The 72,089-nt window shown below is 40.9% G+C and overlaps 2 protein-coding genes across 2 annotated transcripts; both read left to right on the top strand.

The window, feature by feature from the left end:
* Positions 17,447 to 17,866, top strand: LOC109233960 (RNA-directed DNA polymerase homolog; the record flags this gene model as incomplete). Its single annotated transcript, XM_019399801.1, has 1 exon — positions 17,447 to 17,866. A coding segment is annotated over exon 1 (420 nt), but the record flags the coding sequence as incomplete, so codon positions are not given.
* On the top strand, positions 32,188 to 33,563 carry LOC109233828. Its single transcript, XM_019399686.1, has one exon. The coding sequence runs from the start codon at positions 32,329 to 32,331 to the stop codon at positions 33,487 to 33,489; it is 1,161 nt and encodes a 386-aa protein (XP_019255231.1). The 5' UTR covers positions 32,188 to 32,328; the 3' UTR covers positions 33,490 to 33,563.

Here is a 72,089-nt window from a genome sequence, read left to right as displayed (position 1 = left end):
AATTTCTCTACATCTCTTCCGTTGTGGCGGTATTGCAGGAGTTGGAATAGGACTTATATGTGTCATGAGGTGTGTTTTGGGCATCGAATCCGTGGAATTTTGGCTATTGGCATAAGAGTATGATATTATGGTCACGTGAATTATGTGGTGCATCGTCAAGGGTGTGCAATCATGGTTTGTTACAGTGTGCAGTGACTGATACGGTTGTTGATACCCAATTTTTCCCTATAATACTTTTTAAGTGCATATATACCTTCAAACCCATGCATTAGCATCGATTGATATTTTCTCATAATTTCGACATTTATACGTTAATTTGTCCAGTATTTTACTTATATAAATAATTACAAAATTGCATCACAAATGACTTTATAGCATTTCATGTTTTAATATTGCCATTTATAGTCGTATTAAGTTGAAATCATTTCACAAATGGCCAGATTTACACTTTTTGGTTACAATTGCAATAGCTTTGCAATTATAGCCCATGCACACATTATTGCATTATTTTACCAGAAAATGGTCCATTGTATTTTTTAAAATAGCGAATAATTATTTTAAAACACTTCTATGCATAAAAAATAATTTTTTTTATTGTTAATTACTTTATAAAATAATTTTTATTCAATTACTTGGGTATTTAATAAACAACCCCTTTATTTTCAGATTTAACCCTTTTTAAACCAGCCCAGAAAACCTTTTTAAACCAGCCCAAAAACCCCTTCTAATTTGGCCCAATCCCTTTAGGCCCAAGTCTAATATGCCCGACCCAAGACCCCGTTCAATCTTGACCGTTGATCATTCATATCAATGGTCCACAACCCTCTTACCTTAATTAAACCTAAACGACCCCCCAAACCTCTCATTCTATCCTTTCACCCATCGTCACGCCTCCCCCTTCCTCTCTCAACTCTCTCAACTAGACCCTAGTTCTCAAGCGCTGTCATCGGCGTATATCTCAGTCATGTGATGTTTCCTTATCCTCTCCAGCCGATCCTGGCCTCCTACTCACTATGGTTCTTAGGCTTTTTAGATCCTTGAGAGGATCTCAAAGAACCCAAGCAGTTCTGGGTTGAAACCGTGCTTGTTAGCCTGTCTCGGACTATTTTCTCGACCATGAGTAAGAGATTTCTCTTTATTTTGTTATGAATCTATGGTTTCTAAACCTATGCTCTCATCTCTGTTATGTTTTCTAAAAAACCCTAGTCTATTACCTTCGATCAGTTGATATTTCATTCCATAAATCAGTATTACATTGAAATTCTGGCTGATTTATGTGCTCCGTCAAAGATTCATGTGCATAGTTCTTGATTGTTTCCTTCTTTATGGCCTTAATTTAGTCATCCATGCCTTATTTAATTGCCTGTATAATTATGGATCTTTGCTGATTCTTTACATGCTACGATTAGGGTTCTTTCCTTAATTAGGCCCCTGTATTACCGTTTGATTGGGGAGTCTATTCTGAACTCCCTTATTTTATTTGAGCTCCTTGCCTTAATTAATCCCTATTATTATCGTTTGGCTAATTGCCCTTAATTGAGGGAGGTCTATGCTGAACTCCTTTGTACGGTTGGATTCTGTGACCCCTTAATTATTGGTTTTTGATTCCTTTACCTTATTTTGCTCTACTTTTGAACTGCTATATAAGCACTCTTATTTTACCTCTCAAAGACACGAACACTAAGTTCAGAACACACACTCACACTCACACTCAAACTCTCTCTTCTTTCTCTGCTACTTGTGATAACTATTGGTCTAGCCGGCTGAAAGCCAGGGCTAGACATTGGAACTACACCTGCTTTACACTCTGCACTTTCTTCTTTAACTCATATATCTCTAGCAAAATTTTTAAACTCAACTCCATATGTTCTATTCCTGCACTAGTTTAATTGACTATGTATCCAGTTTGTTTCCCTGTGTACTGCTATATTCAACATGTCTAAATTCTGCCTTCTCTTGTTCAATGTGTAATCAGCATGTCTAAACTTCATACTCGTCCAGCATATTTACTTAGTCCTTCTTACCCCCCTCCCCCATTAACTGGTGTGATCATGTTAGTCACTCAGTCTCCTAATGCATTCGATTGGCCCTAATTGTATGACCAACCCTGTCTTCAACATGACTTTTACTCTACTCTTTCTCTATGTTTTAACTGCCTGTTACCATGACTGGCTTGTTCAGTGGACTCCTAGCTGTTATGTGCATTTGTCATCTCAAATGTTTTCCCTGTTTATGTGGTTTCAACTCTATATGTTCCCAATCCCCTTCACCCCCTGTTGGTAGATCTGTTTGTTAAGTGTTTGTGAATGTGGGAATTCTATGATTAATTGGTTGTTTGCTGAATTTGCTCTCCTCATAAATGATTTCAAAATTGTTCTTCTACTCTTAGTATTCTTCTTAAAACTGGTGTCACTCCTAGCATCTTCTTAAAACTATTTTCCAGTTCGGAAAACTTTTTACTTCTAAAATTGTCTCTACATTTTTTTACTAAGTCTTTCAAAACTATGTCAAGCACTCTCACTTTACTCTTAGACTATTACGTTATGCCCCTCAGGTGTGTGTACTGCTTAGGGATCCTTAAGATTCCTCTGAACTCTAGCACCCCAGGGCTGGCCCTTCCACACTGCACATAACCAATCCTCTATTTGAGAAAGGACATGGTGTGAGCATTGCTCGAGATCCTTGAGGTCCTTAGGGATCTTTGACACACCAGGACACACTATTGGCTGTGAGACTCTTGGCATCTGAGACTATTTTTGAAGGCCTGGCATCCCCAGGTTTACTTTGGGCCTAATTCATGCTCCCTATTGTATAGTTTAGATTTATTTATGTAATTCATTTGATCCTAGTCTGTAATAATATTCTTTGTAAACAGATATTGGGCTAATTAGTAAAAAGGGAGGGTTCCTATACGATTTTTGTGGGGAAATCGGGTAGAAATCATGCTTTAGGTTTAATATGTTGATTTGCAATAGAAATCATGCTTTAGGTTTATCATGTTGATCTGAAATAGAAATCATGCTTTAGGTTTATATTATGCAATAGATATCATGCCTCTAGGTTTGCTATGCCTATTTGTATTTAAACTATGCCATAAATCTGTGCATTAGATATCCCCCCTTAGGATAATCATGTTTACTGATTTTCCCTACTAGAAAACATGTTATAGGATCATCATTCTATTATCACGAAAACACTGTTTCTGCACAAGTCATAATCACCTGGAAATCCTGTCATTAAGTCATTGTTGTAATCATGTTTAACAAGATGACCATCTCTCTTTGTGCATTAGAAATCCTGTCTTAGGACTCTGTTTGCATTTTCTCTAAATCTTATCTATGTCGTATAAATGAATAATTATCCATAAAGAGGTTTAAAATAGCCCAACACATAGATATCATGTCATAGTATAAATATGCATGAGTTCAGCTTTTATAACATTCAGCACCTAGATCAGCATGCCTATAGGATTTAATAAACTCAAGCTATTTGACTAATTCCCAGAATTCTTTTTTAGACAGCATGTTTATAGGGGCATAATAGATTCACACCTAGGCAGGCCTTAGGTAATTAAGGGTTTCATAAAAACTGCGAAATGGTGTTGTGGTTTTAAAATTGTCCATGTTTAACAGGTTTTAAAATCAGTAGGCAAACTGATCAGGTTATATCACTTCGCTTTGAAACAATGCTGCATATTATATGTTTGTGATGCTCACCTAGGTATCCTGTTCTAGGACCTTCTGGAATTCTTTAAAAACGGTTGTTTGAGACGTGCTACTTATTCTCTATGTGTGGAGGTAAACCTGAGCCCTCAATTGCTTCCCTATTTGACAGTCCTATGTGTTCTTTGTTGTCTCTTAGATTTTCCCTTTTAAACACCTTAGGAGGGTCTAGAACTGCCTAAGATTAGAGGTCCTAAACACCTCCAGGGCCATAAGGAAGGGACGGGTAAAGCACGCTTAGAGTTCGTTAATTAAACTCGCTTATATAACCTCTAGAGGGTAATGGGTAGTAAAAGGATATGATGACATGTGCGCTAATTCCACGTGTAACCCCTCTATTTGAGGAAGGCTTACCGGGTATTGTACAGATGTGATCCTATAGGCTAACCAACTTAGGACTTCCCTTCCTTTATTTACATATCTGTGCTTAGACTACCTATCCGTCAAACTTTCTTTATTTACATATATGTGCTCAGACTTCCTGAACTTTCTTTATTTATATATATGTGGTCAAACTTCCTGAACATCCTTTATTTGCAAAAAGTGTGTTTATACTGCTGACATGTTAAATGGCTAATTCACATAATTGAGTTCGGCCGGGATCCACCGTTATGGACCGCGAGGGGTGCCTAACACCTTCCCCTCAAGGTTAATTGAGCCCTTACCCTAATCTCTGGTCATGCAAACTAGTTATATGAGTTAATTGCTCTAGGTGACCGAACGCACCTTAATCCTTTAGGTGGCAACTCTTCAAATACCCAATTCCCAAAAGGAAACGACTTGCTCCCAATGAATGTCGAAACCCGAACTTCCGCGAGGAAAAAGGGGGCGCGACAGTATGGCGACTCTACTGGGGATATTTTAGGCTCTTACCATAATGAGTTTGTTTTGTGAATTAGTCCCAAGCATACTTTTTTTGTTGATACAACCTTTCCCTTCCCCCTTATTTGGATTTAATTGCTTATTTTTATGATTTCTTTTATTTCCTGAAACTAGCTTGTCTCTTTGTTTTCTTTTTTGCAATTTTCTTTCAATTATTTAAATACCGCATTTATCATTTTTAAACATGCAAATACTTGACAACATGCTATTTATTGTTGCATAAATCATGCTCAACATCATATTCCACTCGTGCGTAATCAATCCTATAGCAACGCTTAATGAGTGTTTGCGCTCTTCCTATATATCACCCTTTTAAATTTGGAAAGGCGTATTTGCGGTAAAACTAGTCGATCAGCGGTGCGTTCGACGGTTCCGTGCCTTTCCCCCTAAGGTTGTCCGCTTGAGGGTCCCAGTCTAGACCTCTATATAGTAACCTTACTCTGATTAACTGCGCATGCATCATGGTCAAACCTAGCCGGGTTAATATGTTGTCCGCATAATAAACCTTTAAGACAAGCCTCACCCAAAAGTCCTTTAGGGTCATTTGGCGAAAGTTAGAAATTTGAAGGTTTTTTAGAAGTTTGACCGGGAGTGGATTATTTTATATCGGGTTCGGATTCCGATTCCGAAAGTGGGAATAGGTCTGTAATGTCAATTATGACTTTTGTGAAAAATTTGAAGTCATTTTGGATTGATTTGATATGTTTCGGCACGAGATATAGAATTTGAAAGTTTTTAAAATTATAGGTTTGATTCGACGTGTGATTTGTAGTTTCAACGTTGTTTGGCATGATTTGAGGCTTCGACTAAGTTCTTTTTGCATTTTTGGACGTGTTGGTATAATTGGTTGAGGTCTCGAGTTCCCCTAGTGGATTTCGGATGGTTAACGGATAGATTTTTTACTTGAAGGAGAAGCTGAAGGATTCTAGTTGTTGGTGTAACCGCTTTTGCAGATGTTTCATTGCAGAAGCGGACCCGCAGAAGCGAGGCAGTGAACCACAGAAACGGCTGGGAGTGAATGGGGCAGAGGCCGCAGGTACGAAGGAATTTCCGCACCTGCGTGATTGAAGATGCGGTCTTGGCAACACCGAAGCAGACTGGGGCAGCTGGGGGCATCCCCGCAGAAGCGAAATTCGGGCCGCACCCGCGGAACCGCAGAAGCAGTCCACAGACCGCAGGTGCGAGGATCACTAAGCATTAGACTTTTTAAGTACGGGATTTTGTCATTTTTCCTTCATTCTTCCTTGGTTTTGACGAGTTTTGGAGAGCTTTAAGTGAAGGTTTTCATCAAGAAACACAAAGTAAGTGATTCGCACTTATTATAAGTTAAATACATGGTTTGTATAAGGATTTAAACATGGAAATTTGTAGAAATTGTGGGGGTTTGGTAGAAATCTAGAAGTTGGTATTTTTGGATTTTGACCACGAATTTTGGCATGGAATTTGAAATAAACTATATATTTGAGTTCGTGAGGTTATGGTAAAGTTTATCTTCCAAAATTTTCGGAATCCGGGCATGTGGGCCCGAGGGTGATTTTATCGACTTTTCGAACGGAGTTGAAAAGTGTTGTGAATAGGATTATAAAAGTATTAGAGTATATATTTATGGAATTGCTTAGAAGACTTAGGAATCGGTTATGGAGCTTCAGAGTGAGGTAAGTCTCTTTTTCTAACCTTGTAAGAGGGAATTAACCCCATAGGTGAACTAAATTAATATGTGCGTCTAATTATGGGGGCTATGTACGCACAAGGTGACGAGAGTTCGTACGTAGCTACAAGCTATGCCTATGTCCGGGTAGTGTTAGGTTTACATCATGCCTTGTTGATATTGCTAATTGATTTATGGTTATTGTTTGCCTTGAGAAGAAGCAAGATTGAGGTTGCGTAATAATTTTCTTGAAAAGAATTGAAATTGAGGAATTTAAGATTTAAAAGATTTTCATTTGAACTTCGTATTTTCGAATTGAAATTGAGGAATGGTACAATAACTTAAGAAATCTATGTGTAACCATGTTGCAATTATATTCTACGAGCGGGATAAATTTCCACTACTCTCATGGGAGTGAGTCGTTCGCCTCGGCAGGTTAATAGATGCATATATGGTTCGTGTTGTTCAACCCTCGGCAGTGCACAGTTTATATTTATATGTTGGTTCGAGCCGTTCGACCCTCGGCAGTGCATAATTTATATTGATATGTTGAATCAAGCCGCACGACCTTGGCATGATTTGCGCATGATTGAATTGATTGCTTTGCAGTTTACAATTAATGATATTGTCTCTCTGGCCTGAGATAAATTGTTAAAAAAATTGGAAATAAATTTGGAGATTTCTTAATTATAAAAGAACTGCTTACTTACTTTAAAATATTGAGCTTGTAGCCGTTTTATATAACTCATGTTTATATAACCCATACTAAGTGTCGGAGTCGACCCCTCGTCACTACTTCTTCGAGGTTAGACTGGATACTTACTGGGTACACGTTATTTTCGTACTCATACTACACTTGATGTACATTTTGTTGTACATGCACATGTATATCTAGTGACCTTATGGGCGCAGCAGCGTGGTTGATACGGGAACTTAGGTGAGTTGCATCTTATGTTGCGATCCGCAGCCAGCAGAGTCTCATTCAGAGTAATTATATCTTTTCTCTCGTGTCCAATACTATATCCTGGACAGATGATGTATTTTATTTTATTTTTCCTAGTTGATGCTTATGCACATGTGACACCGAGTTTTGGGATGATTATGGGTTATTCAGTATTGAGATTGTTGAGAACATTATTGTTTACTCTGAAATTCTCATCTCCTACTATGTAATTGAAGGAAAACTATGATATTAAAAATACTAAAAAGAGAACCAAATTAATTAAATTATTGTTGACTTTCCTGACAGCGGTGTCCGTCGCCATCACGACCTTTAATGGATTTTGGGTCGTAACAATCCAGCCACCCCCCCCCCTCCCCCAAAATTTTTTGTTCCCAAGTTTTTGAACTCGTTTTTGGTGCAGGAATCCGGCGGTTCATTTCCCCTCCGTTGGTGGTTCGGCAGCAAATCCGTTGGTCGTTTTCCAGGTTTTTTTTGGCTTTAATTTTGCAAAATAGTATATATAAATTAGCTATATAATTTGCACAAGTATAGATTGATTCGCAATAATTTTTTGCAATATAATATGTATGTAGTGAGTTGTTAAAACTTTACTTTTTTAGATTAATGAGCTAGCTTTTTTCTTTTTAGTTATATTTTCTTTTGAAAATGGCTAGTATACTTGTATGTATCCAATAGTAAATAAAGAAAAAATTTAGAATAATTTGGGTGTGTTCTATAAGTATGGAATTGTTGTTTGTATAAAAAACAACTAATGAAACAAATTAAGCGAATACTTCTTATAATTTAGGCTATAATAGTTAAAGTTGAATATTATTTTAAAGAGTTAGAATTTTTATACATTCAAGTTGGGTTAGTTAAGAAACAACTTAAGTGCTAATACTTCTGTGTTTCAGTTTTTCGTTTGAAAATTCTCCATGCCCTATCTATGCGTTAATTATGTCATGTAATATTGGAAAGAAATGAAGAAAATGCAATCAATTAAGTATAAGAGCGCATTATATGCTAATTTGAAATAAATTAGATTAATTTAAGGACATCTTCGTTTTTCTATGTTTATATTGTTATATTTATTATGTATACTTTATGTTCATATTTGTTATGTTAAATATTTTTACACGTAAATATTTTATATTCATCACACAGATGGACAAAAACGGTTGGTGGCGCAAATAAAGGTATAAATATTACGTAATTATCTATGTTGGTATTAATTTGAATTTAGCTTGTTTATTTTCTTACTTCTTTTACTTTCTTTTCTTTATTTCTCGTGAAGATAATAAATAAAGGTCGCGTCAACGGGATTGTAGTACAACCATCCTTCAGTCGTCCACCAGCAACATTATTCATTGGGACGTCAGTTTCCCAATAAGACTTGGAAGCTATGCGTCAAAAAATGGATCAAATGTCGTAAGAAATTCAAGCAACTCAGGCTTTGGTCCAAAAATTATTAAAAAAAGAAAAGCAAGAATGGAGCTGCAATGGAGTCTCGGTCTGAGGAGCAGACTGATTCTGAATAGGCTATTTGAATGTTTTAGAGTTGGGGTTAGAGACATGTTTAATTTATGTTGTTTGATATTTGGTTGATTGTTATAAATATTACTGTTCATTTTGTAGTAAATATTGGATTTTGGATTGTTATATGATGTTTTTGGATAGGTGTATCAGGTTTTTGGTTAACTGTTAGGTATTTGGTTGGCTATTTCATTTGGCAGTTTGTGTAATTAGAAATACAACAGGATTCTGCTAAAAAATAGCCAGATTTGCGATTGAATAAGTCTCAAATTTCACCGGGAATTACCCATATTTGTGATTGATTCAGTCGTAAATTGAAAAAATTAATTAAGATTTGCGACTGAATCAGACACAAATGGAGAATTTTCGATATTTTTAATTAATTAATAATCAATATCTATGACTGCTTCAGTCGAAATAATTAATTAAAATTAATTTTTTTAGTTTTCCGACGGAATCAATCAAAACATTTTATTTATATTTATTCTTTAAACCTGGTCAGCGACTGAATCAGTCACTAAATTTTTTACTGATTCGGTCGCAAATGGCTTAATTTCAAATGTCCCTGTATTTTTCAGTTTGCGACTGAATCCGTCGCAAATTTTTGACTGATTCTGTCGCAAATCTATTGCGACCATGTGTTTTCCAACAAATAATTTTCATTCGCAAATCGATGAAAGAAATACGATTTTCGACCGATTTGCGACTGATTTGATGATCAAAAATTTGCTGTTTTTTAGTAGTGTTATGACATAAACCTCAATCGGAATAGTCAAGTTCATAGGGGACAAACCGAGATATACAAATTAGGAATCTTGAGCCAACAATAGTTGAACTTATAGAAATGTTTATGAAATTCCAATCTAAGAGAGAAAGTTTAACCAACACACCTTAATTTGAGCTTCCTTAAACTCTAAAATATTCCGGAATTCTTAGCAACTTCAATCTATTTTAGAAATATATCAAATTGAACCAAAATTAGGAGGATGTCCATCGTTCTAGCTCATTTGAGCATTTTATCAAACACCTTATGGCGTAAAGCCTCATAGCCCTTAGTAATTAGTCTTTTCATTCACCAAGTTCTCATTCTACTACATCTAAGTGATTGTACAGTCCCAAATAGATGTAACTAACACCATTTCTCATCACCCAAATATTTACAATAATCATAAGTCAACATCCCAAAACCCGAGCTTAATTCATATGGTTCCCTTTATAAAATCCATTTACTATTCTCCTATAACTCATCAATTCATAGTTACAATGATTAGGGAGTAGAAACAATACCTTTTGACATTCAATCCTCTTGAATCCGAGTTCTAGGATTTTGTTTCTCCATAAAGGTTTCTTAATCGAATATCTAATGATTTAAAGGATTTACCCGCGTTAATAAGGTGTCGGACAATTGAAATCAACAAAGAATCATAATTGGAACTTCCATTGGATTATTGAGGGACCTTGGGGAAGTTGGGTTCTTGAGAGCTCCCCTTTCTAGTGAATTTTCGTGATTGGGGTGTGGGGGCGAGTAAGGGCTTTTAAAAACAGGTGAACACATCACAAAATTGAGGAGGGAATAGAAATAGTGAGGATGAAAAGTGCAAGCGCAATGCTCCATCAGGGGCGCCAAACTAACTTTGCAAGGCACCATAGTAGGCAGCAAAACTATAGTGTGTTGCACTGTTTGGGGCGCTGAAGTTGATGCCCTGGACAGTTCCTTGCATTGTCTGTGGCGCTGAGGTTACAATGCCTTGCATTGTCTAGGGCGCTGAAGTTGATGCCAAGGACAGTGCCTTGCACTGTTTGTTGCACTAAGGTTACAATGCCTTGCAATGTCTGGGCGCTAAAGACGATGTCCTGAACAGTGCGCTACAAGCTGGGCGATGCGAGATTAGAAAATTTCAACTCCATAACACACTGATCAACCTAAAAACTCCGAAAATACCTTACATTAGCCTACCTGGCATCATAAAAGCAAAATTTTCCGGGGCCTTACATTCTCCCCCACATAGGATCTTTCGACCTCAAATGAGAAGTAGATTCTGTCCCCAAACACTTGACATAACTTATCTCTTTTCTCACACACCTCAAACTCCCAAATTTTACTAACTCCCAAAATTTTCAGAAATTTTGGCAGTGTCTCCTCTATAATGGGGCCTATCCACTTGCCAGAGAATCACCAAAACCACTCCTAACAACATATTCACAACTCAACAAAGCATTACAACATACCAATAATATAAATTCAACATTACCGACATTGCATTATCAAAAGTGGCATCTTGGCATGAACTGTACATATTTGAATCATATCACATAGAAAGTAACTTTCAATCCACGATCATTTTCTATATCAACAATTGAGAGCATTTTCTTTCATTAACACTTTCGGCCTTCAAGGTGACCTTCTCGACTCACGAACTCCACCATAACATTTGACGAAGGAAATCACTTTATTCCTGAACTTTCAGACTTGTTTAATCAAGGATCACAATTAGGTACCTCTCATAAGCTAACTACCCATTAATTTCACCTTCAATATTTTCCACCGGAATGATACACAAAGGATTTCCAGCTACCTTCTTAGACATAGACACATGAAAACACCGTACATGGAGAACAATGATGGGGAGATATTATACTCATAGTCCGGCCTATTTCCTTCGATATTTCCATAAGGCCTAAAGTGAGCTAGATGTATTTCACCTTCATTAGCAATTCACATAACATCTTTAGGGAGAAAATATGTTGAATAATCGGTTCACCCTCTTCAACTCTAAATCTCTACGCGAACACCCAAACTAAACCTTAGACGACATTCAACAATGACTTTAAGATGTGCTAGCATGCATATGATGATAAAATTTCCTATCCCATATATTTGATCATGGGATGATGCTTCTTCTTTGACATGTTTGAACCTTCAACCCCCATATATTCAAAATAAGAAGGAACAACGAGGTTCGAGATATTTAACTAGTATATCGGCAATAGAAATCCTTAAGGAGGAACAGTAAGGCACGTGACACCAGTTGTCTCTTAGGTGTAGAGAAAATCAGTTTAGCTCGAAATGAGAATATTCTGGCACCCTGAATGTGATATAGGTTTCAAAACACATGAAATTGGATTACGCTCTTAATAGTATCTGGCACAAGGAATCTTTGCCACAATCCTACGAGGATGAAAAAGAAGTTGAACACTTGTGAGATTATTATCATTCTGACAGCTTAACCCTTTCCGATAGTTGATCCTATATGAGAGAACTAGAGATGCAACAAACTTGTATTTCAAATCAATATGCTCATGATATGTGCCAAAATCTGAAAATATCTAATTTCAACCTTTCCCAAGTGAAACCACATAGATAGGATATCTTAACATTGGGGGTGAAATCGTGGATTTGTTGGATAGAATGAACACTTATGTAATGACCCAGCCGGTCGTTTCATGAGTTACCGCTCCGTTTCCCCCCATTTCTGCTTCTTTATGTGTTGTTCAGCTGTATTTCATCTCATCGTGTTGGTTAGTTTGGGTTCGGAGTAGTTTTGTAGGGGAATGAGACACTTAGTCTCTTATTTGGAAGCTTTGTTTGGAAAAGTCAACCGGAAGTTGACTTGTGAGTAAATGATCTCAGAATTTAGTTTTTATGGTTCCGATAGCTTCGTTAGGTGATTTGGGACTTAGGAGCGTGATTGGATGTATTTTGGAGGTCCATGGTATATTTAGGCTTGAATTGGCGAAAGTGGAATTTTGGTGTTTTTTGGTTGGTAGTGGAAATTTTGATATCGGGGTCGTAATGGAATTTCGAAAATTGGAGTAGATCCGTTGTGTCATTTTTTATGTGTGTGCAAAATTTTTGGTCATTCGGATGAGGTTTGATAGGCTTTTTGATCGTTTGCAGAATTCGGATGTTTTGGAATCCTTAGGCTTGAATCCGAGGGTGATTTGGTGTTTCGACGTTCTTTTGAGTGTTCAGAGGGTTAGTACAAGTTTGAATAGTGGTTTATGACTTGTTCGTATTTTTGGTTGAGGTCCCGGGGGCCTCGTGATGAATACGGAAGGTTGTCGGAATGTTTGGAATTGGAGATGAGTAGCTTCAGCCGCTATTCCTGTCATAACCGCACCTGCGGATTGGGGATCGCAGGTGCGAGCCGCAGAAGTGGGAGGTAGATTGCAGAAGCGGCAAGGAATGCAGGAGCGAGGTTTGGACCGCATCTGCGAGCCACGGGTGCGAGACTTGGGTCGCATGTGTAGCGTCTGGGGATCTTAATGAAAAATTGCAGATGTGGTTAAGTTGACCGCAGGTGCGTTAATTTTTCTGCAGGTGCGGAAATGCCTGGGCAGAAAGTATAAAAGGCCATCTTCACATTTTCAGCTTATTTCCTCCATTTTTTAGACGGGTTTAGAGCTTTTTGAGAGGAATTGAAGAGGGATTCAAGGGGTAACGCTTGAAGGTAAGATTTCTGAACTCAATACTCGATTCTATGGTGAATTCTAACTGATCAGGCATGATATTATTGGAATTTAAGGGTTAAACATGGAGAATTAGGGCTTGAAATTGGAGAGTTTTCATTGGGGATTTGAGGGGCCATTTGAGGTCCGATCTTGATGTTCTTGATATGTATAAACTCATGGGAGGATAAGGATTCTAGTGATGTAATTTTTATCGAATTCTGAGAAGTGGGCCCGGGGGTCGGGTTTGGCTAATTTCGGAATTTTAGATGTAATTTGATTATTTTCGCGTGGGCCTTGTCCCTTTAGCCTATTTTGATGTTATGATTCTTATTTTGGATAGATTCGGGGTTAGTTGAGGCCGATTAGAGGGGCAAAGGCATCGCGGGCTAGAGTTTGGACCGGTTTGAGGTAAGTAATGATTGTAAATGTTGTCATGAGGGTATGAAACCCCGGATTTCATATCGTTTCACTACTTTGAGGTGACGCACATGGTAGATGATGAGTGTGGGTCCTGCATGATTGGGGATTGTGACTTGGTACGTCCCGTACGACTATTAAGTCGTGTATTTCATTGAAAATTGTTTGATATTATTGTGTTTTGGAAAGTATTGCTATATTTGGGGCTGAATGCTGGGCCTTGTGCCGACTGTTTGGACCCTTAGGGGCTTTTTATTACTGTTTCCTCACTGTTTTTGGTTTAATATTTACACTCAGTCATGCTATGTTTTACTGATTTCATAACTCCGTTCTATTTATTCCGTTTTGATTCTATAAATTATATTTTGGACCGAGCACCTGTTTTACCCTATGCCCGAGTGGCTTGAGAGGTTTCTGACTGAGTGAGTCCAAGGGCCTGTGTTGGGAGGATATCATAGGATCGGGCTGCGCGCCGTAGTGTGTTGTACTAATTCGAGATACATGATAGGCCGAGGGCCTGATTTATTATGCTACGAGATGGCTTGTGATAGCGCTTGGGCTGTAGGAGCCCCTCCGGAGTCTGAACATCCCTAGTGAGAGCGGGTACCCAGTGTGTGTGATGTGATGTTGCCAGAGGGGCTGATCTTGATTATGTTGTTGCCCTAGGGGCTGATTATGAGTGATTGTGAGGTAGCCTGAGGGGATGGTCCTGTTGATATTTTGCCCGAGGGGTGGTTTATGGTTCATGTCTTACCTGAGGGGCTGTTCCCGTTTTCTATCATTTTTTCTCACTGATTTTACACTTGTTTGAAACTATTGAAATATGTTTAAAAGAAAAGGTTTTTTACTAAAACCGAGACTGTTTTTACGAGTTAACTGATTTCTGTACTATTTGGAAATATACTGTTTTGCTGTAGTGTAGCGACATGGAATTTCCTATTTTCTTACTGCTTAGTTGCTTTTACTTTTATTACTTACTAAGTTGGCGTACTCACATTACTCCCTGCACCTTGTGTGCAGATCCAGGAGTTGTGGGTCGCGATAGTGAGCTTTGATTGTCCATTCAGCAGGAATTGGAGTCGACAAGGTAGCTGCATGGCGTTCGCAGCCCTGTTCTTTCCCTCGTATCTTTCCTAGATTTATTTAGTTTTGTCTTACAAACTTTGTTAGACTTTAAACTTACCAGATTGTGTTTTATTTTCCGCAATGGTTATTTAAACTTATATTATGAGATTTTAGTTGATTAATGGCTTAAAATGACATTTTATGAGTTTCTGGTTGGTTATGGGTTTGTGTCGGCTGACCTAGTTTCATGATAGGCGCCATCATGACCGGGTTGATTTTAGGGTCATGACAAGTTGGTATCAGAGCCTAGGTTACAAAGGTCTCACGAGTAATGAGTAGGTTTAGTAGAGTCTCGCGGATCGGTACGGAGACGTCTGTACTTATCCTCGGGAGGCTGCAGAACCTTTTAGGAAAAACTTCATAATCTGGAATTCGTGTCGTGCAAATCTGTTGATTCTAGTACTAATCTTCTATTATTCTATTCTCTCTCAGATGGTGAGGACACGTGCTACTGGATAGGACGGGCGACCACCAATACCACCAGTTGGGGCCACTAGAGGCCGAGGACGCGGTCGAGGCCATGGTAGGGGCAGGGGTGTAGCCCGCACAACAGCTAGGGCAGCACGTGGAGATGCTCCAGCTGCCCCAGCTCAGGATCAGGTCGCAGTTGCGGACGCTCCAGCAGTACCAGCTCAAGCACCGGCTGTGCCTATTGTTATCCCAGGCCTTCAGAAGGCCCTGGCCTAGATTCTATCAGCGTGCACTGGCTTGGCTCAGGTGGTCTCAGTTACTACGACCGCAGCTATTTCTAAGGTCGGGGCAGGCACTCAGACTCCCACCGCTCGCAGACTTGAGCAGGTCGTGCAGGGACTTCAGACACCCGGGGCACCCCCCGCCCAGCTGGTTGCAGCTGCTTAGGACTATGTAGCTCTTGTTATGCCAGAGCACGAGCAGTGCAGATTGGAGAGGTTTGGTAGACTTCAACATCCATCATTCAGTGGTGCTGAGGGTAAGTATGCATAGGGCTTTTTGGATAAGTGTCAGAGGATGCTTCGGATCGCGGGTATTCTGGAGACCAGTGGAGTCTTGTTCACTACTTTCCGGTTCTTCGGGGCTGCACTTAGATGGTGGGAGGCTTACGAGAGGCATAGGCCGATTGACGCATCGCCCCTTTCTTGGCAGCAGTTCTCCATTCTCTTCGTGGAGAATTTTGTACTTGAGTCTCGCCGAGAGGAGCTACACAGGCAGTTCGAGCAGCTTTGTTAGGAAGATAGATCTGTCTCACAGTATGATATGCGGTTCTCCGAGTTGTCTCGTCATGCGGTCTGGTTGGTTCCCATAGATCGAGAGAGGATCAGGAGGTTTATAGATGGCCTCGGTTTCCAGCTTCGGTTGCTTATGACCAGAGAGAGAGTGTCTGGTGCTACCTTTGATGAGGCTGTTGACATAGCTCAACAGACTGAGATGGTTTGTGTTCAGGAGAGGTTTGAGCGTGAGGCTAAGAGGCCTCGTGGTGAGGGTGGATTCAGTGGTACTCCTTATGGGAGTCAGTTTCAGCACGGCAGAGGCCGTCCATTCAGGCATACTCAGTCAGCTCGCCCGGTTTATCGTGGGGCATCATCCGGCCATGGTTCTCACAGTTCTTATCAGGTCCACTCCTCATTTAGTGCCCTTCCAACCTAGAGTTTGTCCTGTGCTCCATCACTTCAGGGCTCTTCTATGCCAGGTTCTTCTGCTAGTCATCCCGGTGCTAGGGGTTCCCTTTAGTCCCCGTCTCCAGCACCTAGGGGTTGTTATGAGTGTGGAGAGTTGGGGCATATGAGGAGGTAGTGTCCTCGTCGTCTTGGGGGTTCGTCTCAGCAGAGGAGTCAGCCATCGACTTCAGCACCAGTTACCTCGCCACCGCCCCAGCCAGCTAGGGGTGGAGGGCAGTCAACTAGAGGTCACCCTAGAGGGGGAGGTCGATCAGGTGGTGGTCAGGCCTGTTTCAATGCACTCCGAGCCAGACCCAATGCTATTGCTTCAGATGTTGTGATTACAGGTATCGCCTCGATTTGTCACAGAGATGCCTCTGTGTTATTTGATCCTGGTTCAACTTTTTCCTATGTGTCATCATATTTTGCTCGTTAATTGGATTTGCCCCGTGAGTCTCTTGTTTCATCTGTCCGTGTATCTACTCCGGTGGGCGATACTGTTATGGTAGACCCTGTATATCGGTCGTGTGTGGTGACTATCGGGGGTTTGGAGACCCAAGTGGACCTTTTATTGCTTTGTATGGTCGATTTTGATGTGATATTAGGCATGGATTGGTTATCTCTGCGTCGTTCTATTTTGCACTGTCATGCTAAGATAGTGACGTTAGCTATGCCGGGTGTTCCACGGATTGAGAGGTGAGGTTCAACTAATTTTGTTCCCAGCAGGGTGATTTCGGTTTTGAAGGCCCAGCGGATGGTTGGGAAGGGTTGTCTTTCTAACTTGGCCTTCGTGAGGGATGTCAGTGCAGAGAATCCTAGTATTGATTCGGTCCCGGTAGTGAGGGACATTCCGGATGTGTTTCCTGCAGACCTGCCGGGCATGCCACCGGACAGGGATATTGACTTTGGCATTGATTTGGTGTTGGGCACTCATCCCATTTCTATTCCACCGTATCGCATGGCACAAGCGGAGTTGAAGGAGTTAAAGGAACATCTTTAGGAACTCCTTGATAAGGGGCTTATTCAGCCTAGTGTGTCGCCTTGGGGTGCGCCAGTCCTATTTGTGAAGAAGAAGGATGGCACGATGAGGATGTGTATTGATTATAGGCAGTTGAACAAGGTCACAATCAAGAACAAGTATCCTTTGCCTTGTATTGATGATTTATTTGACCAGCTTCAGGGAGCGAGGGTATTCTCCAAGATTGACCTCAGGTCAGGGTATCACCAGTTGAAGATCAGGGACTCGGACATTCTTAAAACAGCTTTCAAGACCCGATATGGTCATTATGAGTTCCTTGTGATGTCTTTTGGGCTGACCAATGCCCCAGCAGCATTCATGCATTTGATGAACAGCGTGTTTCGGCCTTATCTCGATTCGTTTGTCATTATATTCATTGATGATATTCTGGTATACTCGCATAGTCAGGAGGAGCACGCGGAGCATTTGAGAGTTGTATTACAGCGGTTGAGGGAGGAGCAGCTTTATGCAAAGTTCTCCAAGTGTGAGTTTTGGATCAGTTTAGTAGCTTTCTTGGGGCACGTGGTGTCCAATGAGGGTATTCAGGTTGATCCGAAGAAGATAGAGGCAGTTCAGAGTTGGCCCAGGCCGTCCTCAGCCACAGAGATTCGCAGCTTCCTTTGTTTGGCGGGTTATTACCGTCGGTTCATTCAGGGATTTTCATCTATAGCATAACCCTTGACCAAGTTGACTCAAAAGGGTGCCCCTTTCATGTGGTTGTATGAGTGTGAGGCGAGCTTCAAGAAGCTCAAGACTGCCTTGACCACAGCTCCAATGTTAGTTTTGCCTTCAGCTTTAGGTTCATATACGGTGTATTATGATACTTCGAGAGTTGGTATTGGGTGTATGTTGATGTAGGAGGGTAGAGTGATTGCTTATGCTTCTCGCTAGTTGAAGCCCCATGAGAAGAACTACCATGTTCATGATCTAGAATTGGCTGACATTGTTCACGCGTTGAAGATTTGGAGGCGTTATCTGTATAGTTTGTCTTGTGAGGTGTTTACTGATCATCGTAGCCTCCAGCACTTGTTCAAGCAGAAGGATCTCAATTTGAGGCAGCGGAGATTGTTGGAGCTGCTAAAGGACTATGATATCACTATCTTGTACCATCCGGGGAAGGCCAATGTAGTGGCCGATGCTTTAAGTAGGAAGGCGGTGAGTATGGGTAGTTTGGCATATATCCCTGTTGAGGAGAGACCTATTGCAGCTGATATTGAGGCCTTGGCCAATCGGTTTGTGAGGTTGGATAATTCGGAGCCCTGTCAGGTCTTAGCTTGTGTGGTTTCTCGGTCTTCCTTGTTCGATCGCATTAGAGAGTGCCAGTATGATGATCCTCACTTGCTTGTCCTTAAGGACAGAATTCAGCACGACGATGGTAGAGATGTGACTATTGGTGATGATAGGGTGTTCAGGATGCAGGGCCGGATATGTGTGCCCAATGTAGATGGGCTTCGGAGTTGATTCTAAAGGAGGCCCATAGCTCGTGGTATTCCATTCATCCGGGTGCCGCAAAGATGTATCAGGATTTGAGACAGCATTACTGGTGGAGGAGGATGAAGAAGGATATTGGGGGATTTGTAGCTCGGTGTCTCAATTGTCAGTAGGTGAAATATGAGCATCTGAGACTAGGTGGCTTGCTTCAGCAGATGGATATTCCAGAGTGGAAGTGGGAGCGGATAACTATGGATTTTGTGGTTGGACTTCCACGGACTTTGAAGAAGTTTGATGCTATTCGGGCGATTGTGGATCGACTGACCAAGTCTGCGCACTTCATTCCTGTGTGTACTACCTATTCTTCCGAGCGGTTAGCAGAGATTTATATCCAGGAGATTGTTCGCCTGCATAGGGTTCCAGTTTCCATAATTTCAGATAGAAGTACTCAGTTCACTTCGCAGTTTTGGAGGGCCGTGCAGTGAGAGTTGGGTACTGAGGTTGAGTTGAGCACAGCTTTTCACCCTCAGACAGACGCGCAGTCCGAGCGCACTATTCAGATATTGGAGGACATGTTGCGCGCTTGTGTCATTGATTTTGGGGGTTCATGGGATCAGTTCCTACCGCTCGCAGAGTTTGCATACAACAACAGTTATCAGTCGAGAATTCAGATGGCTCCATATGAGGCTTTATATGGGAGACGGCGTAGATCTCCAGTTAGTTGGTTCGAGCCGTGTGAGGCTAGGCTTTTGGGTACAGACTAGGTGCAGGATGCTTTGGACAAGGTGAAGGTGATTCAGGAGAGGCTTCGTATAGCGCAGTCAAGACAAAAGAATTATGCTAACAGGAAGGTTCGTGATGTGTCCTACATGGTTGGGGAGAAGGTTTTATTGAAGGTTTCATCCATGAAGGGTGTTATAAGATTTGGGAAGAAGGGTAAATTGAGTCCTCGGTTCATTGGGCCTTTTGAGGTGCTTCGGAGGATTGGGGAGGTGGCTTATGAGCTGCCTTTGCCACCTAGCTTGTCGAGTGTGCATCTGGTATTTCATGTTTCTATGCACTAAAAGTATATTGGCGATCCGTCTTATGTTTTGGACTTCAGCACGGTTCGGTTAGACGATGATTTGACTTATGATGTGGAGCCAACAGCTATCTTGGAGTAGCAGGTCCGAAAGTTGAGATTAAAGGATATAGCTTCAGCGAAAGTGCAGTGGAGAGGTCGGCCCATGGAGGAGGCTACCTGGGAGACCGAGCGGGAGATGCGGAGCAGATATCCTCACCTGTTTGAGGCTTCAGGTATGTTTCTTGACTCGTTCGAGGACGAATGTTTATTTAAGCGGGGGAGGATATAACTGGCCGGTCGTTTCATGAGTTACTGCTCTGTTTCCCCCATTTCTGCTTCTTTATGTTTTGTTCAGCTGTATCTCATCGCATCATGTTGGTTAGTTTGGGTTTGGAGTGGTTTTATAGAGGAATGAGACACTTAATCTCTTATTTGGAAGCTTTTGTTTGAAAAGTCAACCGGAAGTTGACTTGTGAGTAAATGATCTCGGAATTTGGTTTTTGTGGTTCGAATAGCTTCGTTTGGTGATTTGGGACTCAGGAGCGTGATTGGAACGTATTTTGGAGGTCCGTGGTAGATTTAGGCTTGAATTGGCGAAAGTGGAATTTTGACGTTTTTCGGTTGGTAGTGAAAATTTTGATATCGGGGTCGTAATGGAATTCCGGAAATTGGAGTAGGTCCATTGTGTCATTTTTTATATGTGTGCAAATTTCAGGTCATTCGGATGAAGTTTGATAGGCTTTTTGATCGTTTGCGGAATTCGGAAGTTTTGGAATCCTTTGGCTTGAATCCGAGGGTTATTTGGTGTTTCAGCAATGTTTTGCGTGTTTCGAGGGTTGGTATAAGTTTGAATAGTGGCTTATGACTTGTTCGTATTTTCGATTGAGGTCCCGGGGGCCTCGGGATGAATTTGGAAGGTTGTTAGAAAGTTTGGAATAGGAGTTGAGCAACTTCAGCCATTGTTCCTATCATAACCGCACCTGCGGTTGGGGACCGCATGTGCGAGCCGCAGAAGCAGGAGGTAGACCGCAAGAAGCGGCAAGGAACGCAGGAGCGAGGTTCGGATCGCATTTGCGAGCTGCAGGTGCGAGACCTGGGTCGTAGGTGCGGCATTTGGGGATCTTAATGAAAAATCGCAGATGCGGTTAAGTTGACCGCAGGTGCGGTCTGCAGGTGCGAAAATGCCCGGGCAGAAAGTATAAAAGGCCATCTTCGCGATTTTCAGCTTATTTCCTCAATTTTTGAGACGGGTTTAGAGCTTTTTGAGAGGATTTGAAGAGGGATTCAAGGGGTAACGCTTTGAGGTAAGATTTTTGAACTCAATACTCGATTCTATGGTGATTTCTAACTGATTAGGCATGAAATTATTGGAATTTAAGGGTTAAACATAGAGAATTAGGACTTGAAATTGGAGAGTTTTCATTGGGGATTGTAGGGGTCCAATCTTGAGTTCTTGAGATGTATAAACTCATGGGAGGATAAGGATTCTAGTGATGTGATTTTTATCGAATTCCGAGACGTGGGCCCGGGGGTCTGGTTTGGCTAATTTTTGGATTTTAGATGTAATTTGATTATTTTTGCGTGGGCTTTGTCCCTTTGGCCTATTCTGATGTTATGATTCTAATTTTGGACAGATTTGGGGGCGAGTTGAGGCCGATTCGAGAGGCAATGGTATCGCGGTCTAGAGTTTGGACCAGTTTGAGGTAAGTAATGATTGTTAATGTTGTCCTGAGGGTATGAAACCCCGGATTTCATATCGTTTCACTACTTTGAGGTGACGCACACGCTAGATGACGAGTGTGGGGTCGTGCACCGTTGGGGATTGTGACTTGGTCCGTCCCGTACGACTATTAAGTCATGTATAGGATTGAAAACTGTTTGATATTATTGTGTTTTGGAAAGTAATACTATGTTTGGGGCTGAATGCCGTGTTTGGGCCTTGTGCCGTGTGTTTGGACCCTTAGGGGCTTTTTACTACTGTTTCCTCACTACTTTTGGTTTATTATTTACACTCAGTCATGGTATGTACTACTGATTTCATAACTCAGTTCTATTTATTTCGTTTTGATTCTATAAATGATATTTTGGACCGAGAACCTATTTACCATTAGCCTGAGTCCCTTGAGAGGTTTCTGACTGAGTGAGGCCGAGGGCCTATGTTGTGAGGATATCATGGGATCGGGCTGCACGCCGCATCATGTTGTACTGATTCGAGATATATGATAGGCCGAGGGCCTGATTTATTATGCCACGAGATGGCTTGTGATAGCGCTTGGGCTGTAGGAGCCCCTCCACAGTCTAAACACCCCCAGTGAGCGCGGGTACCGAGTGTGTGTGATGTGATGTTGCCCGAGGGGCTGATCTTGATTATGTTGTTGCCTGAGGGCTGCTTATGAGTGATTGTGAGGTAGCCCAAAGGGCTGGTCCTGTTGATATTTTTCCCGAGGGGGCGGTTTATGGTACATGTCTTGCCCGAGGGGCTATTTCCGTTTTCTATCATTTTTACTCACTGATTTCATCACTTGTTTGAAAATATTGAAAGATGTTTAAAAGAAAAGGCTTTTTACTGAATTTGAGACTGTTTTTACAAGTTAATTGATTTCTATATTGTTTTGCTGTAGTGTAGCGACGTGGAATTTCCTATTTTCTTACTGCTGAGCTGTTATTACTTTTATTACTTACTGAGTTGGCATACTCACATTACTCCATGCACCTTGTGTGCAGATCCAGGAGTTGCGGGTCGCGATAGGGATCTTTGATTATCCATTCAGCAGGATTTGGAGTCGACAAGGTTGCTGCATGGCGTTTGCAACCCTGTTCTTCTCCTAATATCTTCCCTAGATTTATTCACTTTTGTCTTCCAGACTTTGTTAGATTTTATTGTATTGAGATAGAGTTGTACTTGCTCGTGACTTATGACACCCCGATGTCGGGCTTGTGTTATGTTTTCCGCACTGGTTATTTAAACTTATATTATGAGATTATAGTTGATTAATGGCTGAAAATGACTGTTATGAGTTTCTGGTTGGTTTTGGGTTTGTGTCGGCTGTCCTAGTTTCACGATAGGCGCCATCATGACCGAGTCGGTTTTTGGGTCATGAGAACTTTGCTACGACCTAGACATGTTTCTGCAGTATTAACTCTCAAGATGCAATACAATGCCACTTCATGGGCACTTACAATACTAGGAACATAGTGAGCTACTGTTACAACCCATATTCACATACGTTATTTCATGCCATAAGGTCGTCGACGTAAATCCATGAAGAGATTATCTTTATGATGATAAGAGGTTAATCCTATTGGTCTTAAATGATACAAAGGTGTATAAGGGTGGTTAACAAGTATTAGAAGTTAAACGAATCAAGGATATTGTCAGCCGTATTTTTGGGTAAACCTAGGGGTGCTTAATACTCTCAAGAGGTCGTATTTTAAGGTATATGAATCATAAAATATCCGTATCATAGTCTTGAAGTCAAACGAGTTATGAAACAAAAGTCGACAAGAGTTGTTGCAACTTAGTTTCATAGTTTTACTTAAACTTTAGGTCAAATGTTATTAAGCTTTTCTCCCAATATACTTGGAATTACCGGGTGACCTACGCACCAAATTGAAGATCTATGAGTCTAGCTTCCAACGCATTAAACCTTTTATCAATACGACATTGGAGTAGAGAGATATAGACATTTTTGCGAGACTGCACAAGCTACTAGGTGACAAGTACGTGGGTCACCTACTTGGTTAAATGATAGCCCAAAAAGAGGCAATTTCGGGTCAGACAAAGAACCACATTAAAAGGCTTATCTCCTGCAATATATCCCTCATTATATTTCACAAATAACCAGACCTAAACCCCTGCAAACTTCCTCCCAAAAATTATCCACAAACCCTAATTGATTTTCCCTCTCTTTCAAGATCAAATTGGGGGTAAACCCTAGAGTTAGAAGAACCAAGTAAGGTGAGTTTACTGCTATCTTTCATACATTTATTCTGATGTGAATTCATGGTAATTCGTTCTATACATGTAAGAACTCACGGGACGGTGATCGGAAACCGTGAGTTCGAGTTATTCACTTGTAGCGGACTGTTTTGTGGACTGTTTTGTGTTGCTATTGGACTGCGTGTTTTACTACTGTTTTGTGGAGTTTTGGAGGAGGAAGGGTGTGCAGAAACACCATATAGATGTAGGGTTGTGGGCTGGTAGTTCTTCGTAACATTTCAAGGTCGTTTGACACGACTACGGTGGTTGTCGTATGTATGAAGTGATTAGGTTGTGCGTGGACTGTTTTGGGAGGCTCAATATGATTATTATTGATGTTGTTTAGGCTGTTTGGTGATTGTTTGGAATTGTGTGAAGTCATATATATATATATAGGGGAGGTGCTGTCCGTTTCATCGTAAAATAGGTTGTGGTCGATACATAATAGTTATGACGCTTGAATGATAACTATAGTATCGTTTCTCTTATTGTAGACTAAGGAGTCGTGAAAATTGCATAGCTTGAGATTGGGGCAGTATATACAAGGTATGTGAGGCTATCCCTTTCCTTCTTTTGCACGACTCCGATTGTACATAATGTAATGAACGAGCTTCCAAAGATACTCTACTCTTAGAAGCTAGCAGTACTTACAGTTTCCCCTCTTATGGAACGATTGATGTTAATGTTGCTTCTCTTATTCTTATGATATCAATGTTATTGGTACTTCCTGATTCTTATAAGGTTCATGGTGAAGAGTTAGTCCTAATAACGTGTACAGAGGATACCGACCCTACGTCACTCCGAAAAGGTTTAGAACATGAGTCCGTGAGTCGAGCATGCATTGTATATATGTATCTATTTTACTCTACCGAGCCGCGCTATAGACGGCCGGGTATGGCACCTATTGTGCAACCACTGATCAGTTGGGTTTTACCGAGCTCCAAGTGGCCGGGTACGATTCTACCGAGCCTTATGATGGCCGGGTACGTTTTTACCGAGCCTATTACGGCCGGGTACGATATGATGACGATGATGCCACAGAGGCGTATGTTTTAAATGTTTATGTATATATACAGATGTATCACGCATTTCATGTCAGTAGCCCTCAAAGGTACCCAGATGTTACAGGTAGTTTATTCTCTATCCCTGCTTACATTACTGTTCGTACTTGTAGTTCCCTGACTTACATATTTATTCGTACTGACGTCCTTTTATTTGTGGACGCTGCATGTCGTGCTGCAGGTCCTGATAGACAGGCAGGCGCAGCTCCCCCACCATAGTAGGCTGTCCAGTTCAGCGGTGATTGGCGAGATCCCTTCTTCGGACTTGTCGTGGTCTTGGTATGCATTTTTGTTATAGACATTATGGGTATGTCGGGGCCCTATTCCAGCTATGTTGCAACACTTATGTTTCTTTAGAGGCTCATAGACAGGTGTCGACTCATGTATAGTTTGGTAGGCCTTGTCGGCTGGTTTTTGTTGTATAGTCTCTCATGGTAGCGTGGTAGCTCGTACCTTATATAAAGTTTCTTTATTGTCTAGCCATCCCATGTTATGTATGTTCATGCCATCATATTTTATTGTTGGTTGTCCACGACCCATGTCTACCATTTATATTGATCTCGTCAGCCCTAAAAGATAATAAAGAAGGTTAGATAAAATGTATGGTGGTGCTCGGTAAGTATGGTCGGGTGCTAGTCATGGCCCTCCAGTTTGGCTCGTGACAGCTACTTATTGCAGAATGATCTAAGTGGACATGAAAGCCATACTGAGATGGGCGAACAGAAATATCTTCTTATGACAAATTTGTGAAAATCACAAATTTCCTAGAAACATTATGCGGATAAGTGACCCCTTTCAATTGACAGGTACACATATGATAGGTGCTGAGATATGCTCTCATGTTACTAAACAAGAAAGAGGATTCATGACAATATTCTCAAAGGAGTATAGTGGTTGTTCAAACCATAAGAGCCACATACACCATAGAGAGAAAGAGTGGCTCAAGAAGGATCTGAGCATTAGGTTGTTCTACATTGGATTTGATACCACATAGGCAAATTTATGACGGTGCATGCTTAAGCACAAGTAAGTAGACATTATCTATTTGAATCAACATGTTCTTTAAGAAATTTATCAGGTGTAGTCCCTTGTTGGGAATTTAGGGAAGCAAATGGGGAGTATTAGCCTTGCGTTATAACTCAATTCAAGGAAATAATTATAGAACTCAATTTCTCAAGAGGTTGTAAATAAGAGAATTCGTGATAAAGTGACTTCACAAGTAATGCGACTCGTTCAAAGAGTAGGTACATGCAATGGTTTGTGAATCACCATTTTGGTTAAGACCATATTTATGAAGGCTCTTCAATATGGATGTACATATACATCAAGGAAAATTATGCAGTATTCATAATGAGGTACTAAGGAGTGACTTACTTGATCACTTTGTGTTGGCACGACAATACCTTATTTGATGCCCCTCAACTCCACATCTATAACATATTTCAGGAAGGACCCAACATAAAAACAAGTGGTGCTTCTTAAAAATCATACAATCTGGCTTATTGGAGCCGACAATACTCTATCGTTTCTTAGGTGCCCTTACCGCATGATCTGGTGACATGTGACATTAATAGGAACATGAACACTTCCCCTAGATTCTGGTTCTTTCATTCCCTTCTTGATGCCCTAAACTCGTGGGTCATTCATCCAGAAAATGAGACATGGCGAGGAAATTAGCTTCCTATCTTGAGCTCTATCTCACGATTTGGAGTATAAAAGAAGTGTTAAATTTCCTAAATGTCCAAGTAGCCTCCTCATTATATATGTGGTCGACAACACACTGATAAGAAGGACTCTACTAGACACGGCTCTGAGACATCCTAGGATACTTTAAAACCTTAGGCTCTGATACCAAGTTTGTGACGCCCCAAACTCAGGGAGCGCGACCGGCGCTCAACCAAGTAAACCCGACTGAGCAAGCCTATTAGATTTCCTTCCACCCAAACTCATCACTGAGTAAATAGTAAAATATATCTCATTAATTAAACATCGAGGGGATTTCATTAACAACCCAAATTTCCATTTCCATTAGCAGCTTCATTCATAATTTCCAAAATAGTACGAGTTAATAGATTTGTTGAAAAACATGTTTGCCAAATACCAACATTTCTAATTCAATTACCAACATCAAATACCACCCACAACCTGTCTACAGAGCCTCTAAGTACAACACAATACATGAGAAACAAAAGATACATGACCCCAAAATAAAGTGGGACTCACCAAGTCAGCTGAAAAGAGTGTACCGCTATCATTAATCAATATCGCCTGCTGTAGAACCACCTATTCATTAAAAATGCAGCACCCCCAGCAAAAGGAATATTAGTACAGCCGAATAACACTAGTATGTATAGCTAAAAGTCCTCTTTCAAAATAGAATGACCATATAAAAAAAGGAACACCATAGAAACAACAAGTCATAATCAATAATATCCAAATGCCCAATTGAAACATAACAATTTTTAAAATACGAAAATAATATATACTTTTGGATGGGAGATCTTTAGTACCGATAACACCATAGTTCACGATACCACTATCCACAATGCCACTATTCACAATCTCAATCACAATTTAAATTTCTCTGCAAATATGCCACCGTGAATCTAGCACGGAGTCCGATCATGACCCGATCGGCTAGGCCGTCTTATTTGAAGATATAAACCACAATAACAATTTTAATTATATTTTATAGCGCAACTACCACCATGTGTACAACATGGAGTGCGATCACAATCCGATCGGCTAGGCCGTCTCACCACAATATCGCGTGGATCGACATCATCCGCTTTTACCAATAATCTCATCCCAATGGAAGGGAATAATTTTATCACATCAATCTCATCCCGAATTAGGGGAATATTCATAATTCACTCCTACACCGGCACGTGTAGTTTCAGGGTTAGGCTATTTCAAGCTACCCTTGCTCGGTGATCATCGATACTCCCAAAAACATTTTTATATTTGATTTGCACACAAAGGTAACATATATATGATGTAATCCCCTCAACATATTTCACACTTTTATAAATTCTCATTAGTATTTCCAGTCACGCACAATAACAATATTTTCTTGGCTCATTTGGCCATTCACAAGACTCTTTATTCCTGGCACGGTGGCCGTATTTCATATTCCACACTTTCACCTCTTTCAATTTCAAAGATCACCATATAGAATATTTCAGAAATCATATACCTTAAATTCATAAGTAATGGAAACTTTATAAACAAAAGGTTTCTTCCCAAAGAATGGAGCATATCGACTAGCAGTAGAAGCACACATCAAAATCATAAACAAGCAATACATCACTTATTCTTGCAATACTCTTTTCTAGAAATGACAATTTACAATTTCAACACCTAAGTAGGTAAGAACTCGAATCACACTGGATATATTTATAAAGCAAATCATTAGTTAAAAAAGCCACTCATGGGCATGAATTGAGTACAAGAGCTTTTACGCAATTCTATTTCTGAAATCATTTTTAAACAGTTGAGTCGAGACTCATTTCTTAACCTTTATCCCATCCTCTCATTTTATTGGAACTACTAGCCACAATCATAACTTAAATTCTTGGGACATTGGCCACACTCTATATTCCCAATTCACTTATTTCATTTTCAAGCATCTTTAAAGATAATCAACAACAATACATTTCCAATCAAGACTTTAGGTACACATACGAACAATTTGGAGTCTTAACCATATCGTGTTTTTCTCACACAATTTAGCATACCAGCTTTCCTTTGAACGTGATTCAAGCCATACCATTTTAATACGCAATCCATACTTAGAAAATATATCTTACGACATAAAACTCATTTGGAATAGTCAAGTTTATAGGGGATAACCCGGAATATACAAATTAGGAATCTTGAGCCAACTATACTTGAACTTATAGAAACATTTATGGAATTCAATTCTAGGAGTGAAATTTTAGCCAATATACCTCAATTGAGCTTCCTTAAACTCTAAAATGTTCCGGAATTCTTAGCAATTTCAATCTATTTTAGAAATATAACAAATTGAACCAAAATTAGGAGGATGACCATCGTTCTAGCTCATTTGTTTTTTTATCAAACGTCGTAAGGTGTAAAGCCTCATAGCACTTAGTAATTGGTCTTTTCTTCACAAAGTTCTCATTCTACTACATCTAGGTGATTCTACAATCTCAAATAGATGTAACTAACACCATTTCTCATGACCCAAATGTTTACAATAATCATAAGTCAACAACCCAAAACCCGAGCATAGTTCATATGGTTCTCTTTATAAATTCCATTTACTATTCTCCCAAAACTCATCAATTCATAGTTATAATGATTAGTGAGTAGAAACACTACCAATTGACGTTCAATCCTCTTGTATCCGAGTTCTATGGTTTTGTTTCTCCACAAAGGTTTTTCAATCGAATATCTAATGATTTGAAGGATTTACCCACGTTAATAAGGTGTCGGACAATGGAAATTAACTTAGAATCATAATAACTTACCTAGGATGATTGAAGGACCTTGGAGAAGTTGGGTTCTTGAGAGATCCCCTTTCTAGTGAATTTTTGTGTTTGGTGTGCGGGGGACGAGCTAGGGCTTTTAAAATTAGCTCAACACAACACAAAATTGATGAGGGAATAAAATTATCTCGGATAAAAAGCGCCAGCGCGAGGCACCATCAGGGGGGCCAAACTAACTGTGCAAGGCGCCATATAGTGCCTTGCACTGTCTGGGGCACTGAAGTTAATGCACAAGATATTGCCTTGCACTGTGTGTGGCGCTGAGGTTACAATGCCTTGCACTGTCTGGCGTGCTGAAGTTGATGCCCTGGACATTGCCTTGCATTGTCTGGTGCGTTGAAGTCGATGTCCTGGACAGTGCGCTACAAGCTAGGCGACGCGAGATTGAAAAATTTCAACTCCTCAACGCACTGATCAACCTAAAAACTCCAAAAATACCTTACATTAGCCTACCTTGGCACCACGAAACCTTAAATTACTTAGCAAACTTTTCCGGGGCCTTAAACCTATGGTACGAACTTGGGTGGCATAAGAGTTTCTCTATGAGAGTGAGCGAATCATTTCTATATTTGATTCCTTAGACTATACTTGAACTTATATTTAAGTGTGTGGACTATTTTCTATGTGGTATTTTGGTGAAGGCAAATGATTTGCAAAGGAATAGTAGAGATCTTGATTTTTGAGTTGGCAAATCGCGTGAGTCATAGTGTGGAATGCATTAGAGTCAACTTTGATGTGAGGATGTTAGAAAAAGCTAGATAAATATTTTAAATAATCTTAGCATGAGTTTAAAACTTGAGGAAATGTATGAAGAGTGCATATGTTGGGTTCTAAGCATTGATATATGCTTGAGTATGTTTTGAAAGGTATTTCAGGCCTACGCGCTTAATTTTAGGTTGCTCGAGGACGAGCAAAAGTTTAAGTGTGGGGTGGTGATAAAGAGTCAAAAGTGCATATTTTGAGTATGTTTGTGTATTATTTATTATATGTGTTCTGGGAATTCACACCCTTTTTAAAATGAAAGTATGCTCATTACGTGTTTCTTGTGTGTAGGAAAAAATTTATGCGGAAAAGGATCAAACAGGAGAAAAATTGGTGAAAACACAGCTGAAGAGAAAAGTCCCGACAGCAAAGCGAGGTTCACTTTGCCAGACCGGGATCAGAGCAGAAGAAACCAGAAAAGTCACGGACAGCGAAGCGAGGTTCACTTTGCTAGACCGGGACCAGAGTAGAAGAAATCAGCTTTTCCAATCCAAATTAGGAGAAGGATAATTCGCCCCATACAAACCCTAGACGCTATAAATACATCCTAAAACGTGCTTTTGGAAGGTGAGACACTACTTTAGAGGGAGAGAAGACTTTGGAGAGGCAAGAACACGCTTGGAGCAAGGAGAAGGATTCAACTTCACGTTTTTTCCTCTTTCTTCCTATTTTCTATTGCAATGAATTCTAGTCTTGTATTTGTGCAAATAAGTATGGATAGCTAAATTCACATCCAGTGGTTGATGAAACCTATTGAAGGATGATTTTTCCAATGCGTTTAATATAATTTGCCATTTACATTCCTCTACTTGTTCAACTATATTATTATTGTTGTTAGTTGAAGGCCCTCAATTGGCAGTGCATATTTAGTGTGTACTGCTTGAGAGAGAGTACGCATTTAGGTAGTTGTTGAAAAATACCACTCCTAACGTATTTGAGAGATCAGTATGGAGGGTTAAAAGGCGGGATTAGAGATAACAAAACCTTGGTGCGATCATAGTGAGCGGTGGATTAGTGCCAGCTAGCGTTGTTTGAGAGAATACGTCTAGTAAATTACGGTAGTTGCTCGAGAGTACGACACCCAAAGCACTCACGATCAGTAGAGAATACTTAGTTGAATTTATAGGAAACGTGGTGGAGGGGATTCCGACAATGGGGGATATCATAACTCCTGAATTTTCTAAATCTTGTCTACAACATTTGTTCTACTAGTTATAAATTATTGCATTTTAATTAGGTTGCTCTATTAAACACTCAATTGGTTATTCAATATTTCTAAAGAGTGATTGCTTGAATTCGTGCGAAACTAGTGGCTATAATTAGTAGGTTAATTATATGTGTTATTCGACTCCGGACTTGTAATCCGAATTATATTTGCAACGACCGCGAGACCTCTTAGGAGCTATAGTTGGGCGTAATTAGTAGTTAGATGGGAATTCGAGATTCAAAGATAGTGAATGTACTTATTTTATAAACTTTTTCTTTAAATACTCTACATACATATATACTGTGTGTAGCAAAGATAATGAGCGCAGGTCATGCACCCACCTACATATAGCGCGTTAATTAAAGATATCGAGTACATGCACCAACTGTTTATATGCTCGTCAGCTTGTAATAGTAGGAAAATTGAGTTGTGAGGGTGTTGTACCCTACATATTATCAAGTTAGGCGGAAAATATAATTCCCCCCTGCACAAAGAGCAACCACGTGATTGAAATATCTGAAGAAACCGTGTGTTGCATGGAGCTGAATCAATTTAGAATTTATGTTTTGAGTTAATTCTTTATACTATCAATTTATTACCTATTAATTGTCAGCTGCTGCGCATAAATTTTTCCATAAATGCAACCGCAACCCCATGACGCACACTAATTATAAATACAAGTTGGATTCCACGGACCCAGCTACATTACATTCTCTTTGCAAGATCACCTTCCTTGCTGCAAGTGAATATCTCCTAAAAACTGTTTCTGAATCCTGTTTTAAACCTGATCGATCGTGCCATTGAGCTTCATATATATCTCCATTGAGCTTCATATATATCTTAATCTGATCGTTCCTCCAACAACTTGCTTGTTGTGTGAGTTTTTTTTTTTTTTTTTTTCCAAATTATCACATAACGCCAAATCAAGTAATCATCAAAAATGCAAGATGCCATCAAGCCTTTCCAAACCAACATCTCTAGTACCCTTTTCAAGAGACGTGGCACCAACAAGAGACCACTCAAAGACAGGGCTGGTGGTGGTGGTGGTGGCACCATGAGGTACCGTGGTGTTCGCCGCCGTCCTTGGGGCCGGTACGCGGCGGAAATCCGAGACCCTCAGTCCAAAGAGAGGAAGTGGTTGGGCACTTTCGACACAGCTGAGGAAGCAGCTTGTGCGTATGATTGTGCTGCTAGAGCCATGCGCGGTGTTAAAGCAAGAACTAACTTTGTTTACCCTCCACCTGCTCATCCTACTACTATAACTACTGATAGTTTCCTAAATATACCATTGTTGAACTACACTTCTACCAAAGCAGCTAATTGTTATCATCAGCTTTGTCTTAAGGACTTACCAATCAGACAATTCTTTCAGTCAAGTCCTCAAAAATCAGGAGGGGACGTCGCTGGGAAAACAGCATTAGAGGAAAGCAGTGATTCTTTGAACTTACTTCTATTTCATGAAATTCTCAACTCCTCCTCGGACTCGCCCCTTTCTTCTAACACTGATTTGAACATGAATATTAATATTACCCCTCTCGATGAACAACTTCCTCTCTTGTTCAATGGAAATAGCACAAGTTTTTCAACTTCCAGTGCCACCTTCGCAGGATCTTCTTCATCTTCTTTGGTGAATCAGTGTTGTTTAATATCCGCCCCAAAAGCTACCGGCTACTCTATTTCTAGCTTTGCTGCTATGACTCCTCAAAAAGTCAAAGATGATCAAATAAACAACTCGTCTTCAGTTGATTCGGGCATGGATTTCTTTCCCACGGTGCCTTCCGATTCCGGCTTTTTAGAGCAGGCCTTAAATGGTTTCTTTCCAAAGCCCACGCCCATGTCAAGTGATGATTTTTGTGCTAAGCAATCAAACGACGATGTGAAGAACCATTTAGGTTTCTGTATTGACGAAGGAGGAGCAGCTGGAATCTCTCTTCCGTATTGTAACAATGGTTTTCGATCTTCTCAGCTATCATCGCTGCCAATTGATCAAGATTTTCCAGTAAATATTGGTCAGCTGTCCACAGAAAATTTGTTAGGAGACATGAGTTTTCACTACTCCGACCTTCTAAATATATTAGCAGCTAAGATGAAAAACTCTTGAACTTTGCTTTGCATGCAGGGTTTTAGATCTTAAATTGTACTACGTAGTAATTCTTAGTATGATTTTTCACTAGTGTCAACAAAATTTGACGTTCCTGTTTTTTTTTTTTTTTTTTTTTTTTTTTCTCTCTTTTATCACAAGAACAAGAACATGTAACTTGCTAGTCTGTGGATGTTGCAGTTTTCAGGAAACAAGGAATCTTGTTAAATTGTTCGATCAAGCTGTGTGAACTACTATACAATTAACTGAAATCAAATTGTTGGTTCTCAATATTTGCTTATGTTTTCTTACAATCAAATATGATACTAGTGTGGATGTTCTCCCAAAAAAAGGAGAAATTTTCGGTTTCCCCGGGCGCTTAGCTTTTTCATTTTTCTTAGCAGCTTCTTAAAATTTTATTTTTTATTTTTTTCACATGAAACCTTTATTTATTTATTTATTTATTTATTTATTTATTTGTTTATTTATTTATAACAACACCTGTTTAGTAGGTATTCGAACAAATTTTCCACAATTTTTTATAAATATTTTAATATTTTACTTTTTTTTTCAAAAAAGGTGAATTAGACACCAATTATCTCAAAACAATCCAATACAAATTTCTTTAAACCTAAAACTAAACCCAAAAAAAAAAAAAAAAAAAAAATATTTGACTGTTTTCTTATTCATGTTCGCGCCCTTAATAGCAAGCATTCAGATATGCGTATCTTTTTATAAAAAAAATTCTGCGAAAATAATATCCAGACCTTACCTTAATTTTTCAAATCATCCAAAAGTATTGAGTACTGTCTTTCTAGTTGTTTTTTCTTGTAGAAAACTTCAAAAATATTTTTTTTCCGACATGATTTTTGTAACACTAACGTGACTTATAATTTGAGATTAAGAATATTTATACTCCCTAAGTTCCAATTATATGGATTTGTTTGACTGGGCACAGAGTTTAAGAAAAAATGAAGTCTTTTGTAAGTTGTATTCCTAAACAAGTCAAAAAGGGGCCAGAGTATTTGTGTTGTTATAAAAGCTTCTTATTAAGAGTAGAATTGTAAGTTTAAACTAAATAGTTTCCAAATTTAGAAAGGGATCATTTGTTTTTTGGAACGGACCAAAAAATAAATATGTTCACATAAATTGGAACAGGGGGATTATTATTTTTGGGAGCATCATTTTCGTTTTTGCATTGCAATTCTGCTAGAAAAAGGGATTTAAGGAGCGGGATAATAAATTGATGCGACGGAAGAGCAAAAAAGGGCTTTGATGACATTTCATAGTCTCGCGCCGTTTCAAAGTTGCAGGCCCCTCAGCTCGATCAATTACTGAAATTAATTGATCGACTAGAATCTAAGAAGATAAACGTGGCCTATGTGCACCAACTGCTTGTCGCAAAACCTGACTTAGTTCTATGGTCATGCCCATCGATTTTAAATTAGGTTGTTGATCTTAAAATCGGATAACAATTGAATTTATACACGGTTTTAAGGATACGTGATATAACTTGGCACAAAATAAGAAGAATAGATTAATATCGAAATAGAGAATTAAAGAATAAATGCAAACCACACAACTTTAACAGCCTTGGCCCTCGAGTTCGATCACCCTCGAACCAAATATGTATCAACTGGCTGAAGAACTGAATAACAAGACAATGATAACTAGAGAATGATAGTGTATTGCTTTGTGTTGCGTGAATATGATGATTTACAAATGATCAGACCCTCTTTATATACTTGGGGGATCCTACTCTAGATACAATTGTAAATACAGTAAGAAATCCCATGATTAGCTAAATAATTGGCCCTTCTTGATACGCGTCGAGATTTCCCATGATCCTTGCCCAATTGCGGATATTTTGGCTTTCCGCTATTTGACTCGGTAGGCTTCCCTCGATCTTGCTCGATCTCTATCCTGCTCGGTCTCTATCTTGGCTGATCTCGATCTTGATCAGTCTCTAGATCACGAGCTCGGCAATCTAACTTTGCATCACGGTCCGATATGACATGGGATCGATCCTTGGCCTGCTACGTCCCAATCTCGATTAGTCATACAAAAGGGCAAGCCCGATTTTGATCGTATAAAGATAGTCCCCTCGGTTCTCGGAGAGAAGACGACGAAAAATTACATAAATTTTTCCTATCCCATCTCGATGTGCCGTGACGTAAGCGACGAGCCTGATTATGAAGTCAGCGACAAGTGGGTACTTAACCGTCCCGTCGGTTTGGTTATCAAGGCATTAAATGCCTGTCAGCTGCTGGTCGGCCACTATCGGATCTGAACCGCCACCAGCAAATTATAAGTACCGCCACCTTCTTCCCCTTAAACTTTAACGCCAAAATTTCCTTCATTGCTGCTTCTCAAAAAAAAAAAAAAAAAAACCTCTTGGCTCTGCTACTCTTGCTCCCAAATTTCTTGAATCTCAAGCAAATCACATATCATTTTGATTTCCTTTTAATCTATTTTACAATGGCAAAAACTTCTAAAACCATACCGCAAAAGGAGACCTCCTCCTTTTCATGGCCCGTTGGTGGTGGAGCTACGGCGGAGCCACCCCTCGAGGATTTCATTCCAAGAGGGTACCCTACTTTCACCAGTTTTAGGGTTGAAAACACCTCCTCAGTATCTGGTCGTCGTGAACCGGTCTCGAGGTACATATGCACGATAACCAAAGACATTCTCGAAAAGGTTTAGGAGGAGTGTAACTGGGTGAGCAAGTATGTAGTAGTTCCTTCTCCTGAGGAATCGATCACCACTAGCGTGGAGGGGTATCTAAGCGTTTATATACTTTGTATATGGTCAAAATCGAGGAGTACGATTTTGAAGTCCTAAACCAGGCTATAGGCCCGAGTCCAGGAGACTCAGAGTGGGTGTCGTATCCGGCTGTGGGACACCTACCTCGAGGAAGCTGATCAAATGCCTGGCACGAACTGCGTCGAGGGCAGTATTGTCTCGAAGTCAATCAAGAAAGAGCGGGAATTTCTCAAGGACACGTGGATTTGGGCATTATATAGGATAAGGGTTGTACGAAATTGTACAGGTCCGTACTAGGCCGTTATACACCTGTACCAATAGAATTATTTACCTTTTTGAGCAAGGTACTATATTGGGGTTTTCTCCTCCTACATAAAGAGGACCCCAATCATTTTGTAAAGAACAGATCATTCACTACAATTGAACATTCTTATTCTTCTCTTGTTTAACGTGCTCAACAATTATTCTTCAGCTTTATTGCCTTTACTTAATTGTTCATACTTTATTAGTCTTAGCTGACCTCGAGGTCCCTAGATAGACGAGCTCCAGGCCCCTACTTTTCTGATAACATTGATTTGGTTCATTATTTCTTCTTACTTAAGCTCAATATAACTCATATAATCAGTAGTATTAGAATATATTACGTATCTTTAAAACCACAAATTTTCTTTAATTATTACTACATATTTCGAGGTAAACAGTTTGGCGCCCACCGTGGGGCTAAATATAATAGTGATTATTGTGGTGCTAGTTTTTTGATAACACATGTTATTCTTCACACTTTTTCTTGTCAAAGATTCTTTGATTTCAGGCTTAATCATGTCTAGCACACAAAATGCGCCTGCTCACGACATTGAGGGACTTGGAGAAAACAGCGGCATAGGGCTCGATGTACCACCCGTAGACTCTGAGGAAGTGCTAAATGTGGAGCCGGTTGATATCAGCTCCCACAATGCTCTAAGCACGGATGCAGGCACAGACTCCGTAAAGAACGCACACAGGGAAGCCCGAGCCGGAGGCCAGGAAACACGGGGATTGGAAGAAGGAGGTGTCAGCCTCCAGGTGATATTCGAGATGCTGCAGGCTCAGCAAGTCGCCATCGCTCAGCTTCGGAGTCAGAACAGGACTCCTAACATCACCGAACCAGTAAACGCACAGCATGAAAGTGCATGGGAGGCCCGATGAAAGCGGCTTGGGGACTGACCCCATGATCAAGAAAATGCTCGAGGAACTGACTAAAAGAATCGAGTCAGGAGAAAAGAAGATAGAAGACAACGATAAAAAGGTGGAAACTTACAACTCTCGGGTAGACCAGATACCCGGAGCATCTCCAGTTTTGAAGGGCCTAGATGTAAAAAAACTCATACAAAAACCTTCCCCCCCCCCCCCGAAGTGCGGCTCTGATGCCCATTCCCAAGAAGTTTTGCATGCCCGATATACCGAAATATAATGGAGCAAATGACCCTAATAAGCATATTACTTCATACACTTGTGGAATCAAAGGAAATGACTTGAACGATGATGAAATCGAGTCGGTATTGTTAAAGATGTTTGGGGAAACATTATCAAAAGGAGCTATGATCTGGTACCACAACTTAGCTCCTAACTCCATTGACTCATTTGCAATGTTGGCGGATGCCCTCGTAAAAGCGCACGCCTGGGCCATAAAGGTGGCCACAAGAAAAACGGACGTCTTCAAAATAAAACAAAGAGATGACGAGATGCTAAGGGAGTTCGTGTCCCGGTTTCAGATGGAAAGGATGGAATTACCCTCGGTCTCCAATGACTGGGCATTCCAGGCCTATATGCAAGGTTTGAATTACAGAAGCTCGGTAGCATCTCGACAGCTAAAGCAGAACTTGATCGAGTATCCAGCAGTGACATTGTCGGATGTGCACAATCGATATCAGTCAAAAATCAGGATCGAGGATGACGAGTTGGGAGCCCCCTCGGGCTCAGTTCACCCAAACAGGTTCCCATCCAAGCCCCCGAGGGACACAGACTAGGGATCAAGATCTAACAAAGAAAGATATCAACCGTACATCGAAGACAGAAGAAACATTTCAAGGCGTAATGCACCTCAGAATGATCAAAGAGTAGATTGAGGCCAAAGCTCCTGGGGATTCATGAGCAAAATCGGGTTTGACAAGCGCTTGGGACCAGTGGAGGCTCCTAAATTATCAGAATACAACTTCAGTGTCGACGCCTCAAGTATCGTCTCAGCCATTGGCAACATTAAAGATACTAGATGGCCCAAGCCCATACAGACAGATCCTTCTCAGAGAAACCCCAATGTAATGTGTAAGTACCATGGTAATCAAGGGCATAAGACCGAGGATAGCAGACAACTTAGAGATGAGGTAGCTCGACTATTCAACGAGGGGCACCTTCATGAATCTATAAGTGAGCGGGCCAAAAACCATTTTCAAGAAAGAGATGCAAACAGGAAGAATGAACCCGAAGAACCTCAGCACGTCATTCAGATAATCATCGGTGGAGCAGACGTCCCACAGGGACCTACATTCAAACGTACTAAAATATCTATCATAAAGGAACAACGGAATCAGAGCTATGTGCCTGAGGACGTTCTATCATTCAGCGACAAAGAAGTAGAAGACGTATCCCGGCCGCACAACGACGCCCTGTTAATCTCTATCTTTTTGAATAAAATTCAGGTTAAATGTGTTTTAGTGGATCCAGGTAGCTCGGCGAACATAATCAGATCGAGGGTCGTGAAATAACTCGGCGTACAAGATCAGGTTATACCTGCGTCTCGAGTGCTGAATGGCTTCGACAGGGCAAGTGAAACCACGAGGGGAGAAATTATCTTGCCTACAAACATGGACGGGACCATACAAGACACCAGGTTCCATGTCATCAAAGGTGACATGAGATATAACGCACTCCTCTGGAGGCCGTGGATACACAATATGAGGGCAGTGCCTTCGACTCTCCATCAGATGGTAATGTTCCCAACTGAGGAAGGAGTGAAAACAGTCCATGGAGAACAATATACTGCAAGAGAGATGTTCGCAATCGAGGAAGTGGTACCGACACCAGAACCCTTGACCTCGAAGACATCGACCTCCAAAGGTAAACAGGTGGCTACGTAGTAGTCAGCATCGGCGGAAGCAAAATAAGAGGTAACCGAAGGCGAAGATCCTCGAACCCTCGTTGTTCCCGAAAAGCCCGATGCTACCAAGCTAACCGCTAAAAAGAAAGGTACACCTGGGAACGGGATTAGTCCCCGCTCTCAGGAAAAAACTCATTCAGTTTTTTGTTGATAACATAGACCGCATTGCTTTGATATGACAGGGATTTCGCTTGAGCGATAAACAGGTAAAATAATTAAAGCTCACATTGATGATATGACTGGTTAAGTCCCTGTGCACAGTGGACCACTTTAATTCATTTGCAGGAAATAGTCAATACGACACGAAGCTTCACCTAGAGAAGCGTTCCCTCGGAGTTAGCGCGGTTGAGTTTCTCGGCCCTCGTGATATCAAACCAGGGCATCAAAATCATCCCTGACCAATTCAAGGTTCTCGGAGAAGCCATGGTCGCGGATAGCAAGACCTTTGAGTCGTTGATAAAGGGTATTACGGCTCGGCACGATGGAAGCTCTCAAAAGCTCGTGATCTCGACAATACCCCTTACTGCACAAAGGTCGTAGGTCGTAAAGCATGCGTTGCACTTTTATTCCCTTAGTTCAAATTTTCTCCCAAATGGGTTTACTGGCAAGGTTTTTAACGAGCCAACACTTATATGCTACCCGAAGAATGGTCAACAAGTATTCAAGGCTTCTTTTCAATCAACCTTGAATACTGGGGGGCATCACCCCCGGAGGTTACACTTTTGGGAAAGATATTTCACGCCTAAGAGGGTCTCAATAGGAGAACGTTGTAATGGGCCAAACGGTCAAACGAACCGTGTCCATATAGAATAATCGAGCCCTAACGGCAAAACATGTACGCATGTATCAGCTATTTAAAAAAGTATTCTGGTTATATCAAAAATACTTTGTGTCTCATACGAGCTCGATACTTACAATCCTACGGGAAACGACTTAAGAGCCAAAACACATAAGTACCCCGAATACTTGGGGACTGCCATCAAAAATTCGAAAGACCTCAAAGAGGCACCCCTTCGAAACAAGGCCAACGCCAATATTCTCGTGGCTTAACTTCTCAAACAAGTTTGGAAAGTTATCGCGAAACAAGTCCAAGTGACGTACCTGAAGGCTACGGCCATACTAAAAACTACGGTCATATAAAGTCTACGGCCAAATAATGCGGCTCGGAGACGTCCGACATCCACTATAAATTAAAAGGCCTTCAAACACTTTGTAAAAGCCGGTTAAATTAGGCTACCCTCGGCAAAAGCAAAATATAAGGGGCCTCGATAAATTCGGCCCCCAAGAGGCTTCGAAAAATCAGCCTTCAAATAATCCAAAGGCTTCGATAACACCAGCCTTCAGAAAACCCGTAAGAGGCATTCGAGAATGTCCATGCAAACAAATTCACTAATAAGGTTCCGATACATCGAGCCTTCGAAAAACCCAACGGGTACAAAAACACATACTAAGGCATAACTAAATTTTACCAAGTCTTTTAGCCGGAATGAGGGAAAAACTATATAGCCATTTTTAGAGGCCGAAACGGCCCAATTTAAAGAGCCTAAGGGCCAATATGTAAGAGCCTAAGGGTCGATATATAAGAGCCTAAGGGCCAATATGTAAGAGCCTAAGGGACGATATATGAGAGCCTAAGGCCAATATGTAAGAGCCTAAGGGCCAATATATAAGAGCCTAAGGGCCAATATATAAGAGCCTAAGGGCCGATATATAAGAGCCTAAGGGCCAACCTCGAAAGGCTTGAGGGCCTAAAACTTATATTTCGAGACTCCGCTTTCATTTCGATTCGGACTCGAGGTTTACAATATCCTAAACCCACAGCGAGTTGATTTAAACTCGGCTTGAAAATTATTGTACCTATCAATAAAGAGTTAAGGGTTTATAATACCTCGAACCAGTCCTCGGACTAGTCATTCAAACGAAATTTTGCATAAATAAAGGCAATGTTGAATACAAGAAATGTTAAAACCAACATTAGCCAAAGACGAGATTTAAAGTTCCCCTCGTATCTCCAAAAGATAATTACAGGAAATATTTACACAAGGGAGGCTTACAAGGAAACAAAATAAACTAAGATAAAACTACTTCGTGGTCGCATCCTTAGCAGCTGCATCTCCAAAAATCACATCTTCGAAGGTCTCAGGTGCCTCATCCCCGTCTCCTTCACTCCTAGAGGCATTGGCTGAATCCTCTTCATCGGAAAGCACAGCAGACGCCTCTTCTTCCAATATCTTCTCCGCTTCAATATCAGCTGAAAGATCGAAGCCGCGAGCATGTATCTCTTCGAGGGTCATCCTCCGGGATTGTCGCCTAGCGTGGTCAAGGGCACTTGAAAACTTAGCCTCCGCCGTAGAAGAGATCTCATTTTCCCGAGCATTAGCTGCTTCGGCATCGGCTCGATACGAATTCATAATTGCTGTAGCATCGGTTTTAGCCTTGGCCAGCTCACCAGCAGATCTAATTTTAAGCTCCTCAATTTCGAGACCCTGAGTTAGACTCTCCTCCTTCACACCTCGAAGTTGGTGTTCAAGCGAAGCTAATTGCTCTTTTAAAGTTTCCTTCTCATAGGCGAGATAGACCGTACCCTGCCTCCACCTCAAGGCCTCGGCTTCTTTCATCTTAAGCTCCTCACGAAGCTGCGCCTCCAAATTGGCCTTATGTTGGAACTGCGAAATTAAAAGTGTCAGCCGCCAAAACAAAGCAAGTACGTAATGGATTCTCGAGAGCTATATTACCTTCTCGACATATTCGGCTCGACCCTGGCATGCCTACATCAATTCAACTCGAAGATCATGGATCTCCACCTCTTTCTTAGCATAAAGGGCTTTGGCGGCGTTCCTCTCCTCCAAAGTTTTCTTAAGTTCAGACTTGCATTGTGCAAGATCGTCTCGAGACTTGGAAAATGCCTTCTTATGGAGCACCATAGACTTCATGAAAAAGAAGGAAAAGTTAGATTAAGAACAGCTAAAACAAAGGCGCAAGAAGCAGAAAACTCGCTTGTTTAAAGCGTCTACATACCTCGTTATAAATGAAAGAAGCATCGGGGTCGGGGCAATAATCAAGCCCTACAAGACATTCTCCAAAGATGTCGTGCCCTTCATGGTTTACTCCCACTCCAAAAGATCTCATGTTCACAGCCTCACGGATTTGCCCCTCGGAAAACTCGGGGCCAGGGGGAGAATCATCCACGTTGATCACCCCGAGCGACCCACTTGGGACATTCTCTTTTATTTGAAGAGGCTCGGGGTCAGGACGTTCTGCCTCGCCCTCATAAATGACCTCCTAAGTGAGGCACCTTCTTTCTAGACGATGGTTCGGGGACTTTGTTTGAACTCCCATCAAAAATTTCTTGAGCTCGGGAGTGGGCCACATCAGCCGCTGCTAGTTCGGCGGGCTTCAAAGAATCAACATTCTTTCTTTTATGATTTATCAGCAGGCAGTCATCATCTTCTTCTTCCTCCTGCTCCCGAAGGCGTTGGGCCGTTTCCGGAGATAAGGCCGCCGTATCGGCCTTAGGCCTTCAAGCCACGCTCTTCTTTGGCTTCGTGGGATTTTCAGATGTCTCCCTTCTTCTTTTTCTTTCTTTGGAGGGCTTCGGAACCTCCACTTCATCAGTAGGGGCCGGCCGCAAATCAACAGCGTCTCCAAGACCTACATGAAACCGAGGTAAGCTTCCCATAACGAAAATACAGGAAAATAAATGAGAGAACTCACCATGGTGTTTTGCCTCCCATTGACCCTTGGCCAAATCTCGCCAGTAACACTCCGAGTAAGAGGAGGTGGAGGCCAGCTTTCAAACCCAGTCCTCGAGGTCCGGGACACCACCAGGAAACCAAGCAGCGGATGCACCATTGTAAAGAGTTTAGATCAAAGGAACATATAAAGTCGGGGAACAGAAAAGAAAGAGTATACTCACGCTTTATGTTCCACTCCTCGGGAAACGACATCCAACTAGCAGGAATGAGATCAGAGGTCTTGACTCGGACAAACCGGCTCATCCACTCATGGTCTTTGTCCTCATCGATACTAACAAACAGAGATTTTTATGATCGGCGTTGCAACTTTATCAAGCCCCCCCTTCCCCGATAAAGTCGAGGACTGTACAGTCTGATCAAATGGTCGAGGGTGAAGGACATCCCCTCGATTTGGCTCGAAAAGAACCTGATTAAGTAAACAATTTGCCAGAAGGAGGGGTAGATCTAGCCGAGTGTCACTCGATACCATTGGCAAAAGTCGAGGATAACCAGGTCTATAGGACCTTGGGTCGGAATTGCAGGGCCCTGTGTAAACAGGTAAGTGCATACACTCAAGTACTCCGCTTTATATGTGGTGATATCATCCTTAAAGGAGGGAATCACTACTTCCTTATTGTTCCATTTGAAATCCTCTTTTACTTTCCTTTGCTCGGCCTTGGTCACGAAACAAACATATTGAGACATGGTCTCGCATTGGCCTAGTGTCGAAACAGGTTTTACGATTTTAAAATCGGATGTTATCTCATACGGCGGGGGGATGGATTCCTCGATACGAGGTGGCACTACCGGTTTATTCTTGGTCGATCGAGAAGATGAGAGACTTTTTTCCTTTTGAGGAACAGAATTAGAAGTTTTAGCCATCGGTAAGCGAAAGATCCGAGAGATGACAAATGCTGTTAGAAAAGAGAAGGGAGAGCTCAAGGAGATTGAAAAAGGATAATGAGACTTTGAAAACAATATGGGAATAAAGTTTGTAAGGTTATGGTATCTGTCTATTTATAAAATTCACTTAAGGGTGCCGAGGAAGCCAAAAGGCCGACCGTCAGCCGCCTCCAATTAATGACTTTGGGAATCACACGAAGAGCAACTTTTCAGTCACTTCAACCGCTTATGTCATGATATTGGCATTAGGACCAAGGCATCGGAAATTAATTTGTCAAAAATCATTAAGGGCAGCCTACATGTCGAGTTCGAGCAAACACTCACTCGACTACCAAGCCCGAGGGCTACCCGAGTTCGAGAAAATTCTCATTAGGGGACTATCTATAAAGCCTACGCGTTATCTTTATTTCGAGTTCGAGCAAATTCTCATTCGGGAACTGCCCATAAAGCTTAAGGGCTATCTCTCTTTTGAGTTCGAGCAAATACTCACTCGACTACCAAGCCCGAGGGCTGCTCGAGTTCGAGAAAATCCTCACTCAAGGACTACCAATGTAACCTAAGGTCTAACTTTATTTCGAGTTCGAGCAAACACTCACTCGACTACTAAGCCCAAGGGCTACCCGTGTTCGAGAAAATTCTCACTCGGGGACTATCTACGAATCCTAAAAGAGCTAACTTTATTTCTAATTCGAGACCTTGATATCACTCAACTCGAACTCAGGAGTCCCGGTGTCCCGAGCTCGCATCAAATCAATCTAAGGCAAGCTCGAGGATTAACAAAGAACCTTTAAAGGGTATTATATCAGTCGGTTAAAACATAAGGGTTTACTATGTTCCGAGTCCAGTATTCGGATTAATCGTTAGAGTTATACACTCGGGTTTTTCACAAACGAAGGTAGAATGGAATTCAACACAAATCGAAGATAAAATAGAGAAATTCTTATATTAACAAAAGATATTTACAAAGCCCACGAGGGGCCCTTACACAGAAACAAAGGAGCAAATTCTTATATCAACAGAAACTCGGGGACTCCATCTCGATCTTTAGAGAGAATTGTGGCCTGGTTAAGAACATGGCGAGTATGGGTCTTGTCAGCACAACTATTGTGAAACCACTTCTTGAGATATTGTATCGGTGTGGGATGCAAAAGTTAGTAGATGATAGTGCCACCTCATTCCACGGAAAGCAAAAGGAATGAAGCGCCACACCAGGTTGAAGTTAAGAGAGATGAGCAGCAGTGTAAAGTTCGCATATCTTCCGATACGGGAAGAATTCGGTGCCCTTCTCTCATTTTTTCGAGCCAACAATACCAAAAATAACAACAACAACAACTCAGTATAATCCCACTTAGTGGGGAAAAGCTTTAAAAAAGGGAGCCATGACATAACTGATAATGTTGCTGCCATATGACCTTGTGGTCACAGGTTGGAACCATAAAAATAAGTGACTAGAGAAAGAGATAGAGAAGGGAAAGGGCTAAAAGTTGATGAAGAAGAAGTGTGTGTAGTTTTTGTTCAGCCATGTAGCCCCTATTTATAGAAAGCCAGTAACGGTTCGGCGGCACAAGTGGCCGACCAATGCTGGCATACATTCACTACTTTTGGGGAGATGGACCGGCGGTGCATTCAATGTTTTTAGGAAATGGACCGACGGGATGTTTTGATCACTTCAGGCACCTACGTAACGAGCATGACATCATCGAGAGAGGCTCGGGAAAATCGAGGTTCGAATCATTTCTTATCATCTTATTCTATGAAATGCGGGGACTATTTGTATATGGTCAAAATCGAGGAGTACGAATTTGAAGTCTTAAATCTGGCTATAGGGCCGAGTTCGGGAGACTCGTAGTGGGTGTCATATCCGGCTGAAGGACACCTACCTCGAGGAAGTTGATCGAATGCCTGGCACGAACTGCGTCGAGGGCAGTATTGTCTTGAAGTCAAGCAAGAAAGAGCAGGAATTTCTCAAGGACACGTGGATTTGGGCATTAATTATAGGATAAAGGTTGTACAAAATTGTACAGGTACGTACTAGGCCGTTATACACCTGTACCAACAAAATTCTTTACCTTTATGAGCAAGGTACTATATTTGGGCTTTCTCCACCTATATGAAGGGGACCCCAATCATTTTGTAAAGAACAGATCATTCGCTACTATAGAACATTGTTATTCTTCTCTTGTTTGACGTGCTCAACAATTATTCATCAACTTTATTGCCTTTATTTTATTGTTCATATTTATTGGTCTTAGCTGACCTCAAGGTCCCTTGGTAGACGAGCTCGAGGCCCCTACTGTTCTGATAACATTGATTTGGTTCATTATTTCTTCTTACTTAAGCTCAATATTACTCATATAATCACTAGTATTAGAATATATCACGTATCTTTAAAACCACAAATTATCTTTAATTGTTACTCACATTTTTCGAGGTAAACATACTTACCCTTCACGATGGGTCCCTTAGACCCCATCATTGTCGCCTTTTGTAAGAGGTACGACGTCACCCTCGGCCAAATCCACCCTTCATTCTGTAGAATAGTCATTCTCCTTCGTTTCTTCACAAGCAAAATCGAGAGATATCCTTTCACCCTCGATCACCTCATGCGCCTTTACAGTCCCTGACTTTATCGAGGAGGGCTGATCAAGCTCGCTCACCGGGCCGTCAAGGCCCCATTCTCGAGCGTAGATGAGTCTCGCGATCGAGGTTGGATGTGTCGGTTTGTTCGAATAAGGACTTCGGACCTGATCCCTGCTGAAGACATGTCGTTTCCGTAGAAATGGAACATGAGCGGTGAGTAGCATCTTGTCTCTTAATTTTGTTGGTTTATCTCTTCTCTTCATTCCTTATCTATATTGTTTGATGTTGCAGTTGTAACAGGCACCGGAGGTAATCCCCGACAAGCAATGGGTTGAGAGCCTAGTATCACAGAGACCTTACTCTTAGCCTGCTTGGATGTAATTTTGAAAGGGGTCAATAGGAGGCCTGCAATCATGGTAAGCTTCTTTCTTTGAACGGTTATCGTTCAGGGCACTTTCTCGGGCTTACTCGACTTTTTTCCTTTGCAGGCCTCATGAAGGATGAGGGGCCCCCATCTGAAGAAGAACTGCTTTCCAAACCACCTACTCCGAAGTAGGCCAGAGAGAATAATATAAAAGGGGCTTTGAGTTCCCCGAGCTCGGAAAAGCAAAAGCCATAAAAAAGGCAAGCCCGTAAACCCAAAATGAGCACCAGTCCGTCGGCTAAGGGACGAGTCCGAAGATGAAGAAGAAGAGGAATTAAATCTGGTAGCCCGTGTGCGGGCTGGTGCTTCGACACAAAAGCCCTCCCTACTGGAGGAGGTTGATGAGGGATCCTAGGATAAAGTTCCTTAACCAAAAGGAGTTGATGTCACTCCGTCTCAAGCTGATATGGTCGAGGGAGAAACCGGGGGCGAGGCTTCTCGAGTAGCTGAAGATGTCCTGAGGGATGATCTCGGAGTGATTGATATCTCCAAATCTTCTCAATTTTCAGAAGCCATAATCTACAAGGAAAATATGTTGGAAGGTCGCTCTTGCGAGGGTCCTCAGTAGGCGGTTGATATCCACAACTTCTTCGATGGGGTAGAGTTTTCCGTTTTGGGAGATGTCACCGGGATTGGTAATTTATCGGTGCCAAAGAAGGCATCATCCTCGGGAATTACCGGGTCTTTATCGAGCCCGAAACTGGTGGACCGATTTCCGGCACCAAGTGTTAATCCTGATCGTAGGCGCAACATAATGCTCTCTGTCTCGGAGGATGCCCGTATCTTCTCTCCACTCGTGGGGATTTCTAGCTAACTCAGATGCATGGTGACCGAGGAAGACCAAACCGTAATGAATGCGGTGGGAGCCGCTTGCCTGTTCAGCAAGGCCCAACATACTCTGAATCGGGTAACTTCGAGGGCCATTTTACAATCTCTTTTAAACTTGGAGTTGTAGGTAATTCTGACATTTTGTTCCTTGCTTGTAGGCTTCGGTGTTGCATCACAAGGCCTTCCTTCAAATCCGTGAGGAGTGTGAGGTCGAGGTTCGGGACCTCACTAAAAAGAATGAACCTATAAGCTTCTCAGTGAGAAGCTTCAGCATATTTAGTGAAGGCTTGGAATGAGCATGCTGAGTTGGCCGTAGCCTTTTAGTTCGGTCATATCCCAGTGAGATTGCTTTCCGAGTTATCCAGGCTTGCCTAAAATAAGAGTCCCCGAGTGGGTATAGCCGTGGCCTTTAAACTTCGAGGGTTGCTTAAGAGGTCTTATGCCCTCAACACTCAATAGTTCAATCAGTTTGAATTTATTTTTCAGACAGCAGTCCTCGAGTGTGGGAGTGATTATCCGATCTCTGGTTATAATTGGCCGCTGAGCTCGTTTCCATAATAGATCGAAAGTACGGAATTGTAAAGTAGAAAAACGTTTTCTAAGCCATGAGATAATTGCAAGGAAAAATTACTTCTTTTTATTCTTGTGAAAAATGATTACACATGCGTACATGTTTTATGCCAGGGCTCGAGAAACCTATGTGGGCATGGTTCATTTGATCGTTTGGCCCTTACAACAAATCTCACCTCTCGAGACCACACTATTATGAAGTAATTTCCTCGCAACAAAAAATGACATCCAAGGGCAATGCCCCCAAGTATTCGAAGTTGATTGTAGAGGAACCTCAGATACTGTTAGTGCTGTCTTTGGCATTGATTCGTGATCGGCCTTCGATTCTCAGTCAGCACGATCCACTGTTGCCTCGTTAAAAACCTTGCCGAAAAACCCAATTGGGATAAAAACGGTTCAAGGGAAAAGGAGGGCAACGCGTGCTTTAAGACCTAAATCCTTCGTGTTGCTCCTTGTCGATAAGATGAGTTATGTTCCAATTGTTCGGTAGTTGTTCTCCGTCCATCATTCCGAGCATAGAGGATCCTTTCCCTGTGATCTCGAGAATCTGGCACGTCCCTTCCAAGTTCGGACCCAATTTTCCTTCATTTGGATTTCGCGTGTTTAACTTGACCTTCCTCAATACTAAGTCCTTGACGTTAAAATATAGAAGGTTGGCCCTTCGATTGTAATACCTATCGATATGTTGCTTTTGGGCAGCCAACCGAAGAAAGGATGCTTCACATCGCTCATCTAATAGCTCCAAACTTGTATTCATGGCCTCGTGATTCAATTTTATTGTCGCATATCGGAATCTGATGCTCGGCTCCCCGACATCGACCGGTAATAATGCTTCGGCGCCATAAACCAAAGAGAACAGGGTGGCCCCGGTACTAGAATTCAAAGTTGTGCGATACGCCCAAAGGACTTCGGGCAAGATCACTCTCCATTTTCCCTTGGCGTCGGTCGACCTTTTCTTGAGGTTTTGGATTATGGTTTTGTTGGTCAATTCGGCTTGCCCATTCTGACTAGGGTGATAAGGTGTTGATAAGATCCTTTTGATCTTATGGTCTACGAGAAATTTTGTCACCTTGCTGCCGATAAACTATTTTCCGTTGTCAAATGCAATTTCGAATGGTATTCCGAATCGACATATGATGTGGTCCCAAATAAAGTCGATGACTTCCTTCTCCCTGATCTTCTGGTAGGCTTGTGCTTCAACCCACTTAGAGAAATAGTCAGTCATAAATAAAACAAATAGAGCCTTACCTGGTGCCGATGGAAGAGGGCTGTCGATGTCCATCCCACACTTCATGAACGGTCATGGAGATAAAACCGAATGCAGCAGCTCCCTAGGTTGATGAATCATTGGAGCATATCTTTGACATTTATCACATTTTAGCACAAACTCCTTCAAATATTTTTCCGTATCAACCCAGTAATAGCTGACTCTGATTACCTTTTGAACAAATGATTCAGCGGCAGAGTGGTTCCCGTATGTGCCTTCACAGACTTCTCTCAAAACATTCTCGGTATCTCCTGATCCCAGACATATTGCTAGCGGGCCGTTGAACGTCCTCCTGAGTAGGTTCCATCTTCGAACAAGCTAAATCGGGTTGCCTTTGTGCGGAGGGCCCTCGATTCCTTTGGATCTGAGGGATGTTTTCCGGTCTTCAAATATTTTATGTAATTATTTATCCAATCCCAAGTCAAGCTTGTGGAGTTTATTTCAGCGTGACCTTCTTCTACTAGCGACCTCATAAGTTGTACGACCGCCCCCAGATTGAGCTTGTTGTCTTCGACCGACGACCCTAAGTTTGCGAAGGCATCGGCTTAACTATTTTGACCTCAGGGCACGTGCTTCAAAGTCCATTCTTTGAAACGATGCAACATCACCTGTAGCTTATCCAAGTACATTTGCATTCATTCATTCCTAACCTTGAATGTTCCATTTACTTGGTTTACCACCAAGAGTGAGTCATATTTAGCCTCGATCACCTCCGCTCCCAAGCCTTTAGCTAGTTCGAGACCTACAATCGTGGCCTCATACTAGGCTTCATTGTTAGTCAATTTTACAGTTCTAAAAGATTGTCTAACTATGTTACCTATGGGAGGCTTTTGTACGATGCCAAGTCCAGACCCTTATACGTTCGAGGCACCGTCCGTAAAGAGGGTCCACATTCCTGAAGTTGTTCCCGAGTTTACCAACAACTCCCTTTCGACTTCGGGTATTAGGGCCGGTGTAAATCGGCAACGAAGTCTACCAAAATTTGCGATTTAATGTCCGTTCGGGGTTGATATTCGATATCGCACATGGTGATATTGATGGCCCATTTGGCCAATCGTCCCAAGAATTCGGGTTTATGCATTATATTTCATAAAGGGTAGGTCGTCACAACACATATAGGATGGCACTGAATATATGGTTTTCGTTTCCTAGAGGCACTTAGCAAGGTGAGTGCCAATATTTCTAGGCGAGGGTATCTAGTTTCAGCCTCACCTATGGTCCTATTGACATAATAAATCAGAAATTGCGTACCTTGTTCTTCTCGGACATGGACTCCACTTACTGCTACTTCTGATACCGCTAGGTACAAGTATTGTTGTTCGTCCGCCCTCGGCATGTGAATAAATGGTAGGCTCGATAAATGTTGCTTAAGTTCCTCTAAAGCTCGTTGGCATTCTGGGGTCCATGTGAAGTTGTTCTTTTTTAGCAACGAGAAGAATCGATGACTTCTATCAAACGACCTCGAGACGGATCGACCCAGGTCTGCAATGCGCCCTGATAGCCTTTGTACGACCTTCACATTATCCACTACCATGATATCCTCGATAGCTTTGATCTTATCGTGGTTGATCTCGATTCCCAATTGGACACCATGAATCCGAGAAGCTTGCCGGACCCGACACGGAATGCATATTTTTCTTGATTCAACTTCATGTTGTACTTCTTCAATATACTGATGGTTTCCTGCAAATGCTTTAAATTGTCCTCTGCTCGCAGGGACTTAACTAGCATATCGTCAATATAAGCTTCCATGGTTTTTCCAATTTGTTCTTCGAACATTTGGTTTACTAGTCGTTGGTAAGTAGCACCGGCATTTTTTAATCCGAATGGCATTATGTTATGGCTGTATATGCCATATTTAGTGATGAAAGAGGTTTTTTCTTGGTCGCCCGAGTTCATTCGTATTTGGTTGTACCCGGAATAGGAATCGAGAAAAGCTAGGGTCTCGTGGTCGGCCGTGGTGTCGATCATGCGATCTATTTTAGGCAAAAGGAAAGAATCTTTGGGGCATGCTTTATTTAGGTCTTTATAATCTATACACATTCTTAGTTTGTTCACTTTCTTATGAACTACGACTACATTCGCTAACCATTTCGGGTATTTGACCTCACGGATGGACCAAATTTTAAGGAGCTTTGTTACCTCGTCCTTGATGAAGGCATGTTTGATCTCAGACTAGGGTCTCCTTTTTTGTTTCACTGGGCGGACCTTCAGGTCCAAGCTTAGTTTGTGAGCAGTGATCTCCCTGGGATCCCTGTCATATCGAGATGGGACCATGCAAAACAATCCATATTAGCTATAAGAAATCGAATACGTTTTTCCCTGAGCTCGGGAGTTAACCCTGTGCCTAAGTATACCTTCCGATCGGGCAGATGTTCGATCATCACGAAGTGCTCCAGTTCTTCGACCATTGACTTCGTAGCATCGGAATCATCGGGGGCGATAAAAGATCGAGGAAACCCGAAGTCATCATCTTCTTCAATCCCTTGCTCGTCCGATTGGGTCGAAGCTGGCACCGATAATTGCTATTTGGCTCCCTATTTCGCTGTCGAACCTGAGTCCTTTGTCGATGAGAGTGCTAATATCAGAATTACTTCATCAATTGATAACATCTCCTTCACGGCGGGTTGTTCCCTGTAAACCGTCTTTATCCCTCCGTATGGTACTATAACAAAAGATTACCTGAGGAATAAGGAAGAAGTTTTCAACATAATCATAGTGACCTAAAGAAGAAATGATCTTGTAACAACAGTCTCACTACGACATTGTATGCACTCCATAACAATGTGGCACCTGTCGTGACTAAGGAACGAGAAGTAAAATTAAAAGTAGTATTCCATATCATATGAGTTGCATGAAATTCCAATAGGTGTGGGTACTAAGATAAGCCAAGTATTCATGCAACAAGTGGCAGAACGACCATGAGAAGCAATTGCTTACTTTTAAAGAAAGCTGAGAAGGCATGAATGGAATTATTCGATCTACGACCCGGAGTTAGTTACGTTATGACCGCACTCAAAATTTTGGAGTACTATCCATAAAACATATATGTTTAGATTCATACAGTTATGGGAGACTTCGTTATAGGTTAAAAGAAAGAATTGAGTTTACGTTACAAACTAGGGCTTAAATTGTTAGAAGGTTATATCATGGATGTTCCATAGCGTCTACGAAAGGCTAAAGTAATAACTAATACCATGAGCCACAAATCGGAAGATAGCTTAAGCCTACATAAAGACAGAGAGAGAAGAGGAATCTAAATAGTTAATCAGCTAAGTAAATTAGGAGTCTGAATACTAGATCAAGATAATTATAGAAATCATGATTGAGAACATTGCAGAATCACCCTTAATATCAGAGGTACAAGATAGATAGCATAACGGCCATATTTTATAACGGCTCTACGATAAATCTAGCTAGAAGAGTACCAACCTCATAAGAAGTCAGTATGAACCTTCTGCCGAATTGTGTATGCACAAGAGGTGCAAGTATTATAGTATAGTTTTAAGGTATGGATGTGAATTCCACTTATGTGAAAGGGAGGTTGTGAAAGAGATAGAAGATACGATGCAAGATTTAAAGGTAAGTAAGGTACATGTGAAGAAGGTACGAGATACTCAAGTGCAGAAGGTTATGAATAGTCCAAAGTTCAAATAGAGGGTTAGACGCATTGTGATTTAGTATCCAGAAATGATAGTTGTGTCGTCAGTGGCATATTTCAAGCCTATGGTTTCTAGGTACCGAGAGGTCTAGTTAAGAGAGTAAAGAAGAGTTAGAGACGGTATGATGTCTCACTTGAGGTTCTAGAATAATATAAGGAAATCTATAGTGCTAGCAATTTGAAGGAAGGTTGCGAGTAGTATAAATAGATATGTGTAGGTCGTAAGCTGAAGTATGATAGAGCAAAAAGGCTTTAGGTAGACATGAGTAAGGGTAAGAAAAGGTGAATGAGAAGGCGACAAGAATAGGTAAGTCCTTAGATTAAGACCATCAAAACAAGCAAGCCGATGGTTCCCGTAAGTTATAGAAAGCCCTGTATAACATGAATAAACTCGGAGGAGTATAAGACTAGCAGCATTTGGAATAGAGGGAATGTTGCCGTAGTAGTAGAATAAGGGTGTAATTGCGAGTGGATGACATTTAGGCCTTCGATTGAGTATTGATTTAGAGAAAAAAGGAATTTCATGACCATTGAATGCTTCATCTTGACCATTGTCGGCAACATAATACATATAAGAGTTATGTTGCTTGAAGCTAAAGAGATCATAAATCTTGTTCATCATATTATCGAATGGCTTGCCATTATCCATTATTATGAAACGAGGAATGACAAAGCGATAGATGATCTTTCCTCATATGAAGTTTGCAACATTCTCCTTCTTTACTTCCTTGAGAGTAACAACTGCCTATTTTCTGAAGTAATCGGTTGCAGCCAAGATGCATAAATGTCTGCCAAAATATTTTGGTAGCAGTCCAACAACATCTAACTCCCCAAGCGTCTATTAGCCAAGATGCAACAGTTGGATGGAATACTTCAAGAGTCTGATGTATAAAATTTGCATGAAATTGTCAAGCCTTGCATCTTTAAGCATAGTCCAAGTAGTCTTTTACCATCATTAGCCAATAATATCTCATCCTCTTTATATGGAAGTGTAGTTTTGGCCTAGACTGATATGATCCACATACCCCAGAATATGTTTATTGCAAATCTTGGACTACTTCATCCCCCCAAGGCATCACAAGAGTACTCCCTCAAATGATATCCTGTATTGATTGTCTTTTTAGTACCAGAAGCAAGGTGCACGATGGTGGATTTCAGTCCTTTACCTTCGATTTTCTAGAAGTATCCATAGCTCAAATAATCGATGATGGGTTGTCGCCAATCTGCCTTCTCAGCTTCAAAACCGGCAACGAGATGCTTGATCTTACCTTCTTAACTTACATCTTCACCTAGCGGTAGTACTACCTATTTTTGTCAAATAGTAACTTGAGCTTGATGGGTCAGAGACAACGATGAAGAAAGAGCAGCTAAAACATCAGCCTTCTTGTTTTCCTTCCTAGGCACATGCTTAATAGTCACATCATCGAGCCATCCCATTAAGTTTTTAGCATAATCATGATATGAGCATGGTTCAGGCTTCATGACTTCGTAACTACCCATATGCTGATTGATCACTAACCAGGAGTCACCAATGACCTGGAATTGCAAGTGCTTGTTAGCGACATCCATATCAAGTCAAAGTATTAATGCTTGATGTTCAGCAATATTGTTGGAGCAGAGTTCTCTCCACGTAAAGGAGTAGAGCGGAACCTCTCCTTGAGAAGTGACATATTATATGCCAGCACCAACTCCGCCGCGATATGCAGCACCATCAAAGTACATCTTCTATAGAGGTTGAACTTGAATGACCACTGCGTCTTTGTCGGGTAGTTCATCAGTTAGATCCTAATCAATAGGTATTGTGTGATCTACCAAGAAGTCCGCCAATGCTTTTACTTTTACATCTTTTTGAGGAATGTACACAATCTCGAATTGTTGAAACTGGAGGTACCACCTTGCTAGTCGATCGCTAAAGACTAGTTTTGATATCATAATCTTTATGGGATTTGCTCTACAAAAAAGATGAACAATATGAGCGTAGTGCTTCAAATTTCGAATTGAGAAGACTAGTGCCAAACACAACTTCTCATTGGGCGGATAACTCAGCTCATTGGCGTCATCATTCTGCTCAAATAGTAAAGGGAGCTATCTTCCCCTACATTATTTTCTTAGGCCAACATTACTCCAACAGACTTTTCTTGTGCCATAATATATGATATCAATGGATTTTAGGAATAGGGGTGTTAGAACTAGAGGCTTTATCAAGTAGGATTTAATACTCTCAAAGGCATAACAACAAGCTTGGTCCCACTTCAAAGGAACACCCTTCTTCATAAGGCGACTGAATGGTTGGAACTCCTAGCTAGATTCGATATGAATCTCCTATGATAAGCTAGTTTTCCTTACAGATTTTCAATTCATGAATATTCCTAAGCTTGGGCATATCCTAAATTCCATCAACTTCTGATTGATCAATTTCAATCCCTCGATGTCATGCAATGAAACCTATGAACTTTCCAGAAGTAACACCATAAGCACATTTCAACAAATTCATTCTAAGTATCTCCAGAGTAACTCAAACACCATTCTTATGTCTTACAAGTGTTTGCTCTTCTTGCTTAACTTCACCACTAAGTTGTCAACATAGCATTCGACATTCTTATGAAGGAGGCCGTCAAAGTGTCACGATCCAAAATCCTATCTTAAGGATTATGATGGCAGCTAGTCTCTAGAACTAGGTAAGACGATCACTTGCAACAGTAAAACCAATTAAACATGACATTATGAAACAGAGTTTAGTATAAGTATAGAAATAAAGGTGATACAAGCCTAAACAGCGATAATCACAATAAATCCCCAAGTCTAGGTAGTGCATCGTCACGAACTCTAACTAAATATATACAATTGTCTCAAGAAAAAATTGCAATATTGTTTGAAGGAGAATTGATAGCATAACTAAAAGGAAAGGACTCCAAGGGACTGCAGCAATTGAGCATAACTACCTTGAATCCTCGTGATCAAGAAGCTAACACTACTTGGGACCACTGCCTCAAAAATCTGTATCTGCATAAAAATGTGTAGAAATGTAGTATGAGCACAGCACAAGCGGTACAGAGTAAGTATCAAGACTAACCTCAGCAGAGTAGTGACGAGGTTCCAGTCAAGACACTCGCTAATCAAGTAACCTGTGCAAAATATCAATATAAAGCTAGCAACGGAAAGCAAAGTAAATAAACGGCACAAAGAGAAATCATGTGATAAAACAACAAAATAATCAAAGCATAGATAAAATACATGTGAATGCAATTAAGGAAAAACAACGACAATTCTAATCAACCGACTATTCCGTAGGATTCACAACCAGAGTCACCCCGAGGCACCACACCTCATAACCTTAAATCTCAAGTCACAAATCACAAATCTTATTCACATGGAACCTCGTGCCCACATTATCAATAACCCCCACATGGAATGACCTCGTGGCACAACATAAGGCATACCCCACACGGTCAAGACCTTGTGCCACAATATAAGTCGCAACAGCACGGACAACTTACATGCCAATATCACAATCAGCCCGTCAAGGTTACAGGCTCCAGATCACAATCCGCCTAGCATGTTCACAGACTCAATATCACAATCTGCCCGGCGTGGTCACAACCTCAATATCACAATCCGCTCGGCGTAGTCATGGGCTACCAGTCAAACCATATCATAGAGAAAGCAGATATACAAGAATACATGTACATAATCAATGAACATAAAGTTTCATCCTCTGGACTTGTATAAATGACATGTTACAGTGTATGCATTTGTAATAACATCTCAAATAATCAAGTAATATTAGAGACCCCGAGTAGCACATTGGGAACAATAAAACAAATCACGTATTATGCATGACACATACAAGGAAGTCAAAAGCAACAACCATGATACTCCTCTTTCATCAACAACACGCCCTCATGCCAGCACATAAGATCCCCATATAGCTACCCTTATCTCACAGCGATGACAATATCATAATAGCGACCTGTATCACTCCGTCCAGACAATACGTCAATAGCAATTTGTATTGCTCTGCCTTGACAATAGCATAATAGCTGCCCCGATCACTCCGCCCAGACAATATATCAATTGTCACCTATATCGCTCCGCCGTGACAATAACACAATAGTCACCCGTATCACTCTGCCTAGACAATATATCAATAGCCACACATATCGCTCTGACCTAACAATAGCACAATAGCCACTTATATCACTCCGCCCAAACAATATATCAATATCCATCGGTCTCGCTCCTCCATGACAATAGTACAATAGCCACTCCTATCACTCTGCCCAGACAATATATCAATATCCACCCGTATCGCTCTGCCATGACAATAACACAATAGCCACCCGTATCGCTCATCCCAGACTATATATCAATAGCCACCCGTATTGCTCCGCACAATCAATAATAGGGAAATGCCAGCTTTGTGCTCCGCATAACAACAGTCAATTCACACAACAACTCAAAATATGCCACAATAATGCCAAACAACAATACCAATATCCCAATAAAACCATAGCCCACGGCTCAACAGCAATGTATGCAAGAATTTCAGCAACAACAAAATGAAATGAGAGATAACTCGACATTGAAAGATATTCCAGATAATAACAACTTCAATTAAAAGCATATTAATAATCTAAGAGTCTAAACCGATCAATTTCCACGTATAAGTCCGGGTACACCCTTGTCACCTCGTGTACACGTCTTTCACATAATTAAAATAATGCAATTAGACAAAATCTTATGGGGTAGTTTCCTCCAAAACAAGTTAAGCAAGATACTTACTTTAAATAAGGTCAATCAATCCGCTAATAAGCCCTTCCCACGAGAATCAACCTTCGGACGGCTCAAATCTAGCCAAAATAACTCAATTGAATAAATAAAAGCCAAATGATTCTGAATAATATATATTCAATCTTGAACAAGAATCAAAAGTCTACCCCGGGTTCCTACCTCAGAACCCGACAAAACTCACAAATTCCGACACCCATTCTGATACGAGTCCAACCATAGCAAAATCATCCAATTCCGGCGTGAAATCGGCCTTCAAACCATCAATTTGTTTTTTAAGTTTTTTTTTAAAAATAAAATCTTCAATTTCTCCAATTCAAATCATCAATCAAACACTAAATCGAGGTTGGAATCAAGAAATATAAACAAATCCGAATGAAAAATACTTATCCTAATCCAAATTGATGAAAATCCCCTCCAAATTTGCGCAAATACGAGTTCTCTAACTCACAATGTGATAAAATAACAAAAGCCCTCGAAATAAAGTACTATATAAGTCTACCCAGAGGTCCTATTCTCCATTGCGGGATATACTTCATGATCGTGAAGAACAAATCAAAAGCTGCCAAAATCCTTCTATGCGAATGCGGTGAACATCCGGCCAACGCGAATGCAATGTCTCGTACGCGAATGCAAAATCCAACCTTTGGATCCCCTTCCAGCTCTGCCTCTACGTGATTGCGATACAAGGGACGCGAATGCGATGAATATCTCCTCTGAGGCTCCGCAAATGCGACAAATACCTTGCGGATGCAAAGGGCAAATCTTCAGCCAAAAAAATACACAACGTGAAAGCGACATCCTCTTTGTCATCGCAAAGAAGAACATCAGACACCAGCCATCAACAATTCAAAACATGAGGAAATGGCTTGTAGCCCATCAGAAACACACCCAGGCCCTTGGAACCCCGACCAAGTACACCAACCAATCCCAAAACATAATACGAACCGATTCGGGGCCTCAAATCATGCCAAACAACATCAAAAATATAAATGCACCTCAATTCAACCCTAATGAACTAATGAACTTTCAACTTCCAACATGCATGTCGAACCATATAAAATCGACTCAGAATCACCTAAAATTTTGCATGCAAGTCACAAAATGATACAACATATACCAACTCTTAAAACCGCAATCTAAACCTGATATCAACAAATTCAGCTCTTGGTCCAACCCTATCAACCTTCCAAACCTTCAACTATCCATTTTTTTTTCAATTCAAACTAAAATAACATAGGAACCTCCAAATCTATATTCGGACATACGCCTAAGTCCAAAATCACCATCCGGACCTAATAGAACTATCAAAACTTTGATCCGAGACCATATACACAAAAGTCAAACTTGGTCAACTCTTCCAACTTAAAGCTTCTAAAATGAGAATCATTCTTCCAAATTAATCCTGAACCACTCGAAAACCAAAATCAACGATACACACAAGTCATAATACAGCATATGAAGTTGCTCAAGACCTTAAACCACTAAACAGAGTGCAAATTCTCATAATAAACGGTCGGATCGTTACATAAAGATATTCTGCATAGCCCTTTGGTAAGTGGCACCAACATTCTTCAAGACAAAAGGTATCACCTTATAACAATAAATACCCTTAGGTGCAGAATGTAGTAAGCTCTTTATCCTTTGACACCATGTGAACTTGGTTATATCCTGATGAGGTATCCATGAAAGAAATTGCCTCATAACCAGTAGTAGCATCGATTATAAGCTCTAGAGCAGGTAGCAGGAATTCATCCTTAGAGCATGTAGTTTTAGATTCCTAATGTCAATGAGAACTTGAATTTAGCCATTCTTCTTCCTCGCAGGGATAATACTTGTCTATGTGGGGTACCTGACTTTAGTAATGAATCTAGATTCAATGAGTTTATAACTTTATTTTAAATCAAAGTGACCAAGTCTAGCCTAAAGTTGCTTTTGCTTGCTTAACAGGATGAGCCCCACTTGTGACTACAAGACAATGGACGACTACTTTGAGATCCAAGCCAGGCATTTCTTTACAACTCCAAGAAAATACATCTCTATGCTCCTTGAGTACCTCAAGACAAGCACTTTCTTCATCAACTGTTAGTAAAGAACTTACATAGGTGGGCCTCGGTTCTTCATTGATGTCGAGGTTAACTTATTTCAATAAATCAACCACGACCTTCACCCCTTCTTCAAGTTCTGGTAGAGCATCTTCATGCTCTTAGGAGTCTCCATCAATGAAAGATATATGGTAACACTAGGAAATCCTCCAATGTTTCTCCAACCACCATTAGAGATGACGTATATTTCTTGCCTTGTGTTGTATTATGATATGAAGAACCCACACTTTCTTTTTCTTTATCGTGTTCCTCGGTGTTGACCAAAGTTTATGGCCTTTCCTTCAATACCTACTCAGACGAGACCAAGAGTTTTGTTCGTTGCCTCATTTTAGAAACTGGACTTTCTGAATCGTAAGAGATCTTTTGGATTCTAGGTGATGCGAGTGTTAATGTTTGAAATTTTTTTTGGAACTTGTTCTTATTATTTAATAAGAATTATTTCTTAAATAAGAAAGTTCTCACAACTGATTTTCCAAGTCGAACAAAGATAAAAGGCCTGTTGGAAGTAGTAGATTCTTCCTCTTCAATGATATACTTGTTGCTTGCCTTTCTTATATGCAAACTATAGAGAGTTGTTTGTACTTCCAAGCCTTTATGTGGTTGATTCATAGCAGTTTCTGATAGGATCTTCCGTAACATTGATGGCTCATTGGGGTTGCATCTAGCCTTTGCAAATAACTTGTAAGCATTAGGATCAAAACTTTTATCCGTATGCTTCGCAAGGAGTGACATATTTTGTGGAATATTTTGGGCCATGAACTCTCCCCAGTAGCTTCGAGGACAATTTTATTGCCTCAATTCATTTGACTGAAAGAGTTAACCCATTCAGCACATAGTTTGGAGATTGGATGATTGACCTTCCTCTTTCTTTATTTTAGGGACATAGCAGAGCACATTAGTCACTTTCTTCCTATAAGACATAATGTTCCCTCTATGAGATTTATTTGGGATAAGTTGTACCCCCTAAATAACAATTTTGACTTTACCAGCAGCTACCTCAGCTCATTTAATTGTGAACTCATCACTTTTGGTCTTTTTGATTTCGTCGGATTTTATTTCCTTTATAGTATGGTTCTTCAAGTAGAACTTTGCATGTGAGAAATGTGACTCAGCATCGGTGAATGGCTTGTCATCAGAAACTATCTTCTTTTTTATGCCATCCTCCTAGTACTTCACACATTGATGATAGGTAGATGCAACTACGATGTTTTCCTGTACCCAAGGCATTCCAAGCAAGACGTTGGAAGTCTTTGCGTCAAGCATATGTAGGCATGTACTTGCTTGCATATCTCCAATAGTGATCTCCAATTTGATAGCACATATAGATCTTTTGCCCCCTTAATTGAATCCTTAAATTATCAAGCGATTTCGGAGAGTTTTTCATTGGAATGCCAAGTTCTTTCACGATGTCAATTTGTAAAATATTCATTGTAGATCTTCCATCAATCAAAATTAGATTCACCCTTTCATTGCACATATAACCAATTATGTATAATTGGCGATTATGATGAGTGTCACCTAGTATAAGACTGTTGCTTGTGAATGTGACTTTTTCCTTACTATAATTCAATTTTTAAGTAATGGACTCGATAAGATTTTTGAACTTTGCAGATGGTACCAACGATATGACATCACTCTTTTATTCTCCTTTATCAGCATTTTAACAAGAGGCCTTAATACCATCATGGAAAATCGTCATGCGGAACCAACTTGGTAAGAATTCCTCGAAAGTCACTGGATGTCATAGATTTTGAGGGTAGTGCACCACGATTTTCTTTTCTTCAAATACTTAACTGGATTTTGTTTCATCAGTCTTTTCACCATCATTTCCTTATTATTTATTCAATTCACTCTTTTCGTGGACTTCTTTTGGGGCGCTAACGGCGAGTCACCAAGGCCCAATCTTCATCATCCTGTTGATCAACTTCAACTTCAACTTTGTTGTTCCCCAGTAGTTGTTGATACTTAATTTTTCCTATATATTTTTAAATATGCATACATACTTCCAAAATATTGTACATGCATTTACAAACATGCACAAGTATTTTTACAATTTTTCTATAATTTTTAAAGGCCTTAAATCAATTTATTTCTCTATTTTTAATTCTATAAATATTCAATAATTATCCCTCATATTAGTTGATGAAGATCTAATCATCTAAATTCATCATTTATTCCCATATAAGTGTTCAAATATTTTAATTGCATTTTTATAATTATATTTTTGCCCTTTTAAGACTATAATTGCATATTTTGCAATAATAGCCCATATATACGCATAATTATCTTATCTATTCAGAGAATGACTTGTTATATTTTTGTAACGTTAAGTAATTATTTTAAATCATGGTCATGCACAAATCACATTTTTATCATTTATAAATTATTTGATTAAATTAATTAGGTATTTAAAACATAGCCCCTTTCTTAATTAAATTTCCCAACCTAACCCAACCCAAATACCCGTCCAACCCGACCCAAAACCCCCTCTGATCGCGGTCCATGTTATTTCTTACCTTTTAAATCCAACAAACCCCAAAACCCTACCCATTTCTCTCAGACACCGCCGCCCTCTTCTCTTCTCTTCTCTCTCAGATGCTCTCAAACCCTAGAGCACCGTCACTCAAAAACTTCCTCCAAGTCCCTTCGATTCCCAACCGGATATGGAATCATTTGGTGATTTACCGTCTTATCCGATCACCTACCTCTACTGGTTGTTCGATTTTCATGTTACTTAATGGGATCTCAAGGGATTCGAACCAGCTTTGGTTCAATTCTCTCACCTTTTAAATTAATCCGCCTATATTCAACCCTATGTCTGTGAGTACTATTATTTTTGTATTTTCGTGTCTTCAAATCTCTGGTTCGAACCAGATTTTCTACCTATGTTCATAAACCTAGCTATTTCTGTTAAATCCGTTTAGATCTCTTTAGATCTGAGACGGTTTTGTGTTTGTTTGGTATTTTCCTTAAGATTTTTCTGCTTTTACTATTATTGTTAACCAATTTTGCTTTGACCTAGGGTTTTGATCCCTAACGGGTTTTCTGTGAAAATGCTTAGACATTATTAATGCCTTCAACTATGATTTTTTTCCTTACTATTTCAACCGATCCTTTTTGAGTTTCATCTCTATGCCTTGGACATATCCTAGGGTTTCGACTCTCTGACTATTTATCCTGTTGTCTTTTGCCCGTTACCTTTAACTCTGTCAATTAAGTTATTAATTGATTTACTTACCTAAATTAGGGTTTGAATTTAGTACCCATATTTCCTTATTTATGTTTTACTTTTTCTTACTCTATTTATGTATCCATATTATTGTCTTGATTGTGTGTCCTGATTCCTAACTAATTCCGGAAACTGTTTCTTACCTTATTAACCTTGCTCTCAATTACAGATTGATTCTGTGTGTGATTTTTCCTTAAGTGGTACTTATTTGATTCTGTCCTCTTAATTGATCCCTGACTGATTGCTAATTGATTTTTCATATCTTATGTATGTGTGATTGATTCATTACCTTATGTGACCTACCCTATTGCATGCTATAAAAACCCTTCTTGTTCTGATTTTCAAGAGAGACTCAAACACTTACACGAACACACTCAGAAAGAAACACATACGCACACACACACACAAACTCTTGCTCTCATTCAAACCTTTATGTTACTCGTGTTTCCTACATTGTCTAGCTGGCTGAAAGCCAAGGCTAGACCATTGGATTCTGCATACTTTCAACTTCCTGTTTGCTATTTCTTAACTGGTATGTCTCCACTTCTGCCATCATTCAATATGCTATGTAATTAGACCTATGTGATTCATGCTTATTCATCTTAATCAGCATATCTACTTCTATGTAATTAGACTTATGTGCTTCATGTTTATTACTCTTAATCAGCATGCCTACTTCCATGAAATTAGACCTATGTGCTTCTTATTTTTCAGCATGTCTGTTAAACCTATGTCTATTTGTCTCTCAACTAGCATGATTTTTGTCCTGTCTTAAATGTTCACCCCCTAATAGGTTCCTGAATAATTCATGATATTCTATGCTCTTGCTACCCTTCTGTATGACTGTCTGATTAGGACCCTAATCCCAACATGCTATTCTTTAATACATGCCCATAGGATAACCTAGTGATAACTAGTGAACTAAGTCAATCCCCAGGCAATATGGAACTTTGATTGAACTAGCTGTGACTCTGTTCTACTATGTTGTTGATTGATATCTGAGCTCAATCTGGTAAATATGGTTCTGTTGCAAATGTTGATCTTGTGATCTGTTTCTATGCACTTTTGAAATCCAAACTATTTTTTCCCTAAAAACTATATCCTACTTTTATGCACTATTCTTAACTCCTACTCTTAGTTAACTAGGGTCTTGCTACCCCAAATATGAGCACTGCTTAGGGTCCATGAGACTCCTCTAAACTCTAACACATTATGGCTGGTTTCCAATCCTTTATGAACTGCTTCTGAACATTTGTTCTCTAGTGTGAGCACTACCCTGGGTTCTTGAAGCCCTTGGGAACTCTGACACACTAGAGAATTGGGTTCTTGGTGCTTTGCCAATGGTTACTGTGTATCTCTGAACTTTGGAGCTGTTATAATTTGAAGGCCTAGGTTATCCGGATGTATTGGGCCTGCTACAAGCCTCCTATAGTTATATACTTTGTAATCTATCATTTGCTTATGGTTTGTAATAATTATTTGTAATAACGATGGGGAAATAGTGAATTGGGGAAAACTCGGCCTAATTTGATGTTCGCATGAGAATGGGGTAGAAACCTGCTTTTGGTGCCTGTTCTTTCAAAAGTTTTTCACTACTATATGTTAGATATCCTGCCTATAGGTTGTTTACTTCTTTAGTTATATTTTGTTACTGCATGCAGTAGGTAACATGCCTATAGGTATTTGCTTCAATACATTATGTTGCTATGTGCTGTAGATAACATGCCTATAGGATCAAAATAGTTATGAATATCCTGTGAAGATTCACTACTGCCTTTAAATCATGCCCACAAAGTTTCAAAATCAGTTTTGCATTTGAAAAATCCCGCCTATAATGTTTTAAATCACTTCTACGTCCAGATACCATATCTATAGGAAATTTCAGAAGATAGATACCATGTCTATAGGAAATTTCAGAATCATTTCTGCATTTAGATACCATGCCTATAGGGTCTTAAGATCAGTTCTTCTACACTGAGATATCATGCCCGTAGGGTCTAAAAGATAAAATCAGCTTGCTAAAACCAGTAACTGTTTACAGCTCAGATGCCCGATTTATAAAATTCTATCCGACTATCACTTAGGCAATCTTGTAGGAGTTTGGGTTTAAAATTGCTATTTTTCTGCTGCTTGAAACCTTCCCAGATTCAGGCAAATTGATTAGGTATTCACTGCCTCGCCTTAATGAAACTGCTTCATATTTTGTGCTCATCTAGATACCCTACTATAGGACTTTAAATATTTCAAAACTGTTTGTTTGAGGCGTGCAATCGTTTGCTTATTTGTGGAGGTAAATATGAGCCCCTTAATTGCATCTTTATGTGATAGTCCTATTTGAATTTTTGTTTGTCGCTCGGTTTTTCTCCTTTTAAAACAACATAATTGAGTCTTGAACTTCCTTAAATAGAGGTCCTAAACACCTCCAGGGCCACAGGAAAGGGACGGGTAATGCACGCATATGGCATGTACTGGATGCTATTAGAACTCTTAGGTAACAATAATTAAGGGGAGGGTAATCAGGTAGTAAAGGAAATGATGACATGTGCGCTAATGCTATGTGTAGCACCCCAACTTGGGGATGATTATCAAGTATTTCACAGAAGTGATCCTATAGGCTAAAAAACATAGGACCCCCTTGTACTCCTTGTTTTAGAAATAATCTATATTTGTCTAAATTGCTTTATTTTCTTATAAGACTAATTCACCTAATTCGAGTTTGGCTAGGACCCACCTTTGTGGACCTCGAGGGGTGCCTAACACCTTCCCCTCAAGGTTATTTCGAGCCCTTACCCAATCTCTGGTAATGCAAACCGGTTTATGATTTATTTTCTTTAGGTGCCCTAACGCACCTTAAATCCGTTAGGTGGCGACTCTTCAAAATTCCATACCCCTTCCCAAAAGGAAATGATTTGTCCCAAAATGTCGAGACCCGGACTCTGCGAGGAAAAAGGGGGGCGCGACAGCATGGCGACTCCACTGGGGATATTTTAGGCTCTTACCATTACAAACTTGTTTTTGTGAATTAGTCTTAAGCATGCTCTATCCTGTTAATATGTGCACCCTTTCCTTTTCCCATTATTTGGATTTAATTGCTTTTTTTAGCATTTACGATTTCCGTTATTACAGAAACTGACTTGTCTCCTTGTTTTCTTTCTTAAACGTCTTTCAATTATTTAATACTGCATCTATTATTCTTTTAACGTGCAAATACATGACAACATGCTATTTATTGTTGCATAAATCTTGCTCAACATCATATTCCACTCGTGCGTAATCAATCATATAGCAACACTTGATAAGTGTTTGCGCCCTTCCTATATATCACCCTTTATGTCCGAAAAGGCATAGTTGCGGTAAAACTAGTCGATCAGCGGTGCAGTCGACGGTTCCGTGCCTTTCCCCCTAGTTGTCCGCTTGAGGGTACCAGTCTAGACCTCTCTAGAAACCTTACTCTGATTAATTGTACATGCATCATGGTCAAACCTAGCTGGGTTTGTATGTTGTCCACATAATAACCCTTTAAGACAAGCCTAGTCCAAAAGTCCATCGGGTTTTCCATAATCCCAACGGACCCAACCACGATTGTGTGATTTAATTTGTAGAAATAAGTGTCAATATGCTAATCATTGTTGTATAAATAGTCGGATATGGAGGGGAAAAGGGCCTAACCATATTTTGTTTTGCAGAAAATGAGGCACGGAGTCCCCAGGTTCGGCATGGTCCGTAACATACCATCATTATTGCTAGATCGGTGGGAGAATCTTCCGTCAAGTGATAAGAATCACGTGAAAAGTGTCTTGGGAAATTTGCCTTCTTTATTGAACCTTCAGCCAAATAACATGCTAATCAAAGCTGCTACAATGTTCAGGGATAAAGAAAGAGTCGTGTTTGGCTTTGGAAAAATAGAAATGACCCCTCTCTTGGAAGAAGTAGGGGGATTCACTCGGCTACCTTGGGACAGTACTTGTTTATTGGCGCCAGAAAATCGCTCTACTAGGGGATTTCTGAAGATAATGGGATTAAAGAAGATTGTTGACTTGGAGTGCCTGAAAAATTCCTACATACCCTTCGACTTAATCTATGAACGATACGTTTACCATAGGGTTTTTGTGTTCATCGTCTGTTTCTCGGGTATGTTAGTGTTCTCGATCCAAGGGGACAGAACCAACACCATATTGGCCATGGTAGCCAAAACCTTTACGAAAGGAATCGAAGGACAGACATATACTATTGTCCCTATGATCATACCAGACATATACTAGGCCTTGGAGCGCTATCAGAAGGGATACAAATACTTTGAAGGTTGCAATCTGCTGCTGTAAGTTTGGCAATTAGAACATCTCCAAAAAGGTCAATACCGTCAAGAGTTTCCGCGAAGGCCGTGGAATGATCACATAGCCTTCCATCATCCCAAGAAAATGACCTATATCCTAGACATGTTTGCTCAACTAGAGGATGTTGTAGGATGGGTGCAGTTTTTAAACAATCTGACCGAGGACAAGGTTCAATGGATGTTCGAATGGTTCCCTACCGACGAGTTCATCATCAGATCTAGGGATGTTCCACACTTTGTATTAATTGAGTTAAGGGGCATATACCCCTATGCTCCCCTTAGGGTTATGAGATAGGCAGGCAGGAAGCAGGTCATACCACGGGTTGTTAAAATGAGTCACTTCATAGCCGATTTTCTGGGTGACGCCATTCCATACAAAAGTGAAGCACAACATATGTGGCATTTGAGGTTATCGTGGAAAAGGATACCATCGAGTCGGTTCGGTATCACGCCGGTCATATGTACTTTTACCCCTCATGGTTGGATGATAACATAGGGGGAACATTCGAGCCAAGGGTTGGTCCAGGAAACAAGGTCATAGACGAAGTTGCCGAAGCACAGGTGAAATATAACAAGCTACGCAAAAGAGTTCAGAGTCTGAGGCTGAGCACCTGGAGCGACATAAGACCGACATGGAACTAATCAATGAATGGAGAGAGAGGGCTGTTAAATCAAGTGAAAGGCTGAAGTATCTGGAGTACAGTCTGATGGAATTAGAGGGAAAGATGAGGAAGAGAGTCATCGATTGCTAGAACGGTGAGGAAAGCGAAGGAGGAGATTTAGCAAGGGCATACTTACTGATAAACCTGGGAGAATTGGGGGATCTGATCGACAAGAGCATCCAGCCTGGGGAAGGCCCTTCTGGGACCAAGCAGATTAGGTTTTCAAATGTAATAAGGCCAAGTGCCATTAGTGACTTATCTTATTTAGTGTCGTTTTGGGTTCATCTATTTTTACATTAATGAAACGAGGAAATTATTGGCACTGAAATTCTCCAAATCTATTTGTCGCTAGACCTACCTAGGGCACAACAAGGCTCCCAAATTAGGATGCGAATTTACATTCCCGCAATATATGTTTAAATACTGCAGACATTTTTCAGAATCCGTACTGACTTGTTTACCTTTTGTTTTTCTTTATTTTTTATTATTCCTATCCCCTAAGGTTGGTTTGCACATACTGGCATTATCAGCATATTAAACCAGATCTAGAGGCCCTCGACCTCCTCCTTCTCCAAGTAATACGAAAAGCAGAGGGAAAGCTAAGATGGATAACTTGAGTGGCATTCGAATAGAAAATGCTGAGAACATCAAAACTTCAGACGGTCGGAGCACTCCGGTCCAGAATGAGTTGGTCCTGCGATTAGAGCAGAAAATACTAGAGTTACAAGGAGAACTTGAGCAGGTCCTCAACTTGGCAAACCTCTCCCTCACCCTAAACGTCCCAGACGTTAACCAACAAAATGCTCGAAACCCAGCACCACCTCAGAATACGCCAAACCAACAACCACAAAATCTTCCCGCACAATACGCCGCACCACCCCAGAACCCCAATCCTCTACCGGTACCAACTCCTCCACAACACCACCATCAACCATCACGGTACCCACAAACCACTACCTATCACACCCCTAAGAACACACCTCACCATGTTCCCAACCCTCAAAACTCCACCAACGATCACCACTACACGCAAATCCCTGGCACCTACCAAAACAACCCCATATACGTGGAAACATTACCTCACTCCACTCAACCAATCTCTTATACCCCATAATCTACTGAAAATGGCCTGCTCATCAAGAACATGGCTGAGGAAGCCAAGAAGTTGACGAATCGCGTTCAGGGTATTGAAGGAGGCAATGTGATAGAAGGTCTACACTACGAGGATTTGTGCATACAACCAAACGTGGAACTGCCGGAGGGTTACAAACCTCCCAAGTTTGAAATGTTTGATGGAACAGGTGATCCCAAGGTTCATTTGAGAACTTATTATGACAAGCTCGTGGGGGTCGAAAAAGATGAAAGGATTCAAATGAAGCTCTTCATGAGAAGCCTTACTGGAGATGCCCTGTCTTGGTACATAAGCCAGAACCCTAAGAAGTGGGCCAATTCGGTAAGCATGGCATCAGACTTCATGGATCGGTTCAGGTTCAATACGGAGAATGCACCAGATGTCTTCTATATCCAGAACCTAAAGAAGAAGCCAACTGAGACTTTCTGCGAGTATGCTACTCGGTGGAGGTCAGAAGCAACCAAGGTCAGACCAGCATTGGACTGAGGAACAGATGAACAAGTTCTTTGTCAGGGCACAGGACCCACAATATTATGAAAATCTAATGGTCATTGAGAATCACAAGTTCTCCGATATCATCAAACTCGGAGAAAGGATTAAAGAGGGTATCAAAAGCGGTATGGTGACAAATTTCGAGGCACTGCAGGCCACGAACAAAGCATTACAATCATGGGGCATATCAAAGAAGAAAGAAGTAGGGGCAGTAATGGTGGCCCAATGCCCAAAATCTCCACTCACATATCAAACACCTCCACCTACATACCAACCCTCACCTCCCAGATATTCCCAACCCGCCACCGCCTATCACACTTATAAACCCTAGCCAACCTACTATCATTTACCTCCAACTCGTCAAAAATGCCAGAAACCCTGAGCTAACTTTGGTCGCAAACCACCCAAATAATACACCGCCATTGCTGAACCCATCGACAACAGTATGAAAGACTAAAGGCTGCTGGTTATGTCACCCCTATTCTTGCTGTGGCAATGGAGAATTCATCTCAATGGGTCAACCCAAATAGAACCTGTGCATATCATTCCGGTATGAACGGGCACACCATTGATGAGTGTCGGACATTGAAAGATAAGATCCAGACACTGATTGATAACAAGGTCATACAGGCGAAGGAAGTTGCACCCAACGTCCACAACAATCCTCTTCCAGATCATAGGGGTGATGGGGTACATGTGATAGAGACGGATGAAGAATGGGATCCTAAGGGGTCAATCGGGCTTATTCGGGAAGGCGATGACTTTAAACCTGAAGTCACACTCACTCCTATTGTGGTACAGATACAACCGTCAGCCGAAGTTGAGGTAACTGCATCGGTTCCATTTGAGGTAGAGGTAGCACCACCTGCAGTCACACCTGTTCCATTTGAGGTAGAAGTGGCCACACCTTTCACAGTGACAGTAGCAACCACACCTCCTTTCAAGTCCTACGCCATACCTTGGGACTATGTTGCTGAAGCCAGGCGAAAGGGAAAAGCAAAGATGGAAGAATCAGGGGCCGCATAGGGAATAACCCGAACTGGAAGGATCTATACACCCGAACATTTGGGAGGATCAAGCAAGGAGACTGCTACTAAGCAACCTGTTATTGAAACTGGGCCAGACGATCTCTGGAGGAAAGTACAGGCGACGGAATATTCTGTTGTCGATCATTTAAACAAAACCCCCGCCCAGATATCCATCCCGTCACTATTGCATAATTCAGAGGCGCATAAGAACTCTTTGATGAAGGTGTTGAATGAAGCTTATGTGCCCAACAATATCACAAGTGGAGAAATGGCCAACGTTGTAGGGAAAGTACTGGAGAGTCACAAGATCACCTTCCATGAGGATGAACTACTGCCTGAATGTTTAAGTCACAACAGGGCACTGCATATCACTGTATAGTTTGAAGACAAATTCATTGCCAGGGTCCTAATAGATGGGTTCAAGCCTCAACATTTTTCCATTGACTACTCTGAAATGATTGGGCAAAGATTTCCACGAGATACGGGCAGGAAGCATGAACGTGAAAGCCTTTGATGGGTCCCAAAGGTCCACGACTGGGGAGATTAACCTTTGCCTGCAGATGGGGCCAACTTGGTTCGATGTCGAGTTCCAAGTACAAGACATATCAGCTACATACAATCTCCTATTGGGTCGACCGTGGATATATGCCACTGGGGCCGTGGCTTCCACACTACACCAGGCTGTGAAGTTCGAATGGAATCATCAGGAGGTGATCATTTATGGAGACTAAAGTAACCCCATTTACACCAATCAAACTATCCCAGTTATCTAAAATAGAAGAAGGCTAGGTGGAGAAACTTATCACCACATTGAGCATGTCAATGCAGTTGAGAAGGACAAGTGGTGGAGTACCAAAATAGAAAGCATACTAGCATGGTCTGGGTACGAACCTGGCAAAGGACTTGGAAAGGAACTCCAGGGTGTTACCAAACCAATACAGTTGAAGCGTCACGGTACCACCTTTGGACTTGGGTATCAGTACACCTGG

Source organism: Nicotiana attenuata, chromosome 10 (genome assembly GCF_001879085.1).
Source record: "Nicotiana attenuata strain UT chromosome 10, NIATTr2, whole genome shotgun sequence".
NCBI lineage: Eukaryota > Viridiplantae > Streptophyta > Magnoliopsida > Solanales > Solanaceae > Nicotiana > Nicotiana attenuata.
The sequence above is the reverse complement of the archived record's forward strand: the minus strand, read 5'-3'. Positions and strand labels throughout refer to the sequence as shown.

Bases quoted from the DNA above. Each gene is read 5' to 3' on its own strand.
- LOC109233828 (XM_019399686.1), top strand. From the start codon at position 32,329: ATGCAAGATGCCATCAAGCCTTTCCAAACCAACATCTCTAGTACCCTT.